The sequence below is a fragment of the Capsicum annuum genome, chromosome 7, assembly GCF_002878395.1.
Source record: "Capsicum annuum cultivar UCD-10X-F1 chromosome 7, UCD10Xv1.1, whole genome shotgun sequence".
Lineage (NCBI taxonomy): Eukaryota > Viridiplantae > Streptophyta > Magnoliopsida > Solanales > Solanaceae > Capsicum > Capsicum annuum.
In genome coordinates, this window is record NC_061117.1 from 123857808 (window position 1) to 123918755 (window position 60948).

General features: G+C 35.0%; 1 protein-coding gene across 1 annotated transcript; it reads left to right on the plus strand.

Moving 5' to 3' along the window:
- The first annotated feature begins 25948 nt into the window (after positions 1 to 25948).
- LOC124885771 (eisosome protein SEG2-like) lies at positions 25949 to 56541 on the plus strand. The gene is made up of 4 exons (XM_047394023.1): positions 25949 to 26086; positions 47294 to 47404; positions 56148 to 56155; positions 56268 to 56541. The coding sequence occupies exons 1-4, from the start codon at positions 25949 to 25951 to the stop codon at positions 56539 to 56541; spliced, it is 531 nt and encodes a 176-aa protein (XP_047249979.1).
- Positions 56542 to 60948: the final 4407 nt, after the last annotated feature.

Genomic DNA, 60948 nt, shown 5'->3' on the forward strand with positions numbered 1-60948 from the left:
TAGGTGCCATCATGACTTGTAAATCGGGTTATGACAAATTGGTACCAGAGCCTAGGTTTTCATTGATATTATTGGTATAAGAGCAAGTGTCTAGTAGAGTCATGAGAATCAGAAAACTGACGTCTATTTCCTATCATTGGGAGGCTATGCAACATTCTTAGGAGTTCTTCACTTCTATCACTCATATCATGCTAATGGTCTGAGCTGGTTTGTAGAGTATTCCCTTGACTTTACTCTTTCACGGATGGCCAAGAGAAGTGTTACCGCTACACGAGACAAGGGTCCCAATATTGAGCGAAGGGATCCTACTCCTATTTGAGGATGACCTAGATCTCGAGGACAACCTCGTGATATGTCCCCAGGTAGGTTCCATGACAATCCACCTTTTTGAGACTCTATTCTTACACCTAAGCCATAAATTCTTTTGCCACAGCCTGTGGTGGGACAAGTACCAGCCCAGGCTCAACCAAGTTTTATTCCCTCCTCATTGGTCAAAGATACCTTGATTTAAATTTTGGGGATTATTGTTGGTATGCCATCTGATAGTGCATAGCTTACTGAATAGAGTGTTACTGAGGTGGGGGTGTATCCTGTAGCTATGGTTCCCAAAGTTGAGGCTCCCCCTGTACCGATAGTTTTTCAGATAGTAGCTTTTCAGCCAGTTATGACCCAACCTGCTATGTCTTCGGACGAGCAGAAATATTGGGTAGATTCTTGAGGTTGGCTCCACCTAGATTTTCTAGTGCCCCAAGAGAGGATACATATGAGTTTCTGATTAATTGTGAGGATAGGCTTTGTGGTTTAGGACTTGTTGAGAACTTATGGTGTGGATTATATCTTATTTCAGTTGGATTTGTTTACTTGTCATTGGTGGAGACGTTATATGGATTCTAGGCTAGTTGGATCTTCTCCCTTGTTGTGGACTCAATCTCTAAGATGTTCTTGGAGAAGTATATGCCATACAGCCTTAAAGATCAACTGAGAGATCAATTTTCTATATTAGAGAAGGGATCCATGGCAGTTGCTGAGTATGATTCCTGTTTTCATGAGTTGGCCAAGCATGCATCTTCTATTTTGGACACTAAGTATGAGTGAGTTCATTGCTTTCATGAGTTGGCCAAGCATGCAATTACTATTCCCCATTTGTATGGCCACTCAGAGTTTAGTTATTGCGAGTAGGACTTTTGTTGAGGTTTCGAATCATGCAAGGCTGATGGAGGAGATGCACCATGAGAGTAGTGAGGGCCTTTACAAGAGGCCTAGGTCCCAAGGCAGATTCAGTGGAGACGTAGTGGTTCCTAATTAAGAGGTGGTAGTTCTCATGTTGGGTTTTATTAGTTTCCATATTTGTAACCTCAGAGTCAACCTACTAAACCAGCTCATGCAGCTCTTCAGATTACTAACGAAGATCAGTGATGTGCTATAGAAATATAGCACTTTTGATGCTTAAAATAATGAAAATATGTAAGTTAGTTAGCTTATTTGTTATATATGATGTGTTTAGAGTATGTTTTGCAGGAAACTAGGTAGTGGATGCTAATATGAAGAAAAAGAAGAAATTTTTATTTTTTGGATATAATAAGTCATTTTTGGGCATGTGAGCCACTTACCTAGCATATGTGAGTAAAATATGTTGTAGAACTGAAAGTCCAGACGCTAAGCTGTAGGAAAAAGCAAACTCTTCCACTTACTAAGACCACATACAATTCGTATGTGGCCACTATATGCTTCAGAATGAAAATTCCAGAGAGTTTCAAGAACCAAGATGGAAGGTTGCCACATACGTAGGACCACATACGGTCTATATGTTCTACATACGGTCCGTATGTGACCTAAGTAAGTTTTATTTTTTCCATTTGGGATTTGATTTTTGTTGTTAGTTCAGCTGAATTTTTTCATTTTTACTTATTGATTATTGTGATATCGTTTAATGGATTCAATTATGTATATTGTTGATCGTTTCACAAGCATGAGTGGCTAAAACCCTTAGCTAGGGTTGTGGAAACCCTAACAAATTGATGAAGTAGGGTAAGTGCTAAGTTGTTCTAAACTGGTACCCATGCATGCATTGTATTTTCTTTAGTTAAATAGATGTATTAGTGGTTGCAAATGTTAGGATACCTCATAGGTTATTACTACTTACTCCAAAAGAGGAGTAGTGACTAGGAAAAGATAATTACAATAGTAATTTGAAGTTTAACTATTGATCCATGCTAATGGGTATTATCTACATAAGATGGTTATCTATTATCTAATAACTAGAGACTGAAAAGGTAATAATTAACTGGGACTAGGATAAAGGTTAGTAATGCGACATCTTGAGGCTCAAAAGGTAAGGGGTGAAATCCATCAACGAGTCCACAAGATAGTTGATGGTACATAACTAATCAGATTCTGCTAGTTTGGGCTGATTCAATTAAACAGGATAAGCCTACTGAGTTGAGAAGCCAGGGGGTCACAATTATAGTTTTCATCTATGACTGATTACAACCAGACATGACATTCGTTACTTGTTTGAAACTATCACTACAATCCCCCCATTTACTTTTCCAGTTTTGCCCATTGGTTACAACAAGTAAGAGCCATAGTTCTACGTATTACCTTGGGATTTGAACCTAACCTTTGTTGGGTTACTATATTTGAAAGAAACTACATAATCTTTAGATTAAAGGTATATCTTGGGCGTTATCAAAATTTGGCGTCATTATAGGAGAATACGATGTTGAGTTGTGAAATAGGATTTTTGAAGTTTGTGGGTGTTTTGTTTCTTGTTCTTAGTAGGGTATACGTCAGTGTATGCCTAGAATAAAAAGTAGAGATAATTCCTTACTCCCACTAAATCTGAATCCAGAAAGGATCTTACAACCGACAGGTAGGATGACAGAGCCTAAGATAAATCATATTCCTAAAGGAATTTGTAAGGGTACACACCAGGTGTATCCCCCTCCTTAACATAGATTTTAGGAAAATTTTGACCAATATAATGAGGATTTTTTAGCACAAGCTTCTAACCTAAGGAGGGAAAAAGATGCTCAGCCTATAGCTCAGGAGGCAGAGCTAGCTGTGCAGAGAAAAGAAGTAGATTATTAAGTAATACTCGGTGGTAATTAGAATAGAGTTAGAGGTGGCCGAGCTCAAATGATCCCATCATGCCATATTTTCATCCATATGAGGATTATGATAAGGACTTAGGATATATTGAGCTGGCAGATACATGAGCTATTGTTCCTCCTCTTTTTCCACTAAGTGTTAATTTTAATATAAATAGTTCTATGATCCAGCGCTTAAACTTGAAGGGTGTATTTATGGTTTTGCCTACTGATAATGCAAATATACACTTTGTAAATTTTATTGGGATCTGCAATTCTTATACTAATCTAGGGGTTAATCAGGAGACTTTTAGATTGAGGTTGTTCCCTTTCTCACTGACAGGATAAAAATCTTTATGGTTAGGGGAACTTATAAGAGCATCTAGCACCATATGGAATGAGTTACACAGGAAATTTTTGAACCGATATTTTTCTCCATACATGATGTTGCATCTTAAGGATGAGATTTATAATTTTAGGCAGTTGTAGTCTGAGTCTATGTATGAGGCTTGGTTCAGGTTCAAGAAGAAATTGAGTATGGTGCTCAACTATCGGATTTCAGGGATGAGCTTATTGGAGATATTCTACAGAGCCCCGACCATCACATCTAGAGCCATGGTAGACACCATCTCTATAGAAGCCTTTATGAGACTATGTTGGAAGGTAGATTCTAACACTATGGACCAGATCTCTCTAAGTAATCAAGGGTAGTAAACTCAGGAGTCATAGAGGGGTCCACACTTATGCTATTGGGGATACTAGTAACCAAAAAGTAGCTGATGATTCTATAGTACAGGAGATTGTGAAGTAGAGGACTGATCTTAGGTTGCTAGCAAAGCAATTTGCAATTGTTAATTTCAAAAAGTCAAACACAGTTGGAACATAGGGTACAACCTCTGAAGAATATGATTTTGAATTAGTGGAGGAAATAAAGTATCTGGATCATCAGTTGGCAATTTTCCAAGCCCAAAGGCAAGGAAACAAGGTCAGAACTACTATGGTGATAGATACCCAGACTACATTATAGAGAGAGATAGTGGCTAGAGATGAAAAGACAACTATAAAAAGAAGGAAGACAAGTATATTATGCCTGATAGTCATGATATAGAATTGAGAATGGAAGTGATGCTGACCAAATTGGTGAAGGTACAAGAGAGTCAGGAGGCTAGCCTTAAGGAAATCAAGGCTGATATTTCAGGTTTGACCCAAAATGTCAAGTCTCATGCAACTAATATCAAGCAGTTATAGTATCAGTTTGGGCAGATTTCAGCCACTTTGAACCAAAGGCAGCTAGGTACACTCCCTAGTGACATGGTAAAGAATCCTCCAAACATTGTGTAGTGTCTAGCTATTAACACTAGGAGTAATACTCCTATATACTCCTCCTATGCCAATATTAAGGAGTTAAAGAGTGATAGTATTTTCATGGATGAACCAACTAAAGTAGAGTTTAAGAAGCTGAATTATAGTGATAATGATTATGAGAGTGATGATGGTGATGACAATGATAAAGTACAACATTATAATGTGATTTCTACTACACTATTAGTAAAAAAAGGGAAGACCCCGGGGTAGTCACTATTTCATGTTCTATTGGGCCTTTCAATATCAAACAGGCTTTGTGTGATCTAGGAACCACTATCAATTTAATTCCACTAGTAGTATACAAGGTTTTGGGGATGGAGGCCCTCAAATCCACATCTAAGAGGTTGCTAATGGATGACTCATCTGTGAAACAACCAGTTGGTGGTTTGTGTGACGTAGAAGTATGGGTGGCATTCTTTACATATCCAACGGATTTCATAATTCTATACTGTAAAGTGGACATCCAAGCTCCAATTATATTGGGTAGAACCTTCCTATCCATTGGTTGGGTGTTGATTGATATGGACTTAGAAAAGATCACCTTCAAACTGAATAATGAGCAAGTAGTTTTTGATATGTATATGACAGTATAGAAGCCAGATGATATACGAGTGGTATAGGTAATAGATGTTGTGGAAGATTATATGGCTACAAACTATGTGACTATTGAAGAAATATTAGGGTATGAATTATTAGCAGCATTGATTATGAATTTTGAGAGTGATGCGATAGACGAATATGACGATTTAGTTAATGCATTACATGGCATCAGTTCTTACACTCATGCCTCTAAAAAGTTACAATGAAATCACTATTGCTTCTGAGGACCAACAAAAAATGACTTTCACTTCCCCTATAGGACTTTTGCATTCAAAGGGATGTTGTTCGGGTTATGCAATGCTTCTCCCACCTTTCAGAGATGCATGATATCTATATTTTATGATATGGTGAAGGATATGATCTAGGTAGTCATGGATGATTTTGCAGTGGTTATGGAATCATTCGATGACTGTTTGTCCCACTTGGCTAGTGCAATATAAAGATGCAAATAGTGAAACTTGGTGTTCATTGGACAAAATGCCACTTCATGGTGAAAGAAGGTATTTTTCTTGGGAATAATATCTACAAATAGGGTATTGAGTTGGACAAAGCTAAGATTAAGGTAATTTAAAAATTGCCACCACCAGTCTCAGTCAGAGGCATACAGAGATTTTTGGTCCATGCAGGGTTTTATTGAAGGTTCATCAAGGACTTCTCTAAAGTTGAAAATCCTCTACGCAAACTTTTAGAGAAAAAGGTGAAATTTATGTTTAATGATGGATGTCTCAAGGCCTTCAAATGCCTTAAGTAGCGATTGATTTTGCCTCCTACCATTGTGTCCCCTAACTGGTTTACACCCTTTGACGTTATGTATGATGCGAAAGGAGTGGCCTTGTATGTTGTCCTAGGCTAAAGGGGAGAGAAGATCCATATCCTATCTACTATGCCAACAAGGCTTTAAAAACCTCACAGAAAAATTATATAGTTATAGAGTAGGAGTTACTTGTGGTTCATTTTGCCTTTGAAAAATTCTAGTCCTATTTGATTGGGACTAAGGTCATTGTTCATATAGATCATGCGTCCTTGAAATACTTAATGTCAAAAAAAGATGTCAAACCAAGATTGATTTGTTGGGTTCTCTTGCTGTAAGAGTTTAATTTTTAAGATAGGATCGAAAAGGCACCAAAAACCAAATTACGAATCACTTTTCCTAGCTTGAGGAGGAGGAAACTAAAAAATTAGGGGATAATCTTGATATAGATGATACCTTTCTAGATGAGCGGGTCTTGGCCGTATCTCAAAACTTAATTCCCTGATTTGTGGATTTTGCCAACTATTTGGCAAGTGATCTTTTCCTAGAAGACCTATCATTCCAGCAATGAAGAAGATTTATGAATAAGGCGAGGAAGTAGTTTTGGTATGAGCCATATTTATTTATGGTTTGTGCTGATGGTGTAATTCAAATATGTATCTCAGAGGTAAAGATACTGAGCATTCTCAATGCTTGTTACTCCTCACTATTTGGGTTCACCATAGTAGTACCCTCACAATCTATAAAATTTTATAGTGTGGGTTTTACTAGACTATAATTTACTAAGATGCTTATGATTTTGCACAAGAATTCAACCAATATTAGTGTCAAGGCAACATTTCACGATGCCATGATCTCCCTATGACACCTATTCTAGAGTTAGAGTTATCTGATATATGAGGAATTAATTTTATGAGCTCCTATGACATAAGGTATATTTTGGTGGCAGTTGACTATGTGTCAAATGGGTTGAGGCAGTTGCGCTTCCAGATAATGAAGGTAAAAGTGTCACTGCCTTTTTGAAGAAAAATATTTTTTCTCAACTTGGCACCCCACGTGTAGTTATCAGTGACGGTGAGTCTCACTTTTGCAACTAGTTTATTAAAGCGCTGCTTGATATATATAGTGTAAGGCAAAATGTGGCAACACCTCAGAAAAATGGACAGGTTGAGGTCTTTTATAAAGAGATCAAGTCCATATTGACAAAAACTATGAATGTTAATAAGACTGATTGGTCAAGAAAGCTAGATAATGCATTGTGGGCCTATCAAACAACATATAAGACTCCTATAGGTGCCTTCCCATATCAGCTAGTATACAACAAGGCATGCCACTTGTCGATTAAACTTGAGCATAAAGCACTACAGGTGTTAAAGAGGCTAAATTTTTCGTGGCATTATACAACAAACTTATGGTTGAGGAAGGTGAATGAGTTATATGAATTTTGACTCTATGATTATAAGAGCTCTACTATATATGAAGAAAGAATGAAGTTATATCATGATAGAAAAATTGAGAAAAGGGTGTTTGAACCTGGTGATTTAGTCTTATTGTATAATTTAAGACTCTGCTTATTCTTTGGAAAGTTGAAGTCTAGGTGGTATGGTCTATTCACTATGGTTTGGGTATGCCCACATGGTGTTATAAAAATAAAGCATAATGGTGAAGTCCCATTCAAAGTGAATGAGAAGCGAATGAAGCACTACATGGGAAACTTTGACAAAGTGAAAGTCTGTGTTGAGATGCATCTTGGTGAAGTCTGAGTAGCCAAGGAAACTAAGGCATGGTGCAATGGTGAATTAGGCGCTATTTGGGAGGCAACCCAAGGTATGTCCTTATTCCCTTTGTTTTATATTATTTTTTGCACATTGGTAATAGTGCACAGTCCTCAACTCAAGCAAATCTCCTAAGTTGAGGGAGGCTATCATAGGTATACATGAAGTAAAGTAGGTACGTAGAAGGGTAAAATAAGAGAAAAAGATAGTATGGTTGGGTGTGGTAGAAAAAGAAAAGAAAAGAAAAAGAAAAAGAATTTCTTTTGTGAAAATATGAAAAAGAAATAATAAAAGACCACACCAACCTAAATATGAAATAAAGAATAAAAAGGAGGGAAAAGGTGGAATAAAAAAGAAATTGGATAAAGTGTAGACCCCAAAATATGTTTAGCGCCGAGGAGTATTAGTCACTTGATATATCCATATGTACCATACCAGACCAAAGCATACTTTACAAGCCAAATAAAGTCCTACAGTGATCCTAACTTGACTACCCGAAAACTAATGCAAAAAAATATGGACAAGCCTATGGTATTTGATGGACATTGATTGGAACTTCTTTTTTGAGTGGGAGCGTCTCTTGACTATCCTTGCATTGACATGCAATATTTCATATGAGTGAGTGGGACTTCTTTGTTGTGAGGGCACATGGGTCATATTGCTAGCTGCTTGCTTGTTTAGATAGTGTAACTTTTATATATGTGCCATGACCCGAACCAAGGCCTAGTCATGTCAGGTGCCTCAAGTCTAACTTGGATCGTAGACCCCCCCCCCCAATACCTAACCATAACTGCCTTGTACCCTATATTAGATAAATTTCGAACATATAACAACATATAATAATAATAATTTAAAGAAATTGAATAAAGTCTATAACTATGACCAAACAGCCACAACCAAATGTCCAACCAAAACCAATCCCAATGCCAATACAAAGGCTGGCACCAATACCGACACCGCCCATGCCTATAGTAGTCAGAAAAAGCCTCTATCGAAAAATCAAGAACATCCGGTTGGGACATACCCTAACCATAGCCAAAACTAAATTCCAAGAATTAATAACAAAAATAAAATAAAGTTCATATCATGAAATAGATTCTTCCGAAGTATAGAAGCTCACCACTTCAGTCTGACTCAAAGCTATCTCCGAATCCAAGTCACTGAGCAAGAGAAATAGTATGAGATTTAAATAAGATTTAAATCCCATACAAGCACATCAACCATGTTAACACTTTAAAATTGACATTCTAGATCTGTTGGCATGTTCTATTTTGCCATCTGTCACATAAATCAAAATATAACAACTGAATTCCTATATAAGGCTCTCAAAGCTATCAAAAACCATAATATCGCATAAATAGCACAAAAATTCATTGGGAAACATGCCAATCAGTCTCACAAAATACAACCACGAGGAGGGATAAAATAGTCAAATCACACAAAACACATATTTCACATATTTTATCAAAATTCAGGTCGTTACATTATATGTCCAAGTGTTAAAATTGTCAGCAGGTAAACAATGAGCACCAAAGTCCTATGGGGTTGCTTCAAACAATACCTATACTTATGTGGAAGAAGTAGCACATTGCTATAGATTTTGTAGTGGGTCTTCCTAAGACTTTGGAAAAATATAACTCCATTTGGGTGATAGTGGATCGATTGCCGAAACCAACTTACTTCTTGTTGGTTCGAGTAAACTGCAGTTATTAGATCAAATATACGTTAAAAATATTGTGAGACTTTATGGGGTGCCACTTACCATCCTTTATGGTAGAGATGCAAAATTCACTTTCAAATTTTAGGATATTTTGCATGAAGAGTTAGGCACCAAGCTTATATTTCCTCAAATTGATAGTCAGTCGGAAAGATGATTCAGGTGCTATAGGACATGTTGAGGGCATGAGTTATTGATTTTGGTGGTCATTGGGACCAGTTTATTTTGTTGTATAAGTTTTCATACAACAATGGCTATCACTTCAATATTGATAAGACACCATTCAAAGAAATTTATGGAAGAAAGTGTAGATCACCTATTAGGTAGTTTGAGACTGGTGATGCCAAACCTTTAGCTACTGAATTGGTGAAAGAGGCTCAGGAAAAAGTAAGTTTTATTCAAACCAAGTTGTTAACTGCTCAAAGTAGACAGAAGGAGTATGTGAACCATAAGGTAAGAGACATGGACTTCAAGGATGGTGAGAAAGTTTTGATTAAGATGTCTCCTATGAAGTGAGTCATGAGGTTCGACAAAAGGAAAAAGCTTAGCCCTCTATATATTTGTCCCTTTGAGGTTCTTAAAAATATGGGTCCATTTGTGTACACGCTAAATCTACTACTGGGATTGTCACGAGTTGATCTGATATTTCATGTCTCTATGCTAAAAAGGTACTATGGGGATGGAGAATAATACTTAAGTGGGATTTAGTGTTTCTTGATAAGAAATGAATCACTAGAATTCTAGTTTGAGATGCTCAAAAATTGAAGACGAAGTAAATTTGTTTGATTAAGGTTTAATGAAAGCATCATATAGTTAAGGAAGCCACTTGAGACATTAAGAAAAACACACGGGATAAGTACCCTCATTTGGTTTAGGATACAAGTTTTCTGTTCTCCCTTGCTTTAGCCCAGTCCTTGCATTTGATAATTCAGGGATGAACAATGGATAAATTGATATTTGTTTTAATATGCATTTCCATTGTTATGTATGAAACTTCCATTAAAAGTCCCATCCTAAAATCCTTCCTAGATTTAAAGTCATAGATTTTAGGCTAGGCTTGTTTAAAATGAAAACAAAGTGAGGTGTGATCAAGAAAAATCTAAATAGCTAAGAAGAAAAGGAGCATAAAGGAATTTACAAAATTGAATTTAGGTGGGTAGAATGATGTGCTGCAGAAATATAGCACTCTCGATGCTTAAAACTATGAAAATATGAGAGTTTCTTAGGTTGTTTTGTTAGATATGATGCATTTTGGGTATGTTTTGTAGGTGTAATACCCCGTATACCTTATTATCTTAAATTAGTCCCTAAAATGTTAAGGGATAGCTTCTAAAAAGAATACTATTTATTTTGTGTGGAATTCTTCAGATTTAGACTTCTCATTGCATGGAAAATTGAATAAGCTTTCCATCTATACCAAATTTGCAAAATTTGACACTCGGTGAAGGAGTTATGGCTATTTTAAGTTCCAGATGTAAAACACCATCATTTCGATCATTAGCGCGTCGAGGATAAGGTTTAAATAAAGTTTGTCAATTTCCAGTGGTCCTCCGTGCTATTGGCACATCGCAAAGAGGGCCATATCCCCAATTGTCCAATTCTAGTAAGGGTTCGCGATATTGGCGTGTCGCACCAAAATTCCAGGTCCCATATAAGGTGGCAACGCGATACCACCATGTTGTGGCACCATGTTCATACCCAGTTGGTAATTTCCAGTGGCTTAGCGCGATAGTGGTGCGTCACGTCAAGGACAAATGTCGGGATTTTTTGTCATTTTTCAGTTCCATTTATGTGTTTAAGAGAGGAATTTTAGTAAATCCGCCAGCACCCAATCTGTCCTAAACAATGAATTAAACCCCTCCAAAGAACTTTACATCCACTTTTCATCAATTCCCACTCAAGCAAAACCCTATTTCATCAAGCTTTCTCTCCAAGAAATACAAATTTCTCCATTAATTAAGGTATGGGGGATTATGAACATGGACAATTCTTTCGTCCTTGTGCCCAAAAACTTATTTTAAATTCAAATTTACTGAATTTTATATGATTTTTCATGAAATTCAAGAAAGGGTTTATTCCCATAAATGTTATTTACAAGCTTATGATATTTTCAATGATTTAGAAGTTGAATTCCATGCTTAGGTTCGTATTTTCATGCATATTGCTGAAATTTCCAGATTTTGAGTTGTTTTATCAATATTTACATTATCAAGCATGATTATTATGATGATTTACCATGAGATTGATGCATGGGTTACTACCCTAAGATTGAATATTATTATTTCAAGAAAGATGATGCTTTAAGTATCGTATGAGCAGATTATATATAGTTTTTCAGTAAAGCTTTGATCTTTCAATCATTGGTTTAGCTTTGGAATCCACTTTACAGATTGTTACAATTTATAGAACTTAGAATTAGCTTTATTTACAGATTTACTCATATAAATGCATGATTTGTTTTCCATATGAATCCTTATCTTAATTTTAAAAAGTGGATTTCCAATGGTTTGAGCATACAGATTTAAAAGGTAGTAGTCTTTAGCAACAAGCGGGAAGTGCAGGATTATCATCCCCTATCTTCCATAGAACTACATATCCAACGTAGGTACAGACTTAGATTATTCTTATTTCTATATGGATGATAGACTTTTCTTGTAATCGATCACCTGGACTAGGTTATACTACCTCGAAGGAGTATGATACCTCTCCCCAACGTGAGGTTTCTTCCTTAGGAGGTCAAGATGTTGGACTCCATGTAGCTCACATGGTTTATGTCTGTTACGAGAACTTCCCTAACAATAAAGATTTTTAGAATAAGTTTTCAAATTTCACTTAGCCTATATGATATGAGATTAAGAACAGAAATGCAGATTTTAGAACTAAGTGTAATGGCTCACTAGATTTATAGTATATGCTCTATTATTTAAGATTTATGAACCTCAGATTTTAGATTTTACTCAAGCCTACGTGAGTCATTTACATTTAGAATGCATGATTTTATAACTTGTGATGGTAGTGCTCACTTATTGAATTCACCCCCATATACTCAGTACATCATCAAAGTACTAATCCATATATATATGTCTATGTGCTACATTGTCTCATAATGTAGGTTCAGGTGCTCAGCCCCAACAGCGCTAGTGATTTTTGAGTATCTTATCTACATCTCTACAGCTGGTGAGTCCTCATAGGTTGGGGACTTAGTTATTTATATTTTTAGTTTATTAATAGATATTTCTATATTTATTTTAGAAAGTTAAATCAGTTGGGGGTCTGTCCCAGTGACTCTCTAGATTTAGTTAGTAGAGGCTTGTCGGACTACTAGATTCAGTTTTTGATCTCAGTTACAATATTTAGATTTTCAGTATTTGTTTTACTAGACTTTTGAGATTAGTATGTTTCATAAATACCTCGATAATTCAGACAGTTTCCGCATTTAATATGATTTTTCATTCATACCTTCCTAAATTTGAGATTCATACTTAGAAAAGGTAGCCGGGGTTAGCTCAAAACTACTTATAGTTTGAAGAATTGTGTGGCATCCCGAGAATTAAATTTTGGGGCATTACAAGCTTGGTATCAGACACTAAGGTTTAGCGAGTCCTAGGGAGTCAGAAAAGCCATGCTATGTAGAGTCTTGATCATCGGAGTGAAGTACATAACCAGCCACCTCAACCCACAGATCCTTTGAATAAGACTGTGTCACATGCAGAGTTTTGGGCTTTCTTTAAGGTGCTAGCCCAAGCTATGACAGCTAACATTCAGGACAATCATCAGGCTGTAGCCCCACCTCAGCAAGATAGGGACTTAGCTGTAGCCAAAATTTAAGATTTATAAGGATGCATCTGCTGAAGTTCTTTGGGTCAAAGGCAGGTGAGGACCCACAGCTCTATCTAGATGAGGTAAAGAAGATCTCCCTAACTATTCCTATTTTTGAAGAGAAGAGTATAGAATTTGCATCCTATAGGCTGAAGGATGTTACTTATGTTGGGTAGTGATGTGGAAGAAGAGTAGAGGGGAGAATGCAGCTACTAGTGCACCAGCTCCTTTAGGTCGCCCAGCTTCTCCTTACGGCGCAAAATCTAGTACCGATGGTGGGCAGCACCAGAATTGGTTTTATGCATTACCATCCCGCCAGGAGAAGGAGGATTCACCAGACGTTGTTACTGGTATGATTTGTGTTTTCCATTTTGATGTTTATATGTTGTTAGACCCTGGGTCGAGTTTCTTTTATATGACCTCATTAGTTGCTGTGAATTTGGAAATAAATATTGAAAAGATCCTAGAGCCCTTTTTGGTTTCTACTCCAGTAGGTTAGTCAGTTATTGCTAAGCTAATCTATAAGAAGTGTCCTATCACTATTCTTCATAAAGTCATGTTAGCAGACGTGATAGAGTTAGATATAGTTGGTTTTAATCTTATCCTTGGTATGGATTGGCTCCATTCCTATTATGCCACTATAGATTATCACACCCATGTGGTGAAGCTTCAGTTCCAGATGAGCCAGTCTTTGAGTGGTCAGGTAATTCAGTGTCTCCCAAGAGTCATTTCATATCGTATCTTAAGGCCAGAAAGTTGATATCCAAAGGTTGCATTTACCACCTAGTTCAAGTTAAAGACACAAAGTCTAAGGCTCCAACACTTCAGCCTGATTGAGTGGTTAATGATTATCCTAAAGTTTTTCCAGAGGTTCTCCTAGGGGTACCTCCCGATAGGGAAATAAAATTTGGAATTAACCTTCTTCCAAATACTCAGCCAATTTTTATCCCTCCATATCGTATGGATCTCGCAGAGCTTAAGGAATTGAAAGAGAAACTCAAAAATCTTTTAGATAAAGGTTTCATAAGGCCTAGTGTTTCACCATAGGACGCTCCTGTCCTATTCTTGCAAAACAAAGATGGTTCTTTGTGAATTTGTATTGACTATCGACAGCTAAATAAGGTCACAGTTAATAACAAATACCCCCTTCCTAGAATTGATGACTTATTTGACCAACTTCAAGGTTCAAGTTATTTGTCAAAGATAGACCTTAGATCTGGCTATCATCAGCTTAAAGCAAGGGAGTGTGATATTTCAAAGATAGCCTTTAGAATCCATTATAGTTATTTTGAGTTTCTAGTTATGTCCTTTGGGCTAACCAATGCTCCAGCAGTTTTTATGGACCTCATGAACCGAGTGTTCAAACATTATCTAGATATGTTTGTCATAGTATTCATAGATGATATCCTTGTATACTCCTATAGTGAGGATGACCATGTATATCATCTTAGAATTGTCTTACAAACTCTTAGAGATCATTAATTGTTCACCAAATTTAGAAAGTGTGAATTCTAGCTAAGATAAATAGCCTTTCTCAATCATATTACTTTCGCTGAGGGCATTAGAGTTGATCCCCAAAAGACTGAAGCCGTATGAAATTGGCCTAGACCTATCTCTTTATCAGACATTAGAAGTTTCATGGGTCTAGCTAGTTATTACAGATATTTTGTTGAGGGTTTCTCATCTATTGCATCCCCTATGTCTAGATTGACCCAAAATAAAGTTAAGTTCCAGTGGCCAGATTTTTGCAAGAAGAGTTTTCAAGAGTTGAAGACTCGACTCACTACAACCCAGTCCTAGCACTACCTGATGGTACAGATGATTTTGTGGTGTATTATGATGCCTCAAGAGTTGGTTTGGGCTGTGTGTTGATGCAGAAAGGTAAGGTCATAGCCTATACCTCTAGATAGCTTAAGCCTCATAAAGAGAATTACCCAACCCATGATCTTGAATTAGCTACAGTGGTGTTTGCATTAAAAATTTAGAGACACTATCTGTATGGTGTATATTTTGATGTGTTCATAGACCATAAAAGTATGTGTTTACCCAAAGAAAGTTGAATCTTCGTCAGAGGATATGGTTAGAATTATTGAATAATTATGACATGAGCGTGTTGTATCATCTGGGCAAGGACAATGTAGTGGCAGACGCCCTTAGTAGATTGTCTATGGGTAGTATTGCTCATGTGGATAATGATAAGAAAGATTTAGCTTAAGAAGTTCATAATTTTGCTAGATTGGGTGTTAGGTTTGTTGATTCAGATGAAGGGAATATATGGGTTTAGAGTAGTTCTGAATCTTCCCTAGTTTCGGAGGTGAAGGTGAAGCAAGATATGGATTCTAGTTTGGTCCAACTAAAGGAGTCGGTTAGAGACCAAAAAGTAGAGGTTTTATCCTAAGGGGGAGATGGCGTGTTGAGATACCAAAGTAGATTGTGTGTGCAATGTGTTCATAGGTTAAGACAATGGATTATGGATGAAGCGCATGGTGTGAGTTATTCTATTCATCTGGGTGCTACCAAGATGTACCGCGACTTGCGGGAAATCTATTGGTGGAGTGGTATGAAAAGAGATACAGCAACGTTCGTACCTAAGTATGTAACTTATCAACAGGTTAAGGTAGAGCACCAAAGACCTGATGGTATGTTGCAAGAGCTTGTCATCCTAAATTGGAAGTGGGAAAAGATAAATATAGACTTTGTGACTAGTTTACCCCATTCGCATCGCCATCATGATTCAATTTGGATTTTTGTAGATTAATTCACTAAGTCAGCACATTTCTTTCCAGTTCATACATCCCGTACAGCTAAGGATTATGCTAGGTTGTATATCCAAGAGTTAGTAAGATTGCATGGAGTTCCCTTTTCTATCATCTCAGATTGGGGTACTCAGTTCACTTCCCAATTTTGGAGAGCTATTCAGAAAGGTTTTGGTACCTAAGTTCATCTTAGTTCAGCTTCCCACCCTCAAAAAGATGGTCAGGCAAAAAGGACCATTTAGACTCTAGAGGATGTATTGAGAGCATGTGCTTTTTATTTCCAAGGTAGTTGGGATGAGAATTTGTCGTTTATTGAGTTTTCTTATAATAACAATTACCATTCTAGCATTTAGACGGCCCCATTTGAGGCTCTTTATGGAAGAAGATGTAGATCACCCATAGTTTTGTTTGAAGCGAGTGAGGGCTCTTTTCTTGGGCCTGGTGCAGTTTTGAAGCTATGGAGAAAGTTAAGTTGATTAGAGAAAAATTAAAAACAGCTCAGAGTCATCAAAAATCTTATACAAATTTGATAAAAAGGGACCTCGAGTTTGAGGTTGGTGATTCAGTGTACCTGAAGATTTCACCCATGAAAGGGGTGAAGAGATTTGACAAGAAGGGGAAACTTAGTCCTCGGTATATTGGCCCTTATAGAATTACGAGTCGTTTTGGGAAAATAGCTTATGAGCTTGATTTACCGGCAGACTTGTCAGGCGTTCATCCTGTATTCCATGTCTCTATGCTTAAGAAGTGCATCGGTGACTCCACTGTTATAGTTCCTTTAGAAAGCTCAAATATTCAGAACAATCTTTCATATGAAGAGATTCCAGTTGAGATTTTAGATCATCAGATCCGTAGACTAAGAAACAAAGAAGTTTCCTAGTTCAAAGTTCTTTGGCGGAATTAGTCTATTAAGGGTGCAACTTGGGAAGCAGAAGCAGATATGAGAGCTAAGTACCCTCAACTCAAATTTAGCTGAAGTAATAATTTTCCTTGATTCCATTATTTTCTAATCATATATTCATCTATATAGTAAGTTCATCCACTCACAGAATTGCTCAGAAGTTTAGAATGATTTAGATTCAATTGCTCAGTTTTTTTCAGTTGTGCATGATAGCTTATAGTCTTAGATTTCCTCAGTATTCTTAGTCTAACTAGAAACATTCAAGGATGAATGTTTCCAAGAGGGAGATATTGTAATATCCTATACCTTCTTAGCTAAAATTAGTCCCTAGAATGTTAAGGGATAGCTTCTGAAATGAATACTATTTATTTTGTATGGAATTCTTTATATTTAGACTTCCCATTGCATGAGAAATTGAATAAGCTTTTTATCAATACCAAATTCACCTAAATCCGACACTCGATGAAGGAGTTATGGCTATTTTAAGTTTCAATTGTAAAACACCGGTATTTCGGTCATTAGCGCATCGCAGAGAAGGTTTAAATAACGTTTGTCAATTTATAGTGGCCCTTTACGATATTGGCATATCGTGGAGAGGGCCAAATCTCCAATTGTCCAATTCCAGTAAGGTTTCGCAATATTGGCACATCACGCAAATATCTAGGGCCTATCCAAGGTGGCAATGTGATACCACCGCATCGCACAACAGTGTTTATTCTCAGTTGGTAATTTCCAGTGGCTTGGCACGATAGTGGCGTGCCGTGCCAAGGCCAAAAGTCAGAATTTTTGGTCATTTTTTAGTTCCATTTATGAATTTAAGAGAGGCATTTTAATAAATCCCCCAACCCCTAATTCGTCCTAAACAATGAATTAAACCCCTCCAAAGCACTTTACATCCACTTTTCATCAAATCCCTCTCAAGCAAAACCCTAGTTCATCAAGCTACCTCCCCAGGAAATCCAATTTCTCAATTAATTCTTCAAGAAATTCAAAATTGAGGATTCCCAACCCAAGAACTATAGAAATTCATGTTCAAAGCATTTATAGGAATCCAAGATTCAGGATTTTCATCAAAGATCATCAATTAAGGTATGTGAGGTTATGAACATGGACAATCCTTTCGTCCTTGTGCCCAAAAACTTATTGTGAATTCAAATTTACTGAATTTTATATGATTTTTTATGAAATTCAAGTTAGGGTTTATACCCATTATTGTTATTTACAAGCTTGTGATATTTCCAATAATTTAGAAGTTGAATTCCAAGCTTATGTTCGTATTTTCATACATATTGCAGAAATTTCCAGATTTTGATTTGTTTTATCAATATTTACATTATCAAACATGATTATTATGATAATTTATCATGAGATTGATGCATGGGTTACCACCCTAAGATTGAATATTATTATTTCAATAAAGATGATGCTTTAAGCATCTTATGAGCAGATTATTTACAGTTTTTAGTAAAGCTTGATCTTTCAATCATTGGTTTAGCTTTGGAATCCACTTTACAGATTGTTATAGTTTACAGAACTATGAATTAGCTTTATTTATAGATTTACTCATATAAATGCTTGATTTGTTTTCCATATGAATCCTTATGTTAATTTTGAAAAGTGGATTTCTAATGGTTTGAGCGTACAAATTTAAAAGGGAGTAGTCTTTAGCACCGAGCGAGAAGTGCAGGATTAGAGTGCCCTATATTCTACAGAACTACGTAGCCGACGTAGGTACAGACTCAGATTATTACCATTTCTATTTGGATGATATACTTAGCTTGTGATCGGTCACCTTGATTAGGTTATACTACCTGACAAGAGTATGATACCTCTCTCCAACGTGAGGTTTTTCCTTAGTAGGTCAAGACGTTGGACTCCATAAAGCTCATATTGTTTATGTGAGTTAAGAGAACCTTCCTAACTGTAAAGATTTTTAGAATAAGTTATCAGATTTCACTTAGCCTATATGATTTGAGATTAAGAACAGAAATGCAGATTTCAGAACTAAGTGTAATGGCTCACAAGATTTACAGTATATGCTCTATTATTTATTATTATTTTTAGAAATGCAAATTTTAGAACTAAGTGTAACGGATCACAAGAACTGAAATGCAGATTTCAGAACAAAGTGTAATGGCTCACTAGATTTACAACATATGCTCTATTATTTATGATTTATGATCCTCAGATTTTAGCTTTTACTCAAGCCTACGTGAGTCATTTACATTTAGCATGCATGATTTTATAACTTGTGATGATATTGCTAGTTTATTGCATTCACCCTCATATACTCAGTACATCATTAAAGTACTGATCCACATATATGTCTATGTGCTACATTGTCTCATAATGTAGGTTCAGGTACTCAGCCCCAGCAGCGCGAGTGATTTTGGAGCATCTTATATACTTCTCTACAGTTGGTGAGTCCTCATACTTTGGGGACTTAGTTATTTATATTTTCAGTTTATTGATAGACGTTTTCGTATTCATTTTAGACAGTTGAGTTAGCGGGGCCTGTCCTAGTGACTCTCTAGATTCAATTAGTATAGGCTTGTCAGACTACTAGATTCAGTTTCATATCTCAGTTATAATATTTAGATTTTCAGTATTTTCTCTACTAGATTTTTGAGATTAGTATGATTTTGATATACCCCAATAATTTAGACAGTTTCTGCATTTTCTATGATTTTTCATTCATACCTTCCCAAATTTGATATTTAGATTTAGAAAAGTTAGCCAGGGTTAGCTCAGAACTACTTGTAGTTCGAAGCACCGTGTGGCATCCTGGGAATTAGATTTTGGACCGTTACAGTAGGAAACTAGGTTTTTTATGCTAAATTCATTAAAAAGGTTAAAATGGTGTTTTGGATACTTAATTGATCAATTTTAGATGTTCGTGATACTTTTTGGATTGTACGGACAAAAGCAAGTGATTGAAGTTGAAGATTAGAAACTTGGTTGTAAGTGTTGAAAGGCTTGGCACTTAACTATGTCTACATGAGGTAAGTGCTAGAATTGAAGAATTGATGATCCAAAGAATTGATGGAATTGAAAAATAACTTTCCGTAGTTTTTAAGTCAAAATACGGACCACATGTAGCACATGTTGACCGCATGCGGTTAAAGCATGTGTTAGAAGTCCAAAATCCCAAGAGATAAGCTGAAGGATTTTTTGGTCCGGGCATAATCGGTTGCCACATGCTCCCAGCCTCAGGCCGCATGTAACACAAGTTCCCAAGGCCAGTCCATATGTGGAGGCCACATATGGCCACATACCATTTTTGTCCTTTCTCATTCGGGCTTTGGTTTTAGGCTTTCCTCATGTACTATTAATACCCTTTATGTGTTTTTGTATAAGTTACACACTCTTGATACTTACAAACATATTAATTTCAAGATTTGATTTTGGTCTTGGAATTCTCTTGTATTGATTTCGGTTGATTAATTCAGTTACGGTTTTGGGTTTTTACTTATGAGTCTTATGATCTCATATTGTGCTTTTTATCATGAATGTTGTTAATTACTTCACAAGCATGGGAAGCTAAAAACCCTTAGCTAGGGTTATGGAAACCCTGGCGGATTAACCAAGTAGAGGAAATTCTATTGTTGTTCTGAACCAATACCCATGCATGCATTGTAGTATCTTCACTTTAATAGTTTTCTTAGCAATTTAAATGTTATAATCCCTCCTAGATTATTTTTACTTACTCAAAAAGAGGAGTAGTGACTATAAAAGATAATTACAATAGTAATTTGGAGTTTAACTGTTGATCCATACTTCTAGGTATCATCTAAGTAAGATGGTTAGATTTTGTCTAATAACTATAGACTCATAAAGTAATAGTTAACTGGGATCAAGATAAGGATTATCAAGGATACATCTTGAGACTTAAAAAGTAAAGGGTGAAATACTTTTTCTCATCCAAAAGTCTGTATAAGGTACAGAACGTATCGATTCTACATGCAAGATTCAGAGTGGTTTAATAAACCATGATAAGCCTATAGAATTGAGAATCTAGGGGGAACATAATCCTAGTGTTCACCTATGATTGAATATAATTAAAGTTGATATTTGCTACTAGTTTGACATTGATACTCAAATCTCCCCATTTACTTTTTACCAGTTCTTCCTGTTCATTACAACATTGAGAGCCACGATTCCATTATTCCCTTGTTATTTGACCCCAACCTTTGTTGGGTTACTATATTTGGAAGCGACTGCATCACTTTCAGAGTGGAGGTGTAGATTGGGCATCACCAAATTTTGGCGACGTTGTTGGGGATTGCGGTGTTGATTTATGAATTGAGGTTTTTGCAATTTATATGTATTTTTTATTTTGTTCTTATTTAGGTATATGTCGGTATATGCCTAACACATAGAGTAGAGTCAATCTCTTATTCTCAGTGAATCTAAATCCAGAAAGGATCCTACAAACACCTTGTAGGATGAAAGAACCAAAAATAGATAACATTCCTGAAGGGGTTGGTGATGATGTACCTTCCTCTCCTCCTAAAGGAGTTCAGGTATTGTTCATTAGTAGATGGGTGCACTTTTAGCACAAATCACTAATGTAAGGAGGGAAATAGAAGAAACTTAGTGGATAGCTAAGGAGGTAGAGCTAGGTGAGCAGAGATAAGAAGTAGACCACCGAGAAAAGCTCGATGGAAATCAAAACAAAGATAGAGATAGTCGTGTTCAAATGATCCCAGCATATCAGTATGTTTCACCATATTTAGATGATGATATGATGAAGAAGAGCTGGGGTACATTGAGCCAACAGATACTGGAGCCATTATCCCTCCTGTTTTATCCCCAGATGTTATGTTCAATATCTTTCATGTTATAATCCAGCTCTTATACTTGAAGGGTGTGTTTACGGGGTTGCCTATAGATGACGTCAACATATATCTAACAAATTTTATAGGGATATGCACTTTATATACCATACTTGGGTTAGATCAGGAGGTACTTATATTGAGGTTGTTTCGCTTCTCGCTTACGAAGAAGCATCTTTATGGCTGGGGGAACTTCCAAAAGGATTTATCACTATATGGAATGAGTTGTACAGACAATTATTGAACACATTCTTCTATCCATCTAGAGTGTTGCATTTGAAGGATGATATTTATAATTTTAGGTAGTTGGAATCAGAATCTATGTACGAGGCATGGTTCAGGTTCAAGAAAAAATTTAGCATGGTGCCCAACCATAAGATTTCAAGGACAAGCTTGTTGGAGATATTCTATAGAGCCCTGACTATCAGTTCTAGAGCTATGGCAGACACTATCTCTGAATGAACCTTTATGAGATTACAATGGGAGATAGCTTTGAGTATTATGGATCAGATCTCATTAACTAACTAAGGGTGAAAACTCAGGAGGTTTAGAAAGTTCTGACATTTATGCCATTAGAGATTCTGGGGAGCAGAGAGTAATTAAGGATGTTGTAGATCAGGAGATTTCACTATTAAGGACTGATATTGGTGAATTTGCTAAACAGTTTGCAACAGTAAATTCTGCTAAGGTTAATGCAGTATGGGAATAGGGTATAACCTTTAGGGTTTATGAATCTGAAGTTGAGGAGGAGGCAAAGAATTTAGATCATCAATTGGCGGGTTTCCGAGCCCAAGGGCAAGGAAATAAAGGTCGGAACTTTTATTATGAAAAGGACAAATACATTCCACCTAGAAAACAAGATGTGAAATCAAGAATACAAGAGATGTTGACTAAGCTGATGAAGGGTCAAGAAACATGTCTTTAAGAATTCAAGGCTGATCTTTTAGGATTGACCCAAAAAAGTGGAGTCACATGCAACTGCTATCAATTATTTAGAGAAGCACTATGGGAAAATCTCTGCCACTTTGGCCCAAAGACAGTCAGGTGCCTTTCCTAGTGACACTATGCAGAATCCTTCAACACTTGTTCATTGTCTGGCTATTAACACTAGGAGTGGATCATCTCCTGATTATCATATTTTGCTTGCTACTAATGAAATTAAGAAGGATAATATTACTGCTAACGAGTCTCCTAAAGCTGAGTTTGAGAAGCTGACTTGTAGTGATGATAATTTTGAGAGTGGTTATGGTGATGAATGGGTTGCAGATGAGCTCAAATGTAAAGTGAAATATTTTAGAAAGATTTTGCATGCGCCATCAGTAGAAAAAAAGGGGGACCCAGGTGACGCCACTATCCCATGTTCTATTGGGCCTTTTGACATTAATCAGGCTCTATGTAATTCAGGAATAGGAATAAATATAACGCCGCTGGTGATTTAGAAGTGTAGGAGTTAGGATAACTCAAGCCTAAATCTGTAAAACTTTTGATGGATGATTCAACTATAAAGGAGCCAATGGGTATTTTGCATGACGTGGAAGTAAGGGTGCATCATTTACCTATCCAGCTGATTTAATGATTTTAGATTATGAAGTGGGTTCCCAAGCTTCAATTATCTCGAGTAGACCCTTCTTGTCCATTGGTCAGGTCTTTATTGATATGGGCCTGGAGGATATCACCTTAAAATAGAACAATGCGAAAATAGTGTTAAATATATGCATAACAGTACAATAGCCAGATGACATGAGAGTGGTGGCAGTGATAGATATTATCGATAATGATGTGGCTGTAGCAGATGTACCTAGTGAGGAAAGATTATGGGTAGAAGAATTAGCAGTATCAATTAATAACTTTAAGAGTGATGGGATAGATGAATATGATGAGATGGTTAATGCTCTACATGGCATAGGTTCTTACAAATATGCCCCTAAGAAGCTGGATCCTGGCATGAAGAATAGAACCACACCTCATGCAATACCATCTATTAAGGATCCATGGTATTAAAATTAAAGGCCCTCCCATCTTATTTTCTATATGCATTCTTGGAGGCCAACAAAACCTTACTGGTGATCATTGCTTCAAATTTAGCAAAAGCATGGGTGGAATCTTTGGCATTAGTTTCACAGATATTTAAGAGAGTTATTGGGTGGACCATTGCACACATTATGAGGATTCTACCAAGTTATGCACACACAAAATACATCTTGATCCAGACAACATTCCCAAACTGAGCACCAGAGAAGACTGAACCCTCCTATTCAAAAGGTGGTGAAAAAGAAGATAATCAAGTGATTAGTTATTGGGGTGGTTTTTCCCATTGCATATAGCAAGTGGGTAAACCCGGTTCAGTGCATGCCAAAGAAAGAGGAATCACTTTATTTCTAAATGAAAAGAATGAATTAGTACCCATGAGGTTAGTGACAGGTCGGAGAGTCTGCTGGATTATAAAAACTTGAACAAGTGGAAACAAATGGAACACTTCCCTATGTTTTTCATGGATTAGATGCTGGACAAAATAGATAGTAGGGGTTGGTATAATTTTCTTGATTGGTATTAGAGTTACAATCAAATCATGATTGCTCTCAAATACCAAGAATCAACTACTTTTACTTGTCCTTATAGGGTATTTGAATTCAAGAAAATTTTTTTCGCGTTATGCAATGTGCCTATAATATTTTAGAGAGGTTTGATGTCCATATTCTTTGATATGGTGGAAGACATTCATGGATGGATTTTCAGTGGTTGGGGACTCATTCGATGATTGTTTGGCCTATTTGGCCAGGGAACTACAGAGATGTGAAGAGTGCAATTTGGTTCTAAACTGGGAAAAGTGAAACTTTATAGTGAAAAAAGTTATCGCTCTAGGATACAAGATATCCATACATGATATTGAGATGGACAAAGCTAAGATTTAGGTAATTGAAAATTGCTACCGCAAATGTCAGTTAGAGGCATACGGGGCATTGTGGGTCATGTGGCCTTTTATAGAAGGTCCATCAAGGACTTTTCTAAAATTGCAAATCCCTTATACAAGATTTTAGAGAAAGATGTAAAATTTGTGTTTGATGATGCTTACCTAAAGGATTTTGAATGCCTGAAAGAGTGGTTGATTTGGGCGCCCATCATTATGTCTCCTGACTGGTCTGTACTATTTGAGGTAGTATGTGATGCAAGTGGAATAGCCCTGGGTACTGTCCTAGGACAAAGAAGAGAGAAGATATTGTGTCCCATTTACTATACCAGTAATGATTTAAACCCCTCACAGAAAAATTATACAGTTACAGAGCAAGAGCTACTTGCGGTGGTTTTTACTTTCAAAATATTTTGGTCTTATTTGATTGGGACTAAGGTCATAGTTCACACTGATCATCCATCCTTAAGATACTTGATATCGAAGAAAGATACTAAAAAAGGATTGATTTGTTGAGTTCTCTTGTTGAAAGAGTTTGATTTCAAAGTAAAGGACCATATAGGGAAAGAAAATCAAGTTACAGATCACTTGTCTAAACTTGAGGAAGAGACAAAGTAGAAATGAGGGGATAATCTTGACATAAATGATTTTTTTTAGATAAGAAGGTATCAGCGTTATTTTAAGATTTAATTCCATGATATGCCAATCTCGACAACTATTTGGGAAGTGATCTTATCCCAAAAGACCTATCTTTCCAGCAAAGAAAAAGATTTATACATGAGAAGAGGAAGGTCTTTGGGATAAGCTGCATCTATTTAGGATTTGTGTATATGGTGTGATTTGAAGATGCATTGCAAAGGTAGAAATGATGAGCATTCTTGATATTTATCATTCATCACCAGTTGGGTTTTATAGGCCTACAATTTATAAGGATGCTCATGATTTTTCACAAGCTTGTGACCAATTTTAGCGTCAAGGCAATATTTTATGACACCATGACCTCCCCATGATGCCTATTCTGGAGTTGTAGTTATTTGATACGTAGGGGATTGATTTCATCAAACCATTCATGAGCTCCTATGGCATAAGATACACTCTGGTAGCGGTTGACTATGTGTCAAAATGGGTAGAGGCATTTGCGCTTCTAGATAATAAGGTAAAAGTATCACCGCCTTTTTGAAGAAAAATATCTTTTCTTAATTTGGAACTCCATATACAATTATCAGTGATGGTGGGTATCACTCTTATAATTGTTTATTCAAAGCCCTACTTGATTTATTAGGTTTAATTCATGATGTGGAAACACCTTACTATCCTCAGACAATTAGGCAAGTGGAGTCTCCAATAGAGATATAAAGTCCATCTTGGCAAAACCTGTGAATGCCAATAGGACTGAAAAGTCTAGAAAATTGGATGATGCATTGTGGGCAAGATGAAATCTAGGTGGACTGGACCATTCACAGTGGTTAAGGTATTCCCATATGGTGATATAGAAATAAAGCCTGATGGTGACATCCCGTTCAAGGTAAACGAGCAGCGAATGAAGCACTACATGGGAAACCTAAAGAAAGTAAACATCTGTGTTGAGAAATACCTTGGTAAAGTCTTAGTAGCCTAGGGAACTAAGTCGTTACACAATAATATATCAGGTGTTTCTTGGGAGGCAATCCAAGGTACATAGATGCCTAGTGCATCCCAGGTATGTTCTCTCTTCCCTTTGTTTGATATTATTTTAGGATTGGGGACAGTGCATAATTTTTAGTTGGGATGGGGTATACAATAGCCATTGTGAGTTTTTATTTTGTATTGTGTTGGAATTTTGTGTAAATAGGAGATTTTTAAGTGTTTAGGGTAGTTGTCACGTTTTTATTGGTTTTTGACAAAAATGATAGACCTCAAAAAATATGTTTTATAATGATGTGAATATACATATTTGTGAACATTGTGGATCTTGGTATGGCATTAGGATTAGGGACATGATAATCACTTGTTAACAATAGCATAAACTGGATAAGTAATAGTTTGTAATATTGAATCTGAGCTATGTGTGTGTGAAATGCTACTTAGTTCCCTTTGTGCATTGAATTCAGAATTTTCCTGGTTATTCTTGTCTAGGTTGAAGGATAGTCGATTAGGAAAGGATCGTAGGCTCTTTTTATTATAGTCCACTTTTAGCGTAAATGACCTCCCATGTGTGAATTTGTAATACCCCATATTTCCCGAACATAATTTAAATCTCAGTACATGAGTATTCATATATAAATTTTTTAAAATACTTATTATTTTTTCGATGGGTAGTGTTGGTCATGTTGAGAATGGTAAGAAGAAGTTAGTTCAGGAAGTTCATCAGCTTGCCCGACTAGGTGTCCTCTTAGTCGATTCAACAGAGGGTAGTGTGTGGGTGCATAATGGCAATCCTCCCTAGTTTCAGAGGTAAAGGAAAAGAAGGATAGCGATCCTAATCTAGTGAAACTGAAAGAGTCAGTCAAAGATCATAAGATAGAAGTTTTCTCCAAGGGGAGATAGTGTGTTGCATTGTCAGGGTCGGCTATATATCCTGGTGTAGATGACTTGAGGCAACAAATTCTTGTAGAAGTACATGGTGCGTGCTACTCTATCCATCCAGGGGCTACTAAGATATACCGTGATTTGTGGGAGATCTATTGGTGGAGTAGGATGAAGAGTGATATTATAGAGTTTGTAGCTAAGTGCTCTACATATCAGCAGGTTAAGATTGAGCACCAGAAGCCTAATGGGCCCATGCATGAGTTCAGTATTCCCACATGGGAATGTGAAGAAGTAAACATAGACTTTGTGATGGGTTTGCCTCGTACTCGGCATTAGCATGATTCTATATGGGTTATCATAGATAGGGTGACATAATCCACTTATTTCTTGCCACTTCATACATCTTAATCAGCTGAGGACAATGCCAAACTCTATATCAGAGAGTTGGTCAGGTTACATGGAGTTCCAATATCCATTATCTCCGATAGAGGTACCAAGTTTACCTCTCACTTCTGGAAAGCATTCCAAAAGGGTCTTGGTACCCAAGTTCACCTCAGTACAACCTTCCACCCTCAGACAGATGGTCAAGCAGAATGGACCATTCAGACTCTAGAAGATATATTAAGAGCATGTATTGTGGATTTTAAAAGTAGTTGGGATGATCACTTTCCCTTGATCGAATTTGCATATAATAACAGTTATCATTCCAGTATTCAGATGGCTCTGTTTGAAGATCTTTATGGTAGGAGATGTAGATCTCTAATTGGTTGGTTTGAGGTAGGTAAGGCCATAGTAGTAGGGCTGGATTTAGTGTTTGATGCCTTAGAGAAGGTTCAGTTGATCAGAGAAAGGCTTAGGGAAGCCTAGAACTGATAGAAATCCTATATAGATGTGCAAAGAAAGGATCTCAAGTTTGAGATCAGTGATTTTATGTTCTTAAAAATCTCTCTCGTAAAGGGGGTAAAGAGGTTTGACAAGAAGGGAAAGCTCAGTCCCCGATATGTTAGTCTTTATAGAATTCTAAGTCATTTCGAAAAGGTAGCTTATAAGCTCAAGTTGCCTTCATATCTAGCTTCAGTGCACCTAGTATTCCACATTATCATTTCTAAAGAAATGCATTGGTGAACTAACAGTCATAGTTACCTTAGAGGGCGTGGACCTTCAGAATGATCTCTCTTTTGAAGAGGTTCCAGTCCAAATCCTCGATCATCAGATTCGTAGACTAAGGAACAAAGAAGCTCCAGTTGTCAAAGTTCTTTGGCAAAATCAGTCTGTGGAGAGAGCCACTTAGGAAGCAAAAGAAGATATGCGGACTAAGTACCCTAATCTTTTCTCCACAAACTCAAATTCAGTTTAAGGTATTAATCTTCTTAAGATTTCTCTTTATCATGATCAGTTTTAGTTGCACATCATGCTCATGTCAGTCGTGCATTCATGAATCAGTTCAGCCTTATATTCCATGCATCAGATATGCATGTCTAGTGTGTAAGCTTCATCCACCATTTTTCTCAGCTTAACCAGTCTCATTCGAGGATGAATGATCCCAAGGGGGAGATATTGTAATACCCCATATTTCCCTAGCATAATTTTAATCTCAGTACATGAGTATTCATATATATAAAATTTTTGAAATACTCATTATTTTTCAATTTAGAGCTAACCATTTCGTAAGAAATTTAGTCAGCTTTCCAATGATATAAAGTTTGCCCAAATCCGATACCCGGGCTAAGAGCGAGGGCCATTTCTATAAAATAGTGTACTATTTGGTACACCTACGTAATGCAGAGGCATGCCAAATGGCAATTATCTGAAACTAGTGAGCTAACGCGATAAGGCCGCATCGCAGTGAACTTCCAGGTCTCAACCAGTGGGACACCGAGATTCCATCGCGTTGCGCCAAAGGCTAAAATGGCACTTGTAAATTTCTAGTGAGACTCCGTGATCTTGGCAAGTTGCGCCAAGGCCAAAAATCAGGATTTTAACTTTCAGTTCCGAGTTTTTAAATTCCTTTAGGGGCATTTGGGTCTTTTTCCATCGCCCTAATTAGCCTAAAACACAAGATTTAACCCCCAAACAACCTAAGTAGTCATCATTTATTCAATTCCTCTCAAAAGTTAAGATCCTTTTTCCCAAGAACATAAACCCTAGCTCTCAAATTCAAGATTAAATCCCAAGAACTCGCCACCAATTCTCACAAATTCGTCAACCCAGGTATGTTAAATGTTCATCCATGCGTTCCTTTCATCCATGGAGTCCAAGTATCTACTTTAATTAAAAAAGCTATCATCTTTTCAAGATTTATGATATTAAATTATGATTTTAAATTATGAGTCTCCATGAACTTCCAGGAATATTGATTTTATACCATGTTTCAATGAAATTAGTATTGTGGTCAAATTCCCCATGTTTTATTGTTATTATTTATAGAATTAAATCACGAGCAGGTGTCTTTAATATTAAAATCATGTTATTATTTCAAATTTAATACTATTCCCATGATTTTCTTAAGTTATGAATACCAAGTGTTTGATAAAATGCCTATAAGAATGGATATTTGATAAAGGCTTGCATGTTATGTCTTCTAAGCTTAAGTATCATGTTACTACTATTGCTTTTGAGTCTTGGGGGTTTTGAATACCCAAAAACCAAAGCTGTTTACTTAATTTTGTCTCAGTATCTTTAGAGTAACTTCATATTATATTATGAGCATTACTAGGTCAGTCAGTTAAACTCAGAATAGTCAGTAATACAGTGTCAGTTGGGAGTAGGATTTAGCACCGAGTGGGTGCAAGGATGATGGCTTCCCTGTCAGATAGGCAGAGTCATTAGTAGTAGTCCCTGTACTCCGGAACTACATAGCTAGTGTAGGATATAAGAAGTCACTCGTCAGTTTAGGCTTGATTATCTCGTAGGGGTCACCCGTCAGTTTAGGCTTGACACCCTTAGTCCTTTGGGACAACACAGTATACCAGTTTAGTGGATCCACAGAGCTAGCATTAGTACCCGTGGCATGGTACTAACACTCTTCCAATTGGGTTATAGGTTGGACCCCGATTAGCTCAGATTGTGGCATGTCAGCTAGATGATACCTCCCACAGTCTCAGTTATAATTTTAGTCCAATAATCAGTTCAGACACTCAGTCTCAATGTTGTTTGACCAAAGCATACAAATTTAGTTATTTCAGTATTTCAGTTTACAGATTTTATTTAGTTCATGTTATATGCTTGGTCATGCATCCCCTGTATCTCAAATTTTATGTATCTTTAGTATTTGCAGTATTCATGCATTCTCAATAATTATAGACTCCATATATTCTTAGTATCTACAAATTTTATACATTCTATTCAGTACCTTATGTTATGCCTACATACTCAGATGGTTACTTATCCATGTTCATGAAACCATGCATATTATCCTACCTCATTTAGCGTACTAGTACGTTCAAAGTACTGATCGCATACCTTTTTTGTGCTATGATGTATTATATCATAGGTTCAGACGTCCAGTTCTCGGATCATGCATAGGCTTCTCTGATCCACATTAGTAGCAGTAGTAAGTCCTCATATTTTGGGGACAGACTATTTTGCATTATGTTTCTAGATTTTAGTAGTTAGTCGGAGTTAGTTGGGTCCTATCCCAACAACTCATATTCAGTCAGTATAGAGGCTTTTGGACATGTTAGTTAGTTACTCAATTTGTCAGTATTTTATCAGATTTAGTTAGTTGTTTTCTTCATATTTATAATTCAGTATTTGTTTAAGTTGTTAAAACCTTATGGCTTGTCTGTTGTTCTTTCGTGTATATTATATTATTATTCAATGCTCACAGCAGGTACCAACTATTGGATTAGCTTGTGGTCCCTTAAGATTGTAAGCATTGTGTGACACCCAGGGTGTACTCTTGGGGCATTACAGAATTATACCCCTCGATCCCTAAGCTTGAGCCTTGTAGCTTGTTTCTTTGTTTTAACCTTTCACCTTTCAATTTGTGTTATAATGAACCTATTTTGTCCCTGTTCCTCCTTGGACATTGTGCACCTCAACTCAAGCAAATCGCCTAAGTTGAGGGTGGCTATCATAGGGGTGCGTGATGTAAAGTGGGTATGAAGAAGGGAAAAATAAAAGAAAAAAGAGTAGGGAAGGATTTCACAGAAAAAGCTAAAAAGGAAAAAAAAAAGCAAAGAAATATTGTGAAAAGGTGAAAAAGAAAGAATAAAATACCACACCCATCTTGAATGTGCAATAAAGAATAAAAAGGGAGAAATAAGGGTGGAATAAAAAGAAAATTGGCTAATAAGTGAGACCATAAGGTACCATACCAGCCCCCAAGCCTACATTACAAGCCAAGAAAAGTCCTATAGTGATCCTAACTTGATTGTCTAAACACTAAGGTAAAAAAAATAAGGGGAATTTTATGGTATTTTATGAATATTGATTGAAACTTACCTTATGATTGTGAGTGTCTCTTTACTATCCCTGCATTGACAAGCATTATTTCATATAAGTGTTTGGGACATCTTTTTAGTGAGGGCACATGTGTCATATTGCTAGTTGTCTACATGTTTGAGGTAGTGTATTGTACATATGCATGGTTGTCTGTTGATAATGTAATGCCATACCTTGTTACCATTGTGTCACATTGTTGCACTTCATGTTTATACACAGTTGGTTTTGAAAAGTGAGATAGGATGGGGTGTTGTGATTTGGTCTTAAAGTGTTGATTAACAGCCTTGAATAGCTTAAAATCTCCTAGTTAAGTGTCAAGTCTTATTTTGTTTTGTTTTGTTTTGTTATGTTATGTTATTGCCTGAGGATATGGAAATATTCTAAGTTGAGGTAGATGATGTGATATAGAAATGTAACACTTTTAACGCTTAAAACTATGAAAATATGCAAGTTTCTTAGGTTGTTTTGATAGATATGATGCATTTTGGGTATGTTTTGCAAGAAATTAGGTTTTGAATTCTATGTTCATGAAAAAGGTGAAAATGGTATTTTTGGATACTTAATTGATCAATTTTTGATGTTTTTGAGACTTTTTGAATTGTACATGACCAAAGCATATGATTGAAGTCTAAGATTTGAAGCTTGGTTGCAAGTGTTGAAAGGCCTGGTACTTAACTATGTCTATAAGTGGACCACATGTAGCATGTGGTCTATATAAGACTAAGGTAAGTGCTGGAATTAATGAATTGAACATCCAGAGATTGAAATCAGTGGAACAATAACTTCCGACACTTGCTAAGTCAACATGCAGACCGCATGTAGCACATGTGGACCACATATAGGTATAGCATGTGTCATAAGTCAAAAATCCTATGAGCTAAGCTGTAGGATTTTTTTGGTCTGGGCATAGGTGGTTACCATATACGCCCAGCCTCAGGTTGCATGTACCACATACGCCTAAGGCCAGGTCGCATGTGGAGACCACATGTGACCACCCACCCTTTTTTGTCCCTTTTTGTTTGGACTTTAGTTGTAGGGTTTCCTCATGTATTATAAATACCCCCCATTTGTTTTTTAGTAGAAGTTACAAGCTCTTAATACTTGTAAATATATTATGATTCCGAGATTCAATTTTGGTCTTAGAATTCTCTTGTATTGATTTTGGTTGATTAAATCTATTACGGCATTAGGTTTTTACTTATGATTATTGTGATTTCATCTTATGCTTTCAATCATGAATGATGTTGATTAATTTATAAAAATGAGCAGCTAAAAACCCTTAGTTAGGGTTATGGAAACCCTGGTGGATTAACGAAGTAGTGGAAGTGCTATTATTCTTTTGAACCGATACCCATGCATGCATTGTATTATCTTCACTTTAATAGTTATCTTAGCAATTGCAAATACTAGGATCTCTCCAATATTATTGCTACTTACTCAAAAAGAGTAGTGACAAGGAAAGTGTAACACCTCGCACTTTCGGGCTAAAGTTTGAACCATCTTTTTTATGCGTATAGACCCTAACCCAATGATTCTTTATTAATATATGTGTGATGATCAATCCTATAGTGTTTGAATACCTTTGAATATGAATTGAGACAAAAATCCCCAAACAAAAAGACGAGTTGAAAACTTCTCTATCGATTAAGTTTTGATGAACGTCTAAACTTTGGTCAACTTCCATCGATCATAACTTTTTTTATATTTTGAATTAGGGGGCCTACTATATATCAAATAATAGATCTTTGGGTCTTCTTTTCAACAGAATTAGTTTCACCTTAATTTGATATCGGAGTAGAAAGCTATGCTCATTTTACTTTGAAGTATCTGTCTGCCAAAATGTGACGACGAAGCTGACGATGAAGGCCTATCAACCCTAGTCATAAGAGTAGGGAAGTAAGTGGTAAAATCTATCCCAAAAGTGATAACCTAGGTGACGACCTATCACCTGAGTGACGGGTTATAAACCATGGTGGTCAACTGATGAAAATCTGCAATTTCTTTGGTTTCTTTAGGGGTATTCAGTCTTTTCCTCACCTAAAAACCTAACCCACGAATACAAATTGTATCCTAAGCGTTATAATCCATTTTGCGATCAATTTTCAACATAAAAATTCTCTCTTCACTCTTAAATACAAGATCAAACTAGGGTTTTCTCCAAGATCAAGAAATCAAGAAAACCACTCCTTAAGTCCAAGATTTCCAAGGAACGAATCAAAATTCGAGTCTACTCTTTGAACTAAGTAATCTAAGGTACGTGTGGTTTTCCTAAACTACATGGGCATGATTTAAATTGTTTATATTAATGTTTTGAATGTTGAGAAATCATATGTTTATGAAATGTTTTGAATTACATCAAGAAGTATACATTGTGAATGTTTTGGTTTTGAGACCTTCCCTAAATCTTGAATTTTTACTCGTGTACTTGTATATATGTATCATCAGTTTTGAAATATGAATTGAGAGCATGAACAAAGAATTTCCCTCTCTTATTGTGTTATATTCTTGATTTACAAGTTATGGGTTACTAAATTTGACGCCCTAAAGCATGAACCAAGGGTTATACTATTGTTTATAAACTACTCGATTTCATATTGAAACGCATGATATAAATGTATTTAATATTTTTTATTGACTTGGTTTTGGTGATGACATAAAAAGAGGGCATTTTCTTAATTGCATAAACAAAGTGATGATTTAAAGAGTTGCATTGTTCGCTATAAAATACTTGAGCACTATATGTTTGTTGAAATGTTAAGATGAGAGAATCTTGCATAGATTGACATATGTTTTGAAATAAGTACCCATTTGTACTGTGGAATGTTTTGGTGGTCTGGCCACTATTTTGAATAAGGAGAGCTGCAATATGACAATGTATGGCCTATAGATACGACTTGCAAGAATTGGTATGATGATACCAAATTAGATGAATGCTATAACAGAGTAAGATTTTCAATTTTTTCAGAGAATACACGTCTTAAAGAGTTAAAAATGGGCTTAAAGAGAGTTAGGTTCTTGCCCGAAGAAGGCTTGAGTTCAGATAAATCCTAGCCTAAAATTGTGTTTTGCCGATATAGGATTTTTATGTCCTCAAGAGGGACCATACGATGACTTAGTGCCCTATGACGTATTGAAGATAGAAACTCCAACCCTTGCGGCAAACTCGGGTTAGGGGCTTGGCTGTCGATTTAAGGAAAGATTCTATATAGCCTATGGGATTGTAGAGTTGTAGGGTATACCACCTAGCTCAGAAGTAAGACCATGAGTCATGGATTTCAGAAAAACTATTCAAAGTTTTTTTTTTTAATATGCCCATGTGTTTTTCATATATCATATATAAATTGTTTACTAATTGCTCTCACTTATGTTGTGTACAAATACATTACTTTGGATTTCTCTGCGTACCAGTACATCTGTATTGGCCCCCTATATTTCAGGGTCTGAGGCTCAGTCTAGGAGTCCTTCTAAGCCGTAGTTTTGTTTCAGACAAAAGTGTGCAGTTGGTGAGCCTTCTCAATTTTGGAAGGTCGGGCTTATTTAAACATTGTTATTTATTTTATTCATGGTCTAATTGGGGGCCTTGTCCCAGTTTTGTTTTAGACATATGTTGGATTTTGTAGTGTTAGAGATTTCGTAGATAGGTGTCATATGTTTTAAATTCCAAGAATTTATTTTCAAATTGTTCAAGTGTTAAGAGATTGACCATGATTCTATCTTGTTATGTTTTTCTGCAAACTTTCTTATATTATATAAATATTGGGCATGACTACCAGATAGAGAAGGGTGGCCGGGCCTTCATAGTTTGGAATGCTCGTTACGACCAAGGCATCGGCTCGGTCGTGAAAAACTTAGTATCAGAGCACAGTTCATGGTCCTAGGGTATCTGCGAAATTGTGTCGGGTAGAGTCTTGTTTATGGGTGTATAGTGCGTCATACTTCTAATTAGGAGGCTACAATACATTTAGGAATGTTTCTCTTTCTTCATGTTCTAGTTCATGCTATGGAGTCAGAATATTCCTCTTTCATACTCTAGCTCGTGCTATGGCATTGTCCATATGAAAGTAAACCTATCCTAATTCTTTTCTTACTCTGATGTTCTTAGACATGTCTCATTTCTGAGGTGATTCAAGTACAAAAGCTTAGAATCCAAATGATGTGGTCTTTTTCTGATTGGGTCATAAAAGATTATAAAATTGTGCAAGGACTTGAGAGGAGTCCATTAGTGTTTGATAGGAAAATTTGGGGTACCAAGTCACTTGACATTCTCATGAAGAAATTTTACTAGCCCAAGATGAAGTATGATGTGGAGCAGATTTATGGACAATGCTTAGATTGAAAGCAAGCCAAACCCATGACTTGGTCTCATGGTAAGTATACTCATTTTCCTACTAATGGTCCATGGATGGATATTTTTATGGATTTTCTATTAAGCCTTTGTAGGACTAAGAGATGAAATCATAACAAATATTTGGAAGTGGATAGATTTTTTCAAAATGACTCATTACATTCCATGCCATAAATGTGATGATGCATCCCATGTTGTATCTTTTTTTTTGTCATTAATTTGCTTAAACTGCATGGAGTCCCTCAAACTATTGTGACTGATAGGGATTCCGAATTCTGTAGCCATTTTTGGAAGAGTCTTTAGGGTACACTTGGTACAAATCTTCTTGTCATCACCAAATGGATGGTCAAACCAAAGTAGTTAACCGAATTCTTATGATTATGCTTATATGTATAATTAGAAGAACCACAACTTCTTGGGAAGACCATTTATCCTTGATTGAGTTTGCATATAATTGTTCTTTTCACTCTTTTGTTGGAAAGTACCCATTTGAAGCATGTTATGGATTCAATCCTTTATTTTCATTAACCATGACTATATCTAGCCATGTTTTTGTAAGTTTAGTTTCCAAGAAAAGGGATCAAGAGATAATGAACATTCATTCCAAAGTCAAAGAGGTCATTGACAAGTACAATTCAAAGATGGCCAATCAGAAAAATCATGGGAGAAAGCAAGTGATCTTCAAATACGGATGATTGGGTGTGGGTCCATTTATGCAAGGAAAGGTTGCCAAAATTTTATAAAGAGAAGATAATTCCAAGGGGGGATGGGATTTTCAAAGTGATCAGGCAGATTAATGATAATACCTGCATGATTGACTTGCCAAGTGAGAATAATGTTCATAATGTTTTCAATGTTAGTGATCTATCTCTAACACGAGCCAAACCTGGTCCTGATCCTGATGGGTATCACAAGTCTAACAAGGACCAGAGACCACCTCCAACCTCCAAACTATCGACCACCAACACCCATGTCAGATGAATTCGAAACATATAACGAGATAAAAGAATATTAAAATTAAAGATATTGTGATAGGTGTATGACCAAACCAACCAACGAGCAAACCATACTAAGTCCATGGTAGTCCAACAAAGCCTCTGTCAAACCAAATATCAATAAATTATCAGGACATGCCCCCCACTATAGCCAAAAAAACACTATCCAACAGTCGATAACTCAAAAGGTAAACAAAAACCTAAAGTGGAGCCTTCCAATTGGAAGCTCACCACTTCAAGTCGACTCTCGATCAATCTACCATCACTGAGCAGGATAAGTAAAAGTATGGCTAAATCCTGCATCACATGGGGATACAACATCTAAAGACGGTTGGCGGGGTGAACGCTAGCATATAACTTAAGGATAAGGATAGCATAATGCCATGATCAACAGTTTCAAACTCATTCAAAATACAATACACATAATAAAATGAATATACATAAATATATATTACATGTCGAGATAGGGAACAAGCCTTTACCTCCACTGTAAAACTTTAACCTAGATTGTGTAGTTAAATCATCATATAATAGTACACATAGTCTATATGGTCCCCAGCTATCACCCCTAGTCGGTTCCCAGTGTGTGTAGCCATACAAACTGGAGAATAATCTCATTTATATGCACACAGGGGAAACGAACATCCCAACATATACTAAGGTAAATTAAGCACCAGATCATGTAATGATTTATGAGGGAATCGAACCTACTTAATCATGAAATAATAATGAGGGAGACTCAAACCTCCCTGGTCACTTTGACCCCTGCGTCGGCAAATGCAATTTCCAGTGTGGGTCACCCGGACCTCCACTTTCACAACTTACCTAAGCAACCTATATTAAATCCTAATTAAAGCAAGTATCACAAATTCCTATTCATTTAACCACATTCCACATTAAGGCATACATTGTTGGTATCATCATACCAACTACACTCGCAAGGTAACAACAACATGACAAAGCAATTCACATTAACGTCGAGAAAACAACTCTTTTAGTTCATTAATATAAGGTAAGGAGGACACCGACTCTCTTTGTTCATTAAATCATATTATTGTATTTTAAATACCTCTTTGTATCATGCAATAGTTTAAGACTAGTTTAATTTTACAACTTCCCACCTTTCTCATGACTCAAAACTAATTTCACACTATGAGTTAGGGGTTATAACCACTTCAAAAGTCACAAGTTTAGGGAAAATCTCAAGTCCCTAGTTCGTGCACCATACCCATGCACCCACATGCTCAAAACCATAGTTAAATCATGAATAATCACAATTAAACCATGGGAAAACATTGCTCAACAATAAGCATTCAAGATTCCTCCAACCCTTGTTTCGAAACCATAATAAATACCTAATGACCAATACTTTAAATCATATGCTTTCAAATAATTAATAATGAGGGAAGAGTAACATGCCTGAAATAGCAAGATGTACGAAGAGAAATCACCCTTGAAAGCCTTAATTTATTAACCCCTTGAAAACCCTAAATATTTTTGACCTTGAGAAATCTGATAGTGATAAGAAGTTACTTTGATGTGTTTCTGAGTGCTAATGACACCCTAAAGAGGTTATAAGGTGTGCGTTTCAAGTTGGGTAAGAGGGAAAATATATAGAATGCCCTTAACAAAAATCTAAAAAAGTGTCGCCTTTGACTACCAGTCAACCCTTGACATGTAACCACTCCTTATGACTCGTCACCACGAGTCGTAACCAAGGAAGTACCACTAAGGTAACAAACATTGTTGACCTTATGACTCTGCCATAGGAATCATCATAGGACCCTACACTTTGTAGGTTCCGATCGCAATCAACACAAAACCCAAATTGGGACATACATTTGACACCCTATGATTACACCTAACGACTTGTAACATATCCCTACGGATCTTAGTGAGCCACTCATCCTCAGAGCAGAATCAAGCCACAAACTTACTAATTTGGTTATGACATATCCCAATGACACGTTAGGACACCCTACAACTCATAGGCTCCAGTCGTAACTAGGCGAGTGAGCTCAAAGCTCAAGAAATTTTCAAGGACCAAAATCTGGGGTGTTTCAATTCTCTCCCACTTGGATCATTTGTCCTTGAATGATGGGTCAAGGCAATTGCTAGCATAATTTAACTCCATATACCTCCACTCTTACCTTTAAAAAAGACAAAAAACAAAGATGACAAGGAAATCACTCTTTCCTATAACAAAGTCAAAAAATAAAGATGTTAAGAATAACACTTACCTTAAGCATGATTCTCCGGAGTGGAAAACAAGAGTGGATACGTGGGATTCATGTCCTCTTTGGCTTCCCAAGTAGACTCTTAAATTTTGTAATTTCTCCCTAGAACCTTTCCAAAGTAACATCCTTCATTCACAACCGATGGACTTGGCGGTCCAAGATTTTAATCGAGACTTCCTCATAAGATAAGGAATTTGAAATATCCACCTCCTCCAAAGAAACAACCATTGAAGGATCACCCACAAACTTTATCAACATTGAAATATGAAATACTAGATGAATGGAGCTCAACCAAGAGGGCAACTCTAATTCATATGCAACATTACCAACCCTCTTCAACACCAAGTATGGGCTGACATACCGTGGACTGGGCTTTTCTTTCTCTCTAAACTACACACCCCCTTCATGGGAGACACCTTCAAGCACACCCAATCACCAACCTCAAACTCTAATTCTCTATGCCTCACATCAGCATAGGACTTTTTTTGACTTTGGGTAGCTTTAAGTCTATCTTGAATAACCTTCATCTTATCGATCACTTGGTGAACCAAATCAATGCCAAATATCTCAGCCTAACCAACTTAAAACCAGCGGATGGGAGACCTACACCTCCAACTATACAATGCCTCAAATGGAGCTATCCTAATAATAGAGTGGTAGTTATTATTATACGCAAACTCTATAAGAGGCAAATAATCAACCTAACTACAACTATAGTCAGTCACGCAAGCTCGAAGCATATTTTTTAATGTCTGAATAGTTCTTTCAGCTTGCCCATCCGACTGTGGATGGAAAGCAATACTAAGCCTTACCTTAGATCTTAAACCTCTCTGAAATGAACGTTAAAAGTGTGATGAGAACTGAGACCACGATCTGATATATGATAGAAACAGGTGCCCCATGCAACTTCACAATCTCTTGGAGGAACAACTTCCCTTGATCTTCTACCAAATAATTAGTCCTCACTGGCAATAAGTGAGCAAACTTAGTCATCCTATCCACGATAACCTGAATTGAATCAGACTGGTTCCAAGATCAAGGAATTCCGCTAACAAAATCCATATTAATAACTTCCCACTTTCTTATAGGAAATTCAATTTCTTTATACAACCCTTCGAGCTGCAAGTGCTCAACTTTCAGTTGTTGACATACCATTCGTTTAGCTACAAAACTAGCCATATCTCACATCATATTATTCTATTAATAAATCTCCTTAATATCATGATACAACTTCGTTGAACCGGGATGAATGGTATAACATGACTCATAGCTTCAGCCAAGATCCTCTCTTACAACCCATCTACATCGGGAACACATAATCTAGCTTGGTACCTCAAGTTACCATCGCCACCAATCTCAAAAGATCCAACCTTTTGTTGACCCACATCTTTTTTAATCTTTATGAAGATAAAATCCAATACCTGTTTCTCCTTTATTTTAATACCAAAAGATTATTGTGCCATATTTTGCACAAACACACCCCCATCCCCAGAGTCTAAGAGATGAACTCCAAGGTTAGCTAAATATTGAATATCTTTCACCAACTCCCGCTTATCCTTATCCACATGAGCTAGACTTCACATGGATAACCTGCTAAAAGCATCAGCAATCACATTAGCTTTACCTGGGTGGTAGTGGAGACTCATGTCATAATCCTTGAGCAACTCAAGCCATCTCTTTCGTATGAGATTTAGCTTTTTTTGAGTCAACACATTTTCCAGGCTCTTATGATCAGAAAAGATATCCACATGGACTCCATACAAATAGTCCCGCCAGATTTTCAATGTGAACACCACAACCAACAACTCTAAGTCATGAGTCGAATAATTCCTCTCATGAAATTTTAACTACCTAGAAGCATAGGCTACCACCCTACCATATTGCATCAAAATACAACTAAGTCCCGCAAGGGACGCATCGCAATAAACCATAAATTTATCACTGCCTTCAGAAAGAGTCAAAATTAGAGCTGAAGTTAACTTATCTTTCAGCTTTTTGAAACTACCCTCACAAGCTTTAGACCATAACAACTTCACCTTTTTTTCTATGTTAACTTAGTCAATAGGGCAGCTATAGTCGAGAAACTCTCCAAAAATCTCCCATGATAACTAGCTAAACTCAAGAAGCTCAAAATATCAGTTGGAGTGGTGGGCCTAGGCCACTCTTAACCACTGCAACTTTCTATAGATCCACCATGATCCCTTCGTTAGAAATGATATGACCCAAAAAAAAGTAATAGCTTTCAACCAGAACTCGCACTTTGAAAACTTAGCATACAAATATTAATCTTTTAAGGCCTGCAACACAATGCGGAGATGGTTGGTGTGATCCGCCTCACTCTTAGAGTAACTATAATATCATCAATGAACACTATGATGAAAAAATAAAAGAGCTGATAGAACACCCAAATTATGATATCCATAAATATCATCGAGGAATTAGTCAGATAAAAAGACATGACTAGGAACTCATTGTGACTATATTAGGTTCGGAAGATATTTATAGAGATATCCACCTCCTTAATCTTTAGCTGATGATAGCCTAATCGAAGATCAATCTTAGAGAAACATATAGCACCCTGAAGCTAGTCAAACAAATCATCAATCCGAGGAAGAGGATACTTATTCTTCATTGTAACCTTATTCAATTGATGGTAATCTATGCACATCCGAAGGTAACCATCCTTATTAAACATGAAAAATAGGAGCAACCCACAGAGACACAATAGAATGGATAAAAACCTTGTTAAGGAGATTCTTCAACTGCTCCATAAGCTTTTTCAAATCAGCTGGAGCAATTCTATAGGAACGGATAGAAATAGAAAGTGTCCACAACAAGATCAATCCCAAAATCAATCTCTCTATCAGGAGGGATACTAGGAAAATCATTAGGAAAAACCTCAGGGAATTCATGAACCACAGGAATGGATTGTAAGAAAGGACCCTTTGAGTTAGAATCTTTAACCTGGACCAAATGGTAAAGACACCCCTTGGAAATCAACTTTCGGGCTCTAAGATATGATATGAACTTTCTCTTAGGCACTAGAGAACCCTTTTCCCACTCAATGACTGGATCATTAGGGAATTTAAACATGACCTAACGAGTTCGACAATCTATGGAGGCATAGAATGAGTGTACCCAATTCATACCTAATATAAAGTCAAAATAGACCATGTCTAACTTTATTAGATCCACCAAAGTTTCTCTACCACCAAATGATACCACACAATACCTATAGACTCTTCCAGAAACCACAGAGTCGCCTACTAGCGTACAAATAGAAAAGGGATTATGGATACAGTTAGGAACAAAACTAAAATATACTGGCATAAATGGGTTGACATAAGAAAGAGTATACCCCAGATTAAGAAAGAAATACACATCATGAGAAAAGAGTCATATCATACTAGTGAGGACATTGAGAGATGCCTCAGAGTCCTTGAGGGTAGCAAGGGTATATAAGCAATTCTGGTCAGCGTCGGTACTAGAAGTAGAAGCAGTACCCTTTGGTGCAGGAGCTGATGAAGTCGTAACAGGAATCTTATTTGCCCCTAAGAAACCTTAGAAGGATAATCCCTTTGTAAGTAACCAACCTGACCATATTTAAAGTACTCGTTCCTTCCCTCTTCATAAAACCCACAGTGCGCCTGCTCGGAGAATCTACAAGGAGGATATGATGGAACAAACTGACCCATACTAGCCTGAAATTGGGCACCCTATACCCTAAACCCATTATCATGCTGAGAATAATGATCACCTGATGGATTTAGATAAGGGCACTAGCCGTAGAGTAGGAACCAGAACTCTCCCACTTCTTTTTAGACCACTTTTCACCATCTCTACCACTCTACTACTGACCTCCACCCTGATCAAAAAATCTAAACTCCTTACTTTTCCTTTCCCCTATCTTCAATGTTTCTTCTTCTCTTCCTTAACCTATTACATATACACAACTCATCTGGAGATATCTATATCATTGTTCAATAAGGAACCCTTACTCTCTAGAATCAAATCATGGTACAACCCATAAAAAAATTTCCTCATTCTAGTCCTCATGCTAGATACTAACTCGGGAGTATATCAGCACAACTTATGAAATTTTAAGGCATACTCCTTGACCGTCATCCTGCCTTGATTCAGATTAATAAACTCTGCTGCTTTCACCTTCTTCAACTCTTGAGGAAAAAGTGGTCCAAAAAAGCACTAGAGAAATTATACAACAGTACAGATTCGACATTATCTCCTATAGACTTTTCCCATTCCTTATACCATTATTATGCTATATCCTTTAATTGATAGGTAGAGAATTCCATACCCTTAACATCTGAAGCATGCATAAACTAGAAGATCTTCTCTATCTCATCTATAAAACCTTGAGGATCCTCCTCAACCTTAATACCCATACAAGTTGGAGGACTCAAACTCATAAACTGGCCAACTCATATGGCCTCAGAAGATAAAGTAATAGAAACTACATGCTCATACTGAGATGTTACCAATTGAACCAACATATGAATAGACTAACAAAATTCCACATTTAACAAATTAGTCTGCAAAGCTCGAGGAGGACTAGAGGGGACTAGTGAAATTCTAGAAGGGCAATCAAGAACTGGACCCTTAGAAAGAATCTATACCCCATTAGCAGAGCATTTCCCATAAACATTATTCTCAAGGGGGACAGAGGAGTTTCCATGAGATTCAAATCACCAGGAAGACATGATCTGAAAAGCGAACAAATGAGAATTATAGGATATTTCAATATCCTAGACTTTATATCCTGAAATAAAATAATAAGAAAAGAATATATTCCTAATGCATTATATCCTCTCCCTTGTAAGTATAGCATATTACACACTCATAAAAGAAAATCTACTCAACACAACTTAGCGGACTCTCAATTGACCATAACCCTAGGCTTTGATACCACCTAGACTTGACCTAAATTAAGGCCTAGTCATGACGGGTATCTCAAGTCCAACAAGAATCGAAAATAACCCCCAACACCAAAACCATCAACTACCTTACACCCATGTCGGATGAATTCTAAATATATAACAAGATAAGAGAATCTTGAAATTAAATATATTGTGATAGGTGTATAACCAAACCAACCAACGATCAAACCATCATAAGTCTATATTAGTCCAATAAAGCCTTTACCAAACTGAATATTAATAAATTATAGGTACATGCCCCAGACTATAGCCAAAATAATAGTATCCAATAGTCTATAACTCAAAAGGTAAAAATAATCCAGAAATAGATCCTTCTAAAGAATGAAAGCTCACCACTCCAAGTCGACTCTCGATCAATCCATAATCACTGAGGAGGAGAAGTATAAGTATGTCCAAATCCTGTATCGCATAGGGATACAACATTTAAAAATGGTTAGCAGAGTAAACACTAGCATGTAACTAAGGGATAAGGATAACGTAATTCCATGATCAACAGTTTCAAACTCATTCAAAATCCAATGCACAAAATCAAATATATGCATGCAAACATACATACATACATATATATATATATATATATACATATATATATATATATATAACATGTTGGAATAGGGAACAAGGCTTAACATGCACTGTAAAAATTTAACCTGGATTGTGTAGCTTAACTATCATATAATAGTACCCATGCGTTATATTATTCCCAACTCTCACCCCTGGTCGGGTCCCAGTGCGTGCAGCCGTACGAACCAGAAAAAAACCTCATATATATGCACACAAGTGACTAGAACCTCCTAACATATACTAAGATGACTTAAACACCCAATCATATAATGATTTACGAGGGACTTTAACCTCCCTAGTCATAAAATAATAATGAATGGAACTCAAACCTCCCTAGTCACTTTGACTCCGCGTCGGCAAATGTGGTTTTTAGTATCGATCACTCGAACTTCAATTTTCATGACTCATCTACACAACCCTTATTGAAGACCAATAAAAGCAGGTATCATACATTCTCACTTATTTAACCATATTTCACATTAAGTCATACATTATTCATATAGTTATACCAACTATACTTGCAAGGTAACAACAACATGCCAAAACAATTCTAATTAAATTGGAGAAAATAACTTTCTTTGTTCATTAATACAAGGTTTGGGGGACACCGACTCCTTTTGTTCTTTAAATCATGGCATTGTATTTCAAACACCTATTTGTATCATGCAATAGTTCAAGACTAATTCAATTTTACAAATTCCAACATGTCTTATGACTCAAAACTAATTTCACACTATGGGGTTGAGGTCATAACATCTTCAAAAGTCATAAGTTTGGGAAAATCCACAATTCCCTGATTTATGACCATACTCATGCCCCCACATGTTTAAAACCATATTTAAAGCATGAATAATCATAATTAAATCATGGAAAATCATTGTTCAACTAAAAGCATTAAAAAAAAACAACCCTTGTTTCAAAATCATTATAAATACCTTATGATCAATACTTTAAATCACATGCTTTCACAAAATTAACAATGAGGGAAGAGTAAAATGCCTAAAATAGTAAGATTTATGGAGAGAAACCACCCTTGTATGCCCTAATTAATCAACCTCTTGAAAACCCTAAGTGTTCTTGACCTTGAGGAATTTGAGAGTCTTGATAAGTTACTTTGATGTTTTTATGAATGCTAATGAAACCTTAAAGAGTTTATAAGACGTGGGTTTCAAGTTGGGTAAGAGGGAAAATGTCTAGAATTTCCTTAACTTAAAAGCTGAAAAAGTGCCTCCTTTGACTACGGGTCAACCCTTGACTCGTAACCAAGGCAACATACACTGCTAACCCAAATTGGACCCTATGACTCATAGGTTCCAGTCGTAGTCAACACAGAACCTAAATTGGAACTTATACTGGACACCCTACGATTATATCTAATGACTCATAATATATCTTTACGGCTTTTAGTGAGCCACTCGTAATCTGAGAAAAATCTAGCCAAAAACTTTTTGATTTGGTTACGACTTGTCCCAATGACTCGTTAAGACACCCTATGACTCATAGGGTCTAGTCGTAACTAGGGCAGCGAGGTCAAATCTCAAAAAAATTTCAAGGACCAAAATCTCAGGTGTTTCAATCTCCTTTCATTGTAGATGAACCTTTAGATTCAAGGACAAATCCTCTTAATGAAGGGGTGCATGATACTATCATGCTCTCTATAATGTGTGATCCGAATTAGTTGGTGCTCTAATGTGGGTACCGGATACCAGGTGAAATATCAAAGAAAAAAGAGTGTATATATGGTATGGAGGAATATTTATTTTAATTTTAAGATTGGTTGACTAAAGTATTTAGGAATATATTTTCTATAGAAAAAAAGTTACTTCTAAAATTTAGAAAAATAAATTCTTTGATGAAAAGAATTTTTATGTAATTTTGTTGATGGGGAGTGTAAATCTTGATGTTTGTAAAGAATCTTTAAGTAAGTTGTTGAAATCTTAGAGTATTATTGTTGAATTATTTTATGGGTCTGCGAAAAATTATGTATTTTGGGGGAAAAAGGATTAAAACTTTGAAGATTAATTGTTGAATTACTTTGTGTCTCTGCTTAAAATTATGATTTTTGGTGTAAAAAATTAAAACTTTGGGGTCTGTTTGAGGAATTGCTTTGTGGGTACACTGGAATTTGTGTTTTGTGGAGGAAAAAATAGCAAATTTGGAGTTTCACTATTGAATTGCTTTGTGGGTATGCTTAAAATTGTGTTTTTTTGTGGGAAAAGATTGAAATTTGGAGTTTTTTTGAATTAGCTTGGGGGTAGGGAGGGTGTGCGGGTGAAGAAGAAATTCACTTTTAAATATATATATATATATATATAATTATTTTTAAAAAATACTTTTTCTACGTGGCTCCGATGTGTCATTGACATGGCGCTAATGTGTGGCTGCATGTAATGTACTCTCCATTGTGAGAGTGATATTTTATCTTTAAGAAGGTATTTAATTCATTCGAAAGTTGTTTAGGTGGGTAAATAATCGTTTATAAAGTTAAAGTGCTTAAGTGAGTTTTGAGGATAAATTTATAGGTGTTTTGATGTATTTACTCTAATAATAATTATAATAATGATAACAATAATAATAATTTTTAAAAAAGTAGTAACATTAGTACGGAGTAGTAGTAATATAATAATAATAATAATAATAATAATAATAATAATAATAGAGGCAGTAGTAGCATTAATAGTAGTAGTAGTTAATGATGATGATGATGATAATGATGATGATGGTGAGGATGATGACGAGGATGATGATGCTGGAGATGATGATGAGGATGATGACGATGATGATGATGATGACGAAGATGACGATGATGACGATGGAAATGACGATGATACTTCCTTCGTTTCTAAATAAATTATTTTTAATCTTTTTATTTTGTCCCTACATAAATGGTGTTTTGAATTTATAGGAAGATAAAAATTTTGATTATGTTGGAGATACTATTTTGAATTATAGCACAAATATTGAATTGATAAGTAAAAAGTTAGGTTTAAAATTTACATTTAAAATGATATACATAAAAATTTTAATTGAAGAAAAGATAAAGATCACATCCAAAATTAATTTGAATATATATTTTTCAGTATGCAAATTGTATTAAGCTATTTAGAAACTTTTTAAACTTTTCAATCTAAATTAAAAAAGATTTAATAAAAATACTATTGAAAAAATAATCTTTGAAATATAAAGAGCTAACTTTATTAATTTATATGAGCTAGAGATAATGACTCTCTAAATAAGAAATAGAAATATATGGTATAGTTTATTTAGAACTTTTTTACAGCTCTCTTAAGCTTATCCTGGCAGATATTGCAATCTCATTGAGTAATTTTTTATTTTAGTTGAATTATTGGTGAACTTATTTAGCTTGATTAATCAAGGATTACCCATTTCTGGTTCTTGTTTCCTTAATTTTTCAAGCTAGGATTTTTGTTTGAGTTGTTAAAATAAATTGAGACATGAGAATTTTAGCCCCTTGTTGGCCGCTATTTCAACAACTTAGGTATTAACCCACATATCACTTTTCTTTTTTTCCTCTTGTTTAAATCCTATCAATCATGATCAACGAAGAAGACTCAATATTGAAACTAGAGCTCAACATTCCAAGCCTAGTTCTTCCCAAGCTCTATCTCCCCCCCCCCCCCCCCTTTTATATTCATCAAGTTAATTGGCCATAACTATTTTGCTTTTTAATGATGAGTTTTGGTAACAAGTCATGAGTTTTGTTCACATGTTATGACTTCTAATTTTTTTAATGTAGAAGATTTCCAATGCTTTGTTTCCTTAACATTTTGTTTCATCCATCTCATCATGACTCTACATTAATTTTTGTGATTTTCTAAAATCAGATGAAAAAGTTTGATAATCTTTAAGCTTTTGCAAAAATAATTATTTATTTACAATTCAACAAAATACATTTACCAATCTCTCCCGCACTTAAATCTTTGCTTCGAGTAAAGAAATGAGAGACTTGTTATAAACTAATAAAGAATAAAGAAGAAGAGTAGAGAGAATAGAGAGAGTGATTCTTATTACTTCTCTTGAGGGATGAGAGATCATAATATTTTCAATACAATGAACAAAACTCCTCTATTTATAGGAAAAATTTACTCCTAGTCTTAGTAAAAGACGGATGCTTCAAATCCTAATAGATATCAAAGTAGATCTTGATAGATCTTGATAGACATTAACTATAATGTAAATACATTTATAACACTCCCCCTTGAATGTCTAATTGGTAGATAATGTGCCTAGTTAAAATCTTACTAGAAAAAATCCAGTAGAAAAAAATCTAGTGAAGGAAAAAGAGTGCACATCTCTAATAATACATATTTCGGCTGGCTCATTAAAAACCTTACAAGAAAAACCTGGTGGGAAAAAATCTCATAAGGAAAAAAGAGTACAGCGCGCATTAAATCCCCCTAATGAGAACATCCTTGACCTTTGCATCTCGATCTTGTGAAACATCTTATTAAAAGTTGCAATTGGAGAAGATTTGGTGAATAAATCAGTCACATTGTCAGTTGAACGAATCTGTTGCACGTTAATATCATTATTCTTTTGTAGCTTATGTATGTAGAAAAGCTTTGGCAAAATGTGTTTCGTTCTATCTTCATTTATGAATCCTCCCTTAAGATGTGCTATGTATTCTAAATTATCTATGTATAAAATTATGGGTAGATTGTCATATTTCACACCACATTTTTCTCTAATGAGATGTATCATGGATCTCAACCATACATATTCTCAGCTTGCATCATGAATAGCTATTATCTCAGCATGATTCGATGAAGTGGCTATGATAGACTATTTTGTATATCTCCAAGATATGGCAGTACCACCACATATGAACACATAGCCTATTTGAGATCGAGCTTTATGCGGGTCAGATAAGTACCCAACATCAGCATGACCAATAAGATCGGGACTGCACTCTTTAGAATAAAACAAGCTCATGTGTTTTATCTCATTTTGATGTCTCATAGTAGGAGCAGAAATATACGTTTCTAATAAATTGACTGAAAAGGCTATAGGCCCTGTAGTATTTGCAAGGTACATGAGTGCATCAATTTAACTAAGATATGGTACTTCATAACCAATCTTATTTGATATATTTTGAATTTTAGCAAATAATCTATTAATTTGAAAACTCTCCAAGAGTTCCAATGATGTTCAAGCAATAAGCTTATACAATAAGTTTCCCAGAAACTTTTATATGCTTCAAGCAGTTTGAATCCTTAAAAGTTTTCGCATAAGTTTTGTCAAGTGACAATATTCAACATTTCATTAGTGACATCTCGAAGTGTCTGGACTGCAAATCAAATAAGTTTTACGCTTACCAAAATGCATCCTTTCATCTCACTTGATAAATATTTCTACGTCAGCATACTTAAATAAACATAGAATTCAGATCCTCGTAATCTTTCACAATATTACACCAATATTGTGCCAAAGATATTGATGATATATCATTTTGTATCGGTTCACAATGCGACATAATATTTTGAGATCTCATCACTTCATTATTTTCAGGTACATGAACTTCTCATAAGATTTCATGAAGTGGTATGTCGTAGGCTCTTCAAGAGTTCATTGCCTTCTTATTATGATTATTTGCTCCTTATTTTTCAAGAACTATTTCATTTGGAACCGATCAGTCTACCACACTTCACGTATGCATAGACTTTGTCCTTTAGAAACACAAAATAAGAGCACTTGCTCTTAATATGAGATGCTTTCAGCATTTGACTTGAATTATCTTTTGGATGAGGCTATGGTGATAATTCCTAACATATTTCATAGCGCTTATAATCTCCCCCTTATGTTAGGAAAACTATCATACATCCTCTACTTCTTTGAGGAATCCATCTTTGTGCATTATGGTATATTAATTAATCGTATACCACACATCAAAATTATTAGATGAAATAATTGGTTCCCGACTTTGAACCAATTGAGAGGGAAGAAATAATTATAATTTATTAGTCTAATACATACAAATGATATTGCAATATATCATATTTTAGACCAATACATGAAGTTTTGTTCTCATTAATAATAGTTTTGCTATTTATCGAAGGCATTCAATGCCAAACCATCATCATCAAGGAAACATTCTTGATTGCACAATCTGAAAATTATGTTCTTAACTCAATTTTATTAAGCAAGCAACTTTATGAATGTCAAACTGCAGGTTGACAATAAATGTACATGTGATCATCTTATTGATGCATCTTTTCAACATATCACATGACATATGAACGGGTCCTTATTCACCTTATATAAATTTCAAATTTGAAGGGACCCAATCCCAATATTAGTTGATCTAACCAACTTATCGTGAGAACAAACGACATAAACAATTCTTGAAAAATATTCTTGTTCTTCAATTCATACACATCTTTGAGATGTCACAATCGTTCATATCAATTTATGAACTTTTATTCTAGTAAACTCCAAGTTTACCATGACATGTACTTTTTCTTTAGTAAATTTCAGATTTACTATTACATGAATAAATTTCAGATTTACTACTTCAAAAGTAGATTTCAAAATTATTCAACCTCTTTTAGAGGTGAGTTGTGATACAATCACAATCAAGTGCATGTTTGCATTAATAAGTTTCTTATTCCCCAGAAATGGATTATAATCGTGCCTTAAGCCTATCAAATTATGATAGCTTATAACTTCTTTCAAGATTTTGCTACTTCAGAAGCAAATCGAGGCATACATATGATGTAGAGAATTTTTTCTATCATATCTTATGATCATAATATGCGTGTGAAAATATCATCACTTTTGATGATCATAATCATAATGTCCCTTCACGCTTATATTCGTGCATTCAATCACTTGTCTCATTTCAGACATATTATGTACTGTTGCCACATACACCTCAAGAATGAAGTAAGTTGTCATATTTTAGACTAATCATATATTGCTACCACATTCACTTCATGGAATGGAGCATATTCAATGGGTCGGATTTCATGACTTTTCACCAAATACCCATTATTTTGCCTTATCCATCATAATATCATTAATATGGTGCATTGAGATTCAAACTCAACGTCGTATACATATACAGGTGTCTTAGGCATAAATCAATGGGACTTGAACCCAACATATTATCATCCCTTTTGATAATATTGTTCTTGAGGAATAAATTTAAAACATAAATGGTTCTAAACTAATTATTTTTCCTCAGATCGAACAATATTTATATTATTAGTAGCAAAAGACAGATTAACATAAGGAATCACTAACCTTTAAATTACCTTTAGATTTATAATCTCACCTTGTTTGGTAGAGTCTGACACTCGAAATGAAACTTTTCATCACATATTCAGAAAAGCTTTAATGCGCTATTATGCTTGCAGGCAAATCTTTCAAAAGTTAGAAAGTTGGGAGTTTTAAGCTCTTTAAAAGAAGCATATCGTAATGAACACTAGCCAGATGTGGGCTACAAGATCCTGCTTAGCATACACTATACCTCAAATTGTATTAACCGAATGCATACTTTTAAATTTCAACCAACTGCTACTTATGGGCTATGTCATAGTGAAATATAAATTAAAAAATAAGGTACAAACAAAGAATTATGGAGTACAATAATCAAAGAAAATAATATAATTGTGACCATTAGTAGTTGACCCACTCTCTGCATAAAGGAATTGACACTTTTTTTATGTAAGTGAATAACTTGGCAGCTGGTGGCAGCAAAGTTCATGAAAAATTTTGTTTTTTTTACGACAACGTTCAACATGTGAATGATTTGCTAAGTATCAAGCATGATTTGCATCATATTAAAAAGATGGCTTTTCAGTTTTTAAAAATTATATCACATAATAAATTGATGTTATAAAATCCTACTGAAAGATCATGTAACATGATTCATGTTCAAGTACGTGGATAATTAGATATATACCAATATCTATTTTATTATGTAAAACAGTAAAAGAAAACAAAATAGCAAAAGATGGATACAAAGACTCCCCTTAACCATGAGCAAAGCTTGGCTTTTTAGGATTGACCCAAAATGGTACATGTCATACCATACCAAAAACCTCAAGTTTACCATCGATTGAAGTAGACATTCCAATTAGTTAGAGACTCGTGCTGATAACGTGTTATAAACTAATAAAGAATAAACAAGAAGAGTAGAGAGAATAGAGAGAGTGATTCTTATTACTTCTCTTGAGGGATGAAAGATAATAAGATTGTCAATACAATGAAAAACCCCTCTATTTATAGGGAAAATTTACTCCCTAGTCTGAGTAAAAGACGGATGCTTCAAATCCTATTAGATATCAAAGTAGATCTTGATAGATCTTGATACACATTCACTATAATGTAAATACATTTATAACAAGACTGATTTTTTTACCAAAAAAAAAAGTTACACATTTATAAATAATCAAAATTCAAAGATCGCACCTGATACTCCAATTCTTTTGAACTTTTAAGAATTTGCTTTGTTTATACCTCCAATCTGCAAATGTTACTACTAGAGATATTTGATTTAAAACAATGAAAACATGAATTGTTCGAAGATAAAGTTCAATAAATTATAGGCTTGTCTTTCTTGTCAATCTCCATTAATTTAGATCAATAGTGACTTTAGATCTTTTGTTGGCTCGTAATGTTAGACTAAGGGTTTTTATTTTTTTGGTTTCCCAAGGTATCCCCACAGCCGGCAGCCGTGAGACTAATCCTCCGTTCTTCGATCAGCGCATTTTCCTGTAGGGAACTGGCCACAGAGTTTGCTCCATTCGCCAGAGGCGGGTTAGACTAAGGGTTGGTATAATACACGAATATTTTAAGAGTGACTTTACTTTTTCATAGATTCCCATATATATATATACTAGACATTGAAGGGTCAGTGCAGTATATGTTATTTTTTATCTCAATTTATGTGACACAAATATAATTTAGATAATTAATTATTAAAATAATTTAAATTTTTAATTATTATAATTTATAATACTTTTTCTTCTATTCCAATTTAAGTGATACTGATATAATTTTAAAAGTCAACCTATGTGGCACTAATATAATTTCGATAATCAATCAAATGTTTTATGTTTGACATATCATTTTGTATCTATTTTATTAAATATTATTAATTTTCTAATGCGACCATAATAATTAATTAGGGGGTGATACAATAAAATCACGCTTGAAGAAGCGAAGAAGACATGTCTTAAATAACTTATAACAACTAATTGATATAATAAAATTACTGTAAAAATTACTTGTAAAGAAAGCATAAATGGGCCTCATATAAAACATCAAGTTAATTTTAAAAATCAAATATTAATTTATTATTTTATGTCTATTTTATATTTTTTATTAAATATTATAAATTTTAATACTTAAATAACCTATAGTAATTAATTAGGGGTAATATAGTAAAATTACATTGAAGCAGCTGGAGAAATCAACACAAGCAGGCATGTCGAAGATGTCGCTAATTATTAAGTAAAGATATATATATATAACTCGATGTTGCTCATAAAGACAATACGGAGAGTTTAATTAATATAACCATCTTTTCATTGCATTACTAGCAGTACCTTGATTTATTATTTTTTTTCATTTTTCTTTAGCTTCCTCATGAAATATTCGTTTAAAAGGAAAATATATATTTCATCATATGCGTATATGCAACTTTTTATCTTTTTAATTTTAGACACACAGTCACAAAAAAGAATAAAAAGTGTATCTGTATACATACATACTTACATACATATATATACATATATATACATACTAGTTTCACGAGATCCGTGCTAAGCCCAGGCTCAGACTCAAAGTATAAAACAATAATCTTAATTTTAAAAATATAATTTATATTATATTTTTCTTACTTTATAATAAGTATATCTAATGATCTGTTAAACAAGTCTTGTTAATAAGTTTTCATAATTATTAGAGTTGTTAATCACATAATTGGATAATTTCAAATAAAAAATATTATTTATGAGGAAGAAGATCTTACGAGAATTAGAATATATCAAAACGCTACAAGCAATTCAATATTTTATATAATTAAATAATTAAAATATTTAATAATTATTCTTCGATGAAGATCATAAATAGGAGAAAATAATAATATTTTTATAAAATTTGCGAGTATTTATTTTCTTATTTAAAGAAAAAAATAAATTTATTTTGATGTTTATTGAGTTTTAATTTCCCTCAAAATTTTAATGGCAATAGTTTTTGCCAATTACATTTTTTTTCATCTTATAGAATCATCTGGATAGAAAATCAATGCTTTCAAGTTTATACTATAATAATTATAACCTCAATTAAGAGCTTTTATATAAATTAACTTAATAAGAATATATAAGATTGTTAAATGATAATTAAACTATATTAATAGATTACTCCATTCGGTCTATTTCCTAATTATGTTTATTTTTTACACGCACAAGAGTAATCTATTCGTTTCATTTAAATTATTGTTTTATAGTTTTCATGTCCATTATGAGAAACAATAAATATTTAAAATTAGCTTGAATTTTTTTTTGAGTTAAAGTGACTATTAATCTAAAATGAAGGAAATTTTGACTAAATAGTAATCTAACATGTGGCAAGAAGAAACCAAATATAAAAACCCAAGTGGAATGGCTTTAACAAAGGAAATAAGGGCGAAAATGAAAATGTGTAATAAAAACACTATTAATTGCAATGTGTACTAATTTCATTTCACCGAAAAATTGAAATACCGAAAAAGCCCTTATGAGGACTACTAAAATCTCAAGATCCTCTCTTATATATAATATGGAGATCATCCAAACATCTTTTGTCAAAGGAAAAGACATGTGGTTAGTCTTTCAAACTTTCTCTAATCTGAGATGTAGAAGCTCTAAATGGAGATCTAACAATATAATCAATAGGGGATATGTAAGAAGATGTTGATATTGTTAGTCTCGATGATGATGCTATACGCAAATCATTATCCCTATTAAGTAGAGGCAAAGAATCAAAAAATCTTATAGCAGTGAACGGAACTACTTTATTATCTTTTTCAATTTGGAATGATTGTTGGGGAGGGAGCATTGATGTAGTGATTTCCCCTGTAGCTAGCTTAAATCCCTAGCAATCATAGAGATATAATGATATACATACTCAACCATGAACCATGGTACAAAAGAAATTAGTTTGTTATGCATAGAAAGATCAGCATAGAATTCTTCCCGAAGAGCAAATTTTTCTTCTTTATTGATTTTGAAAAACTATTTTTGAAATAATTCCCATCATGCTACTTTTAGGTTATTATCTGAAAATGATTTTGCTGCATATAAGGAATCATGTAGATTCATGCTTATTGGTTTAGTGAAAGTTTTTTTTAAACCATTAACCCTGAGAGGTTTGCTTGAAAGCTTTATTGTAGCTTTACGAGATGGAAGAAGTCAAGATTGGAAAAAGTATCTTATAGGGTTTGTCCAAACAAGCATGTCTTATTACCCAGTTTATTTCAATACTTATCCTAATCTACAGATTTCTCTTGGTGATGAGAATTCGTCAAATGCTTTAATACTAAACATTAAATTGCATGATTATAATTATATGTCAGGAACTGAGGTAATATGTATTTGTTATAGAATATATTATAAAACCCTGTCCACATTAAATCCTATGTGTAAAATGATGAATTTAATGAATGACACCATTCTGATGGAAATTAATTTTGTAGGTCTAAAGTTGTTACCAGAATACCTATTAAATGGGATGAAATTGACTTTCCAAAAGAATGGATCCTAGAGAATGCAGCCCCTCCTCAAAATAATCATAATAGCGAGATTTTAGAAGAAGAACAGGCCGCTGATGGCACTGTAAATATCAAATTTTCTGATTCTTTGCCTCTACTTAATAGGGCTGATGATTTGCGTACAACATCATCATTGAGACTAACAAGATCAACATCTTCTTACATATCCCCTGTTGATTATATTGTTAGATCTCCATAATATTACTATTGCAGTTTCTGATATGGATCCAACTGAATCCGAAATGGAATTTTCCACAGGTTTAAAATGAATTACAACAAAATTGATTTTAGTCCAAGATCACCGGTGAGAAAAAAGATCTCATAGGAGTTCTTGAAATCTAGATGAGAATTATTTTGAGAATGATTTTTCTAAAGTTTCAATAAAGAAGAAAAATATGCTCTTCAGAAAGAATTCTATGCTGATTTTTTTGTGCATAACAAAATAATTGCTTTTGTACCATGGTTCATGAATAAGTACGTAGATCATTATATCTCTATGATTGCTAGAGATTTTAAGCTGGCTACTGGGGAAATCACTACATCAGTGCTTCCTCCCTAATAATTATTCCAAATTGAAAAAAATAATAAAGTAGTTCAGTTCACTGTTTTTGCCAAGCTAATTAAGAATGATACTATGCTTAACACAGCTTAAAATGTCAATATGATGTTGAAACAACATAACTATGCTAATATGTATATCAGTATTTTAGGAGAACAAATTGTTTCCTTACATGAAAAAATGATAAGGTCATATCTGAATTGCAAAGGATAGAGCTTAGTGGAACTAAGCATAAAGACCAAGAGGTTACTACTACTACTACCAATATTCAGCCTCCTCCTGAGATTAAGAATTTCAGGCTGAATAATGACTTTAAAAATATAGAGAAGTTATTAGCAGAAAAATTTAATGGATTATGAATATATCTTATCCATGATAATGATATCACATCAGAGGACAATGCTGAGCATGTTAGTCCATATGAGATTAAGAAAATCTCAGACAAGTTTTCTAGGAAGCCGACCCAAAAATTGATTTATTATCTGAGGCTACTCCTCAAGATGTATTATTTGAGGAACAAGCATTGTATGTTCCCCATAGTTTTAGATGTGATAAAATCTGTGAATGGAACGTAGATGGCGTATCTGACAGGCAAATTTCTATGATGGGACATAGAATGTTAATGTAAAGTACAATTTACAAGGCTAACCCTGACATAAATGATAGGGGCATAGCAGAAATAATTACTACTAGATTTACTAGTCAGCTTAAAGGCCGGTGGGATAGTTACTTAATCCTAGACCATAAGGAGAAAATAATGAGTGCAGTCAAAAAAGAAAGCAATGGCTCCAAAGTAATGAACATTGTTTATACATTTATTACTAATATTACTAAGCACTTCTCTGGAAGATGGTCAGACAATAATAAAACTATTAGGACATTTATCCAAAAACTTAGATACAAGACTCTAACATCTTGTAGGTGGTATAACAATGTTTTCCTGTCAAGAGTCATAGTTTTACCTGAGAGTAATAATCCATACTGGAAGTCTAAGTTTATAGATGGTCTTCCCATGTTATTTGCAAAAAAAGTTAGGAAAACCTTTCGAGGACCTGATGTAAGCATAAATTATAACGCTTATACCTACGGAAAACTTATAAAAGTTTGTACTTAGGAAGGATCAGCTTTCTGTAATGAAATAAAGCTAAATTGTCAATTTAAAAATTATCATCTTAATAAAAGACGACTATTAGGCGAGTTCCATGAACAATTTGCCATGGATGTTCCTTAGAGTTCTAAAGAAACCTTTACGTACAAGAAAAAGAAATTCGCAGAAGACAGAAAGTCAAAGAGAATAGAGAAGAAGACCAAAAGAAAAAAGGCTTACAAATCTTGTGAAAAGTACAAAAAAGCCAAAAAGACTAATTCCTGCTACAGATGTGGTAGAGTTAACCATTTTGCAAAAGACTGCAAATGATTAAGAGTCTTACTCTGGATAAAGAGATTAAAGATTCCTTGTGTAAAATATTGATTAATTCCTCTCCAAAAAATTCTAATTCGGATCATACTGATAATGAGGAAAATGGTTCCACAGAGGAGGACCTGCACGCCCTTCATAATGAAGACTACATGTCTTCTAAAGATGAATGTCTTCCTTGTCAACAAGGGCAACCTTGTGAAGATGAAGAAGATAAAAATGTTTTGTATAACCTTATCTCTCAATTTCAAGATATAGAAATAAATGTCTTGAAAGATGACAAATTAGCAACTCTTCTCAAAATGCTAAAAACTTTGGGAAATGAGGATAACAAACCATCTACTAGTTATTCTCACACACAATAAAAACCTCCCTTGATTTCTTCCCAAGAAGGTCCTTATACTATGGCGGAAGTAAACAAACTTTTGAAGGAAAGGCAACAAGTTGTTGAGATACCAGCAACAACTCAAGATCTTAAGAAAGTGATTGAATACCTCAAAAAGGAAATAGCCTTACTTAAGAATCACAATTTGGTTTTAGATAAAAGGGTTTCTACTCTAGAACACCCTACTACAGTACCTAATGAAATAAGCCATTATGATTCTTTACTAGAAGAAGATTCTTCAGGCACTTGAAGCTGTTGCTCAAAAATATTTTTCTGCAAAGGTAACTCCTTTAATTGACTATAATTATAAAAAAGAGTTTACAACTCTCGTCGATAGCGGGGCAGGCTGTAATTTCATCAGAGAAGGTCTGATACCTTCAAAATATTTTGTCAAGATCACTCATGTTGTTAGAAATGCTAGTGGTAATAAAATGGGTGTAGAATATAAGATCTCCAAGGCTTTTATTTGCCAAGATAAGGTTTGCATGCCTGAAGCCTTTGTTCTTATTAAAGATATTACTGATGATATCATTTTAGGAAAACCCTTGTTTCGCCATATATATCCCATAACATGGTGGGATGAAACAGGTGTAATGAGAACTTTTCAAAACAAACCTATTAAGTTTGAATGGTGTGAACCCACATACACTAGATATTTAAATTTAGTAAAAGAAAGAATTCTTTCTAAAAATAAGCAATTAGAGTTTTTGAAAAAAGAAATTTGCAGTTTAACTATTGATCAAATACTTCAAAACCCAAAATTGGTTGAGAAGATTGAGTTTTTGAAAAATTAGTTTTCTATTGATATATGTGGAGATCATCCAAACATCATTTGTAAAATAAAAAGACATGTGGTTTGTCTTCCTTATGAGGATAGTTTTCAAGAAGAAAATATTCCTACAAAGGCAAAAACTTTCCAAATGAATGACGCATAGTTAGAATTATATAAAAAAGAAATTGATTCTCCTTTACATAAAGACCTCATAAGACTTTCCAAATCTCCCTAGTCATGCACTGCTTTTTATGTTAGCGAACATGCTGAATAGGAAAGAGGTATACCCAGATTAGTTATAAATTATAAACCACACAACAAAGTCCTTAAATACATCAGGTATCAAATTCTGAATAAAAAGGATTTGTTAGATAGATTGCATGATGCTCTTATATTTTCCAAATTTTATTTGAAATCAGGTTACTGGTAAATCCAGATAGTAGAAGCATACAAATATAAGACTGCTTTTAATGTTCCAATGGGACAATTTGAATTGAATGTAATGCCTTTTGGACTGAAGAATGCTCTTAAGAATTCCAGAATATAATGAATGAAATATTCATGCCTCATAGCAAATTTATAATTTCTTATATAGATGATATTTTGGTATTCTCAAAAACCATAGAGACACACTTCAAATATCTAGATTTGTTTAAGAAGATAATTAAACAAAATGGCTTAGTGATATCAAAGCCAAAGATGTTGTTGCTTCAGACAAAGGTCAGGTTTCTTGGCCACAATGTTGATCAAGGGAAAATTATCCCTATAACCATAAGTATTGAATTAGCTTCTAAATTTTCTAATGATATAACAGACAAAACCCAGTTGCAAAGATTTTTGGGATATCTGAGTTATATATCTCCTATTGTCCAAGATTTGACAAAGGATACAACTAACTTGTATGATAGGATGAAAAAAAGTCCTAATACATGAACCAAAAATATACTCTTGCAGTGAAAAATATTAACGCAAAGGTTAATAACCTACCTTGCCTTACTTTAGCAACTCCCAATTTAGATAAAATTATTGAGACTGATGCCTCAGATATAGGTTATGGAAGAGTTTTAAAATAGTATTCCCCATAAGATAAACGATCCGATATTTTCCAGTTTTATTCTAGAAAATGGAATGATAGTCAAAAAAATTATTCCACAATAGCTAAAGAAATTATTGCTATTGTTAAATGTGTATTAAAATTTCAAGGTGATCCATATAATAGGAAGTTTTTGATAAGAACCGATTGCCAGTCTACTAAATTAATTTTTAATAAAGATGTAAAACATGATGTTTCTAAGCAAATGTTTGCAAGATGGCAAGTACTGTTAGCCCCATTTGATTTTGAAATTCAATATTTGAAAGGGCCAAATAATAGTCTACCCGATTTCCTTACTCGTGAATTTTTTAACAGATGTTTTCTATTGTGATATACACGATGGCATCATAGGCATCCTCATACAGAGGAAGGGGAGGAAG

Excerpts from the sequence above, each read along its gene's own strand:
- LOC124885771 (XM_047394023.1), top strand. The coding sequence starts at position 25,949 with ATGAAATCTAGGTGGACTGGACCATTCACAGTGGTTAAGGTATTCCCA. Across the intron at positions 26,087-47,293 it reads ACATGGGAAACCTAAAGAAA|GATGATGACGAGGATGATGA; the intron begins GTAAACATCTGT and ends GATGATGGTGAG.